This window comes from Aulonocara stuartgranti, assembly GCF_965226115.1.
Source record: "Aulonocara stuartgranti genome assembly, chromosome: 22".
In the NCBI taxonomy this organism is placed as follows: Eukaryota; Metazoa; Chordata; class Actinopteri; order Cichliformes; family Cichlidae; genus Aulonocara; species Aulonocara stuartgranti.
In genome coordinates this window covers 10467291-10539379 of record NC_138957.1, presented here as the reverse complement: position 1 = coordinate 10539379, position 72089 = coordinate 10467291, and the positions used below count along the sequence as shown (strand labels likewise).

General features: G+C 39.9%; 1 protein-coding gene across 9 annotated transcripts; it reads left to right on the top strand.

Annotated features, from left to right (window-relative positions):
* The first annotated feature begins 22537 nt into the window (after positions 1 to 22537).
* Positions 22538 to 59474, top strand: phactr4a (phosphatase and actin regulator 4a). 9 transcript variants are annotated; one of them, XM_082521368.1, is made up of 16 exons: positions 22538 to 22923; positions 28868 to 28982; positions 31726 to 31767; positions 43988 to 44158; positions 44248 to 44328; positions 44406 to 45599; positions 47219 to 47587; positions 50291 to 50422; positions 50919 to 51495; positions 52004 to 52236; positions 55151 to 55310; positions 55567 to 55622; positions 57320 to 57381; positions 57489 to 57626; positions 58115 to 58191; positions 58336 to 59474. In XM_082521368.1, the coding sequence occupies exons 3-16, from the start codon at positions 31755 to 31757 to the stop codon at positions 58349 to 58351; spliced, it is 3279 nt and encodes a 1092-aa protein (XP_082377494.1). In that variant the 5' UTR covers positions 22538 to 22923; positions 28868 to 28982; positions 31726 to 31754; the 3' UTR covers positions 58352 to 59474. The 9 variants fall into 9 exon arrangements, with proteins under 9 accessions (XP_082377494.1, XP_082377495.1, XP_082377493.1 ...); XM_082521369.1 differs by lacking the exon at positions 28868 to 28982; XM_082521367.1 differs by lacking the exons at positions 22538 to 22923; positions 28868 to 28982; positions 31726 to 31767 and adding an exon at positions 32053 to 32183.
* The last annotated feature ends 12615 nt before the right edge of the window (positions 59475 to 72089 follow it).

Genomic DNA, 72089 nt, shown 5'->3' with positions numbered 1-72089 from the left:
TGTCATGTTTGCGTAGTAAGCTAACAATTAATAAGACGATGTCAGAGGAATTGGTGCACAAATTATCATCACTCACAGATCAGTGCTGTCGCTCTCTATACACAGTTCGTGCGATTGCAAAGTGAAAGCAAAAAAACAAGTGCAAATTCAAATGCGATTTCAATATGTCACATATTGACAGTGGCTCACCGATGCCAATGACATAATTACCCAGCTACATTTCTGAAAGAATGCAAAAGCATTGACATATATTTTTCCTTCCTACGATAGGCCGACAGGCAGGGCAGAGATAGATTTTGGTAGCCCGACTGAAAAAATCGCTAGCCCCGGGACGTCGGGCTAGCGATATTGCGAGACCTGTATCTGACTGAGGAATCACTCATCTTTGGAAAAGAGAGTTTATTACAGAGAAATGGCTCTTTCCAAAATAAAAGCTATACTATCCGCTTCTTCTGGGCTATATTCTCAGCAGCATAAGGAGAATCATGTGCTAACAGCTGTCTAAATGACTCGGCTAAAGTTAGTAGCATGCTTGCTGTTTTTGTCTTTGCACTAGGATGATGTCGGCGTAAATGTGCAGTCATATTCGTTGTGTTCCCACTAGTGCTGTCAGCGTTAATCTGAAATGACGTTAATGCCACAACACGGCAAATCTCCGTTAACGAGCTACCGCCGATCGCCCCGTGCATGGGGCTGGACGGCCAACACGTTAACGAGCTAACTGCGCTAACACACTAGTTCCCACCCATGTAATTGAGCATTGCATGGCACATCCAACATACTGTTTTACTTTAGTCCATGACGCGCTTACCTTCAGAGTCATGCGTCACATGAAAACCAAAATAGTTCCAAAGGCCAGATCTGAATGAGGGTGGGGGAGGTTCAATTTGCCATGTTGCAAGGAGAGCTTAACTTCTGTCTCGCTAGCTTGCCCTGCGCTCAGTGAATCTGGGTTCGACTACTCCGCCTAGGCTGCACTGTCGAGCACAGATCCACTGAGCGCTCAACACGGACAGCATCATCAGAAGGAAAGTTGATAAAATAAATTAAAAATGTTGTATTGTTCGATACGTATGCGTACCGAACCGAAAGCACTGTATCGAACGGTTCAATATCGATACGAGTATCGTTGCACCCCTAATAGATAGATAGATAGATAGATAGATAGATAGATAGATAGATAGATAGATAGATAGATAGATTATATATAGTTGGAAGGGAGTTTCCTGCAGGGCCATGCAGAGATGTTGGAAGTGACAGGTTCTCAAAGTTAAAAAGAGGCACATAGAACCAGGCTGAAGAGCAACAACCCAGATTCATCAAGAATCTAATATCTAATAGCTCTGCACCACCCAGCCAGCAAAAACTACGCTTCCTCTTTGCGAGCTTGTTCCCGGCTCATAACCAGCTGTCAAGGGCGAGCATTGGTTAATGCTCATCATGTGACTGATGCAAGCCAGATCCTTTAATTTAGCAAAAATTTTATTGTTGAGGGACAAGGAAAGGGACAAGGGCTCAAGGCCTTTCTGCACCTGCCTGGTTCCATTGAATTGTATTATTGACCGCATATTTTGCTGTGAATGAGAATTTAGACTCATTTCCCTTCCCCAGTGTCCCAGTAAACCAATACCAAGCCAGCATGTACAGCAGCACTTCTGTCTACTGGTTCACCTGAATGGAATGCAGCCATCATTAGTGTAGTAGGTCCACCGCAGCTTTGCTATCACATCTGCCCACTATGATATCACAGAAAACTGAAGAAAATTACAAAGTAAAACCAATTTCCTTTTTGCATATGTGGTTCATGATCACAAGAAGAAGCTGTTGTGACACTTTACTACACTTTAAACAGCTGCATTTTTGTATGAGAATGTTACCCCAGGTAAAACGGTCAGTGTTTTTGATGGTACTTCTGGGAACAGTTTCATATCAATGCACTTAACCAAAAAGATAACATGACGAGAAGAGGGTATGACATAAGGTACATTCCACGAGTTTTGCTTTCACTTCACTTCATTTTTATTTTATTTTTTTTGCTTTCACTTCAAACTAGTCAGTGCAAGTCTTTTTCTAAGCTTGTTTTTAAGGATAAAATGGAAAAAAGGCAGTAAACCTGTTGTGTTGAATTGGTATTTCTACGAAACTGCAAGAGCAGATGAATGAAGGAAGGATCTGAACAGGAAATCTGTTAAATTTTTACTCATTAGGGTTGAGGGCAGTCTTTTTTTTATTTATTTATTTTTTTTTAATATTCTTTATTTCTACAATATTACCTCATAAAGATGATTACAGGCATTAATTAACACAGTTTACAAGAGAAAAACGAAACAAAACGAGAAGAAAGAAAGACAGATAGAGAGAAAGAGAAAGAAAAAAAAAGGAAAAAAAAATTATATATATATAAAATAAAAGGAGAAAGCTCTGTCGGGAGTAAACAATTAACTAAATTGGTGGTTTCAAGCTTTAAAGAGAAAATTCGGTTTATAGGTATTAACGTATTGGACCCACTTATCCCAGCACAGATGGAACCAGGCCATCCTGTCATTAACATGAGCTGTTACTTCCTCCATCCTATATATCTCTAACGTAATTTCCCACCATAATGACAAAGTCGGTATGTCTTGCGAGGACCATTTCTTTGTTATACATTTCTTACTTGCAACCAATAAAGCTCTTAACAGACATATGTCATTTTTGGACCAGTTCTGCGGTATACAGCCAAAAAAAAATTGTCTTCATATCCTGAGGGAATGTACAGTTAAAAATGCCTTGTAATATACCATGAATGTCTTTCCAGTAAGTCCGTAGCACAGGACAGTCCCACATAATATGGGTGTGATGGGCTCCTTGGTATCCACAGTTTCGCCAGCACACGGGAGGATTCCCATCATAGTGAGCCTTTTGACATGGACAGTGATAAAGAACCTTATCAGAGTTTTCCATCCGAACTCCCTCCAGCTTTTGGAGGAAGTACTCCTCCATTGCCATTCCCACATCTGAGTCCATTCTTCCCTAGAAATACACATCCCTCCCTCCTTTTCCCATAACATCTTCACATAATCAGTTGAGTGTGGAAGCTTATTCATAAAAAAATTGTACCAAAAAAAAATGAGTCTTGTGTCAACATCCCCACTGTACGCCTGTCTAAATAAAGTTACCAATTCCACGTTAGTATTTGACATCTGACCGATTGTTGTCTTTATATAGTGTCTTATTTGCAAGTATCGAAAAAAATCCTGTTTTTCTAGATTGTGTCTCTGTTTCAGCGTGTCAAAACTAATAAGGTTCCCATCCTTTATCAAACTATCATATGTAGATAACCCTTTAGCAGGCCAGCTTTTAAAACGTGAGTCCAATTTATTCGGGGCAAAGTCAGAATCATATGCATACCATTTGAATAAAGCCAAATCCTGTTCAAGTTTGAATTCTTTCACGACTTTTCTCCATATATTAAGTGTGCACGACACCCAGGGGTTATGAATCTTGTCAATATATTTTCGAATATTCGAGTCCATCAGGACAGCTTGTATTGGGGAGGAAAACATATTCTCCTCTATAGTCTTCCAGTGTGCTTGGTAGCTTGTATCACACCAATTAACCACCGTTTTCAACTGAGCAGCCCGATAATAATTTTTTAGTGATGGCAACCCCCATCCTCCCACCTTCTTATGTAATTGTAAAGTTTTAAAACAAACCCTCGGCCGCTTCCCCCCCCCCCCCCCCCCCCCATATAAACCGCGATATTATTTTATCCCATTCATTGAAACGACTTGGATCAATGGATATTGGTAGTGTTTGGAATAAATATAATATTCTTGCAAGATGTTCATTTTAATAGATTCAACTCGTGAGTGTAAAGAAAGAAAGGGGATCATGTTCCATCGCCTAATATCACCCACTATTCTCCTTTGTAGAGAACCAAAATTCTCCTCAGATAGTTTAGTTAAATCCTTGGGAATAACAACTCCTAGATATTTCAATGATTGTGCTTGCCAATTCATTGGATATTGAACAACCATGTGAGCTGGGGGGTTGTAGTTATAGCTGAGAATTTGAGTTTTAGACATATTAATTTTATATCCAGAGAGTTTCCCAAATTTTTGACACAGATTCATCAGCGAAGGCAAGGAGTTAGTGGGCTGATCTAAATAGATCAATATGTCATCCGCATAACAAGCGAGCTTGTGTTCCTGTCCTGCAATAGTGATCCCCTTAATGTCTTTATTTTGTCTAACTGATTGTGCCAAGGGTTCTAAGTACAATGCAAACAGGAGCGGGGACCAAGCACAGCCTTGTTTATTTCCTCTCTGCAGAACGAAGCTATTTGAGAGAGAACCATTAACTTTAATTCTTGCGGTGGGGTTAGTGTATAGTGCCCTCACCGTATCAACAATTCCCTTATGTAAGCCGAATTTATCCAGGACTTTATATAGAAAGTCCCAATTTACAGAATCAAAGGCTTTTTCTGCATCAATACTCATAAGCATGGCTGTACTCTTAGATGTCTGTATCTGATGTATTACATGAAGAGTTCTACGTATATTATCCTGGGTCTGTCGTCGTCTTATAAACCCCGTTTGATCATTGCTAATTAAGTCAGGTAAAAATTCTTCCATTCTCCTGGCCATTATCGAAGTAAACAATCTATAATCTATGTTAAGGACAGAAATAGGTCTATATGAGCCACACTCCATTTTGTCTTTCCCTTCTTTCGGAATAGCCGAAATAATTGCCTCCTTCCAACTCGGTGGAATTTGCGCTGTTTTTAACACACAGTTAAAAGTAGTAAGTAGTGTAGGGATCAAGTCCTGTTTGAATTCCCGATACCACTCCGCGGTGTAACCATCGGAGCCTGGTGACTTATTTGATTTCAGCCTATTGATGGCATTCATAAGTTCAGCTTCCGTCACCTCCGCTATCATCGTTTTATTTTGTTCCTCGTTAAAGCTTGGTAGGCATAAAGAGTTCAGGAAGTTGTCCATTTCCTGTTCAGCCCCCCCTGGGACTCCCGCATATAATGTTTTATAAAATGACTCAAAGGCGTTTTGTATCTTGCAAGGATGAGTCATTATATTCCCCGTCTCTGGGTGTTTGATTTTAGTTACAGTATTCTCCGCTATCTTCTTCTGAAGTTTCCATGCTAAAATTTTCATTGATTGCGATCCTCCATCATAATGTTTCTGTTTCAAATATAACAATTTTCTCTTTATCGTCTGTATACTCTGCGTATTTATTTCATTTCTAATCATTGTTAGTTTCTGCAAGGTGCCCGCTGAAGGCTTATGTTTGTGCTCACTTTCTAATTGTTTTTGAATCGCTTGTAAATCTTCCATTTTTTTCTCTCTTGCTTTTTTTTGGAAGGAGGCAAATGCTATAATCTTCCCCCTCATAACAGCTTTTAATGCGTCCCATAGTATCGGGGGTAAAACCCCCCCATTATCATTAATTTCAAGGTAATCTTTGAGCTCTGCCTTTATTACTTTCCTAAATTCTACATCTTTAAGCAGGGATGAATTCAATCTCCAAATTGAAACTTTTGGGTGTACATTCATATCAATCGTTAGGTACAGCGGTGCGTGATCACTTATATCTATCAAGCCCATCTCGCATGTTAAGATTTTATCCCTATCTCTTCCAAACATTAAAAAATAATCTATCCTCGTGTAAAGTGAGTGTGGGGCTGAAAAATGAGAGTAATCCCTCCTTGTAGGAAAGCGATTTCTCCATACATCAATTAAACCCACCTCATCGAACAGTGCTGAGATTCTTTTATATAATGTACTCGATCCCGGCTTCTTTCTTTTAGAGCTATCTAGGTCCGGTTGTAGGCGTATATTCAGATCACCGCCGCAAATTAAAGGGCCTTGAGTTTCTGTCACCATTATGTTAACAATGTACTTAAAAAAACTTAGGTCACTTCCTGGTGGGGCGTACACATTCATTAGAGTAACCTGATTACCATCAACTGTTCCCCGTACCAGTATAAATCTCCCATCCTTATCTTTAAGTTCAAATGACTTTTCAAAGTTCAGTGCCCTGGAAATCAAGATTACCACGCCCCGTCTGCGGCCTGATTCATACGCTGAGGAGAACATATTTGTAAAACCCATCCTCCTGAGTTTTTCATGTTCATTATTATTCAAGTGTGTCTCTTGTAAATATACTATCTGCGCTCGATCTTTCTTCATTTTATTCAAGATTCGACTTCGTTTAATGGGATTCGTGAGCCCATTCACATTAAAAGATATAACCTTAATTCCTCTAGTAGTCATTTATCCGAAATAAAATATCCAGACTTAATTAATTTATCAACTGGTAAACTCCCTTTAACAACCCAAATAATAAACAACCACAATCGTCCAGAATCGGACAAAGAAAAAACAAAACAAGACAAAAAAACAAAAATAATATGTGATTCCAAGGTTGGGGTCAGTCCTAACAGACCCTGGCACGTATATCCCATAGACAGGGGGAAACCTCCCCTGACTGGAGGGCAAGGGCCCCTGCTAGCTCCTTTAAGGTGCATTTCTCCACAGTCTCTCTGCAATCTTAATCATCTAATAAGGGAAAAGTATTTGTTATCTCACCCATTGCGGCCGCACAGTATATCTCCATTAGTCTCCTGTCGTAGAGGGAGAGCACCTTCTAGATAGCTGAAGCTGCTCACTATTGGGACTTTCTCTATGTCCCTCCGAGTCACACCGCTGCGACTTTCCAATCTTCGCCCACGTCAAATTTGACAGCTGTTCCGTTAAGGTCTGCTTCTGGGCAACTTTATCAATCTGAAATCCCCTTGTCCGCATGTCCGCGGTTGCTTCCTCCGCCGTCGCATAAAGCATGGTTCCCTCTTGATAGAAGACCCTTAATTTAGCAGGATAAGGAGTCTGGAACCTTATGTTCTGTTGTTTCAGAGCTCTTTTAGCTTCAGCGTAGCCTTTACGTTTTCGCAGAATAGCTGGTGCATAATCCTGATCGAAATATATTTTCTGACCGTTCAACAGAACAGTCCTCTTGGCCCACGCTTTACGCAAAACTTCTTCCTTGGTGTTGTAACGTGCAAAACAAATCAATATCGAACGTGGGGTTCCCTCTCGGTTCCTCACTGCTCCCGGGACCCGGTGTGATCTCTCAATACCAAGCTCTGTGCCCTGGGGGAGGTCGAGGCATTCCGTCAATACTTTTTCCACAAAAACTGTCATCGAAGACCCCTCCACTCCTTCAGGGACATTATACAGCCTCAGATTCTTTCGCCGGGCCCGGCTTTCCTGATCCACAATTTTGTTTTCTTGCTCGTTGATAATTTTTAACAGCTTTAGCATCACCTGTTCCGCGTTTTGGACCCGGTCTTCCAGCTTTGCAATGCGGGTTTCTGCTTCGGTTATCCTGTTATTGGCTCTGACCAAGTCGGATTTAAATTCTTGGAACTCTCTTCGAAAGTCCCGTAATTCTTCCAGTATCATGGTCAAGCCCGAGCCTTCATCCATATTGGCCCTAGTATTGACTTCATGTAGAGATGGCGATGCCGCTGCCATAGGCCCTTCGTTTACACGTTCTTCTGCTGAGCTTTTCTGTTTGTCTCTTTTCCCCATGTTCTGAACAGGAAATCTGTTAAATTTTTACTCATTAGGGTTGAGGGCAGTCTTTGAGGTTCTGAGGTCAGCGGTCTTTGGTGGCTTTCATTCCCATCATCAATAAGAACCAGTGACCCAGTTCCACTGGCAGCCATAAGTGCCCCTGCCACCATGTTTGACAAGTGGCGCTGTTCCTTATTCATGCTATTGGATAATAATCAAAATCTAACAAGGTTATTATAGTAAACTAAAACTAAACTGAATTTGAAAAAACAAAATAATTACATTAAAAACTATAGACTTAAAATAAACTAAAATTATTTTTTAACTTAGGAATTTAACTAAAATATAATACAAATATAGAGGAAATATTACTTTTGGTATTGATAAGTTTGCTGAAAATCTTGCCTGATGAGGCATTGATGAGCATGTTTATTGAGACTGGATGTCTGCAGCGCTCTGAGTCAGCTGTTTTCAAGATCCTTTTGTTGAAGGACATACTGATTTTCCAATATCATGCCTCTCAGATATGCCTTCCATTCGCAATAATAAAAGATAATAACAAAAAATATCATTTAAAAAAAGTGTTCAAAAGAAGTTTAGGAATTTAAGTATCTCGGGGTCTTGTTCAGGAGTGAAGGGAGCAGGAGATCGACAGACGGATTGCGGACGCTGTACCGGTCTGTTGTGGTGAAGAGAGAGCTGAGTGTAAAAGTGAAGCTCTCAATTTACCGGTCGATCGACGCCCCTACCCTCACCTATGGTCACGAGCTGTGGGTAGTGACCAAAAGAACGAGATTGCGAATACAAGCGGCGGAAATGGGCTTCCTCTGAAGGGTGGCTGGCCTCTCCCTTAGAGATAGGGTGAGAAGTTCGGCGATTCGGGAGGGGCTCAGAGTAGAGCTGCTGCTCCTCCACATCGAAAGGAGCCAGTTGGGTGGTTCGGGCATCTGACAAAGATGCCCCCTGGGCGCCTCCTGGGCGATGTTTTCCGGGCATGTCCCACTGGGAGGAGGCCCTGGGGCAGATCCAGGACACGCTGGAGAGATTATATCTCTCAGCTGGCCTGGGAACACCTTGGTGTTCCCCTGGATAAGCTGGAGGAGGTGGATGGAGGAGGTCTGCTTGGGCTGCTGCCCCCGCGACCTGGCCCCGGATAAACGGAAGAAAATGGATGGATGGATGTTCAAAAGACACACTGTAGAACAGAGCCAGAGATTAATAATAACTAATGATTGAATTAAATGATGAACAGAGTGGTGTTTAAACATATAGAGAGTGAAAAGAGGTGAGTGAAGAAGAAACGCCCAGTCCATCATGGGAAGCCCCAACAACCTTGGCCTATTGCAGAATAACTGGAGGGTTTAGGATCACATGATCCAGTCCTAACAATAAGTTTTACCAAAAAGGAAAGTTTTCAGTCTAATCTTAAAAGCAGAGTGTCTGTGATTTGAATCCAAAGTGGGAGCTGGTTCCACAGGAGAGGGACCTGAAAGCTGAAGGCTCTCGTGTTGTTGTTGGGCACTCAGACTCTGCCCCTGTGTTGCTGAGGCATAACCAGTCACCTGGTGGATGTTTTTAAGTTTATGCATTGTGCAAAAATGTGGAAATAAAAGAACAATAATGCTAACAATCAAATCCATAATGTATTGTATTTGTTAAGATTTTTGTCTCTTTTTGGCAAATGTTTTGTCGTTTAGGATTTAAATAGTATTTTTGGACAGAGGTGACTTTTTTGAAGACACACTGAATGTTGCATGGCGTGCATACCGCATCAATCGCAGCATCATGTATCTCATCAGTCATGTGCTTTCCTCCTCCATTTTTTCCTGCTTCTTAAGTTGTTGCTAGTCAAGTTGATCATTCATGAGTGTTTGAAATATCAGTTTTTCCTGTGGTTTGCAAGATAAATTAATATGTCAGTTTTTCAATTCATAAAGTCATTGTTACACCTTCAGATTGTTGTTAAAACCAAGCCAAACTTTGGCCAGTAACTTTTAATAAGCTAGCCTGAATCAGTACCATTGCCTCACAGCAAAATGTTCCTGGGTTTAAAACCTCATGATATTTTGTGTTTGCAGTTTGCACGTTCTTCCTGTACCTGCGTAGATTTCCGCAAGAATATGTGGTTCTCTCTTTCTCTGTGATAGCACTGTAATGGCCTGGCTGCCTGTCCAAGGCTAACCTCACATTTCACCTTATGTAAGTTAGGATAGGCTCCAGCTGCTATTCATTGTTTTGGATCAAGATTGAAGTTAAAGCAATTTGAAGGACAAATTGTGATCTTATGCCAGCAGCCACCAGAGGGCCCATCTCAGTCTGTCCCACAGCCTCACACTCTGTGTTCATCTTGAAGCTAACACTCACAGAATGGGGTCAGTTTACATGGCAATGACACCCATTTGTTCTGTTTATTCAAACTATAATAAAAACAGCTAAGCAGCTAATCTTCAAAAAATTAACAGTGTTTTCGGGAGGACTTTGATCGTAATACAGCTAAAGTCTCAGAATTTCCTCTTTCATTTTAGCAAGTTTCATTCGTTTCTCTAAATTTTTCTTCTTTTTATAGAAAGTACAATTTTTCCACGTTAATCATGTAGCCAATTTAAAAATATTTCCGGTAAAACTATTACAATAACATTGTGCTCAAAGGAATGTGAATTCCGATGGGTACATTCCATCTCAGTCCTAGACACTAGCATCAGTGAGCATACCATGAGGGAACCTGATTTAGTGTCCCACTGACAATGTTTATGCTCTTATAAACAGTAGAGACACTGGCCTGAACTTGGATCTTATCAAGCGGCACGCTCACAAATTCCATAACTTCAGACACCTTTGTTTTATTTTTTTAAACTAAATATATCTGACATTCTGCAGATGTTTGGGTAACTAATTATAGTGGCAGGAATCTCCCTTTAAAACAAACACAACTGTTACAAACACCCCTTTTTTTATCAAGTTTCCATGGTGCTTCAGCTCTGGGTGCGCTTAGGTTTATCAGCGGGGACGCCCAGAATGATGGGCTTTATTTGTGAAGACAGGAGAGGGTGGTAGTAGGAAGGGTGGATTCTGTGATGTACAACACAACAACCCTATCACAGTTTGAGGTACGATCACAACACAAAGTCGTTTTTGTGAAACAGAATCTTTGTTAAACATTTGTTTCAAGAACACAAACACTTAATTCTTGTATTTTTTGGGGAGTTGTTTCTGAATGCGGTCAACAAACAACAAGAAGTTATTGTCTTTGACTTAAAGAGACATATGTTAGCTGTGCAGGCAGCTGATAGAGATGCTAATGAAAGCGTGCTGAACAGGTAGGACCTCATACAGGACTGGAAAATGGAGACACTTTCACTGGAAAATATTAGGCACCATATTAGGGTATCCAGTTCTATTTTATACATCTATGCAAAAAAACAAACAAACCCACCAATATAAAATCCAACAATTTAATAGTCTATTAAATCTGACATGTGGAGTGGCAGCATCCATTGTCTTAAAAGCTTCAGTGTCACGGCGAGGTAATCTATTTGGTGTTGCTGAGGCAGTTGGAAAAAGGAAGTGCTGTGTGATTGAGGATGATTGCCTACTACAGAAGAGGATTTTTTTCTCAGAAAAAAAAAGACATCCTCACATATTTCTTCTTCCAGAGGCTCTAATCCTCTTCTGGAGCCTACAGCACCGACTGTTCTTAAAAACAATGAACTGTGCAGCTTCTAACAGTCATGTTTTTCTTGGACAAGTCCATCAGTGTCTGATATCTCAAGTAACACGACTGTGTATCTGTGTGATCATAAGGTTTTCCGTGTATTTCTTCTTTATATATTCTTATATAATTCAATGTTTGGATTCTTAGAATGGATGCTGTGTCTTCCTGTTGTCTGTTTGCTCCCAGTTTTGGAAAATGACGTGCAATCAAAAAGTTCTTTGTCTGTGTCTATAAAGAGCAGAAACTGCACTTCGTTTAAACTTGGCTTGCTGCTCCCAGCACTCCTGAAATACCTGGAATGCTTCCTAGAAGTTCCATTTTGTAAAGCACGTTAAGCACTTGCAGCACATAAATCACAAGACTTCAAACAAAGGATAGTTTGCTTTCTACGTGAGGGTGTTATTTTTAAGCTTTTGTTGTACTTTTGGTTTTGACACTTCATTTCTCTGACTGTTTGGTTAGGTTATTACAATGTGACTTGGGAAGGGTTAGGATAGATCATGGTTTAGGATGAAATGTGCCCTTTCAAAAGGCAAATTTCTTCCATCAAAAATATTTCACTTTCATTTTCATTTCACACATTTTGCTCACTGCCATGTGCCAGCAGCAACTGGCAGAGAACATTTGGCTCGGCTGTCATGCTTACAATCAGGAAATAGAAAGTTTTCACAGCATTCTGTGCAGTCGGGTGTAAAAATATGTACACCCTTACTGCTTCCACAAGAGGTAAGAGGCTAAGTAGCAGCAAGTTGTTGCTAATCAAACTCAGCTGATGAACTGATCATCAGCAAATGTGACAAATCTCTGTAAAACTAGAAGTTCAGGCAATTTGCTGCTATTCAAGTGTGCAAATTGTACCAGGAGTGGACATCCCAGCAAACTCACCCCAGGGTCAGATAGTTGCTAAAACGTCAACAGCCACATCTCAGACTCTATAGACCTCAGTGAGCATCTTAAATGCTAAAGTTCGAAGCCTCGTCAAAGTCCAGAGCTCATTCCAAAATGCTTTTACAGGACTTTAAGATAACTGTGCATAAACCAGAGACAACACTGTAAAGAAAAGTGAAACAAAATTCTTGCACAATGATGAAAGAGACAAAGTCATATAGAAAACAATTACTTCGTGTTATTGCCGCTAAAGGTGGTTCTAAAGGTACTGAATGCTTGTGGTGATACTGAATCCTTCACTATATCTTATACACTGTCTTTTACTACAGTGTAACTGTTTATAACAGTTGTAGCAGATTTAGCCTGGACTGGAAATCACTACAGTTGATCTTACACTACAGTTGTTTATCTTACACCTCCCATAAACCTAGACAGGGACAAGAAGAGGGAAGATAATGAGTCACTGAATACCTGGTCAGTTCTAAGAACATGCTGTCACTCCCTGATGCGAACTTCATCAAGTCTACGTTAATGTTAAGACTAGACTGAGCTACAGTAATGCCCAAGATAAATAATGTTGCGGTGGCACACTAACCCTTATGTCTAGCCATCATAAAGTGTGCCATTGCTGCGTCTTGTGTCTCTAAGTTCATGAACAGATGATGTGTCATGACCAACAACCTTTTCATTTTTGTTTTAAGCTTATCCATATAAAGGGCTTCTGTAGCTTTCTTAACCTTTTTTACAAGCTGAACTTTAGGTAAATAGACTGCTATTTATAGAGTCTGGTATTTAAAAACACTTCCAGAGCATTCAAAGTTCATTCTCTGGACTTTAGTCTGTTTGTCTATTAATACAAGACCTTTCCAATCAAAAGAAAGTCAGTTCATCTACACACCCATGGATATTGTTGGTAGGCAGCCAGCTCTGTCTCCTAAACGTTTTTGCATTACATGATTTAATCAGTTGCTAGTTACTTTTTGTCAAATCATGTCAATATAAAGTCTAATAAAATACATCTTCCGAGAGCAAAACTCACGGAAACCAGATTTAATACTTTGTTTCTATTCTCTCAAGTGATATTTTTTAACCTGATGCTAAAGTTTTAAGTGCCAGATATTATATACCTAAATAACAAATTTATCCTCACTTTTCCTAATTTCTTTCTCTTTTTTTTGGATGCACTGCTTATATTTTAATAAAACTAACACATCTTTCTCTGCTTGGGCGTATTATTTTTGCAGGGTGTAATCCTTTTGATAAAAGTGAGCCAGCCAACAAGCTGTGGCTAAAAAGTTTTTTTTATTTTTTATTTATATGGCACTTTTCACAGCCAAGAGATTCAAAGTGCTTTACGTGCAAACGTGGAATTAAATGAAACAAAAACAAACAAACAGTGGAAATAATAGACAGGAGAAAAACCGTTAAGAATCCTGTGATTTAAAGAAAATATAGAAATCAGAAGAGACCAATCAAAGAATCTAAAAGGTGCAGATCAAATCTCATGGCCTCCAAAACATGACCTGACAAAGTTAGTGATGGTCAACCTGGATCAACACACCTGAATGAAATGATGAGTTCATTACCAGGCATCTGGAGAACTTCAAGACATGTTGAGGAGGTAACTTAGCCATTTGAATCAGCTGTGTTGGATCAGGACACATCTAAAACCTGCAGGACACCGGCCCTCGAGGCCTGGAGTTTGACACCCGTGCTTTGGTGGATCAACACACTATATATCAGGGGTTTCCAACTCCAGTCCTTGAGAGCTACTGCACTGCAGCTTTTAAATGCATCCTTGTTCCGACACACCTGAATCAAATGAATGGCTTGTTACCAGGCCTTTGCCAAACTTGATGGCATGCTGAAGAGGTAATTCAATCATTTATTCAGCTGTGTTGAAATAGGGATGCATGTAAAAGCTTCAGGACAGTAGCTCTTGAGGACTGGAGTTGGACACCCCTGCTATAGATTATTGCTTTTCCACTCTTATGAGGTTTTAAATAACCACACTGTTGCTTTTTTAGTGTTTAACCATGTGGACACTAACACCAAGAGCTTATTGTAGTCTAAATTTAGAATGCAGTCAGTTGTTTTTACAGACCCCATAATGAGCTTGCAGTAACTGACAGGGAAATGGTGCTCCGTGTAATTGCAGTTCATCAAGGGCTGATGTTGTAAAGGTGCTTACTGAGGTTCATAACTGTGAGTCATGCATAATCTGTTTTTCAGCATTGGTTTGCATTGCTGGCTTATCTAATGTTTGAGTGAAACTGTGACACTGAACCGTGTAATCAGCCTCTGTGTCCACAAAGATGGCCTTATTGTTTTCCTGTGTGTTTCCTGCTGGGCTACATAAGGGAAGCGTAGGCAGGTCTATTATCATGTTTAACCTCTGCTCCCTGATACAACCCAAACAAGTTTCATTTCCCCTTTTTTCCTTCTTAGGACTATTTAAGTCCACTCTATTTAAACAAGCCAAAAAATGACCAGACAAATTTATTATTGGATATCTAATCTTTTTAAAATAGGCTTTATTTAACTTCACTTTTATCATGAACAGTGAGACATAGACATATTTTGTCTATCAAAGAGCTTCTACATTTCTACATACTTCTTCTACATACTTCTAAACCAGTCTCAGTGGAGGACAGAAGAAAAAAGGGGTTTTATCAGACATCTATAAATCTGCAGTATTCAGAAAGCTGACAGGTAGGTGAGTGAGCTTTTCCCTCTCATTTGTCAGGGGAAGTTATGGTGGGTTTGTTCAAATTTGTCACAGGAAATGAACATTTAAAAAGAAGCACAATAGCTGAAATAAAATCCTGCTGTCTAATAATAGATTCGAAGACATGGGTGTAACTAATCAAACAGTATGCATTGTGCAGGTTCTATTCACCATGTAAAACAGTCAGACTATCTAGCATATTTATAGTTCATCTTTTCAGGGTTCAAAGAAGCTGGTTTCCTCTGTTTGTTTGCTGGTTCTAAGTATAATATAAGGGAGGTCCATGCAAGATCACAACGTTGATTGGAAAATGATTCTTTCGGGACAAAATGTACACAAGAATGGATATTATGCAACATGAAAGTCGATCCACCTTGTGGAAAAACACTCCCGTGATGTGACAAATTATCACGTTAGCGCTTCAGCTGAGTGTGTGCCAATAGCTAGTGTTACAGAGCAAACTTTCTCAATTCCAGATCAAAGTGGTACACCTCTATAGCAGGTTTTGACATTGGTGGTTCTACAGTTACACTATTACTGTGGGAAAAAAATGACTGGGTTTAGGTTTTATTTATATCATTTAAATGTAAGCAGGGTATGCTGTAATGACCCAGAGGGGAGAAATCACTTGGAGTAGGGACAGTTTTCCAACAGAGCGTGCAAGTGGTGTGGTGTGTGCACAAGTTCTGGAATTACAATTATAAAACCACACAAACTGTCATAATACTGTAAAAAAAACAAAAAACCTCACCAATAACATTCCACATCTCCCACAGTGTAACAGTAGGTTCTGTTGTGCTTCGACATTTTTGTTTAGATACATTTTAACCATTTACAAACTTTTAAAGTCTGATTTTTCTTTTGCAGTTTTTAAATATTTTACGTTACATATAAATTATTACTTGATATTTTATTTAAATTTATGCTTATTTCACTGTCTTTCAGTCACTTTATTTTATATTTTATTTTATTTTATATAACATTCTAGTTATCTAAACTACTTAATAAATAGTCAAGTTTTTCTATCATAGGACTAAGTTTAAAAAAGGAAACATTTATATTACCACACACTATTCCATCTGAACAGTAACCAGGCACAACCCTGCTTAGTTTCTGACATCAGGCTATAGATATAAAACATGGATGTAAAAATGAAGCCAATGTGAAAGCACTTAAAAGCTGGCGTTATATCTGAAGGCCACCAGATGGCAATAGCTGCAGTTGCAAAAAGACCAGGCCTGGAAAAATTAAGTCTGTTTTGTAAAATCTTGGTCATTTTTGGTAATTTCACTTTCTAAATGAAGAATTTTCTGTAGTTTCAAATCACACTATTTGACAAACTGGCTGCCAATCACGTCATTTGCCAATGAGGGTGCAGTTTCACAGAAAGACCCGCCCACTCAGTCTTTTCCGTCAATAAGGAAACATTTAATTTATGAAAACTATAAGAACAAAATAAGGTTACCTGGACAAATGATAAAAAAATTTAGATCACTGGAAATGTGACTATATGACTTTCTGTGTCATCCACAAAACATTTGCACCTGCACATCATAGTGGTTGCTGCCAAACTAGAAGGAAGATGAAATTGTGGCTACACCCTTGAGTATTGTTGACACACTAGGTGTAATGTGGGTTTCACTTGTGTGGGCTAGTTGATCTGGTCTGTGGTTCTGCTTTGGTTAATGTTCACACTGACTTTTTATAGACCAATCAAGAGTTGCAACATGACTTTATACAGACCAGTGAGTAAGTAACTTGGTGCCAAAGCATAAAAAATAGGATGAAGGCCCCAGAATCTAAGCATGGTTCCTAACTGATTAGTATATATATGTCGCTTCACTGAAATCTATTGCTTCCTAAATAGCTGTCAGGGGGATTTATTAGTTTATCTATATATAGGCATTCATCTTTTATATTATTTATTTATCAGGCAAGATTGATATGCCGTGCAACCCTTAGCTGTGTAAGGTTGTGATGCACTGGCGAACTGTCCAGTGTGTGCGCATTGTCCTTTGCTGTAAGGCATCGTAACTTAGTATTAATTAATGTAACAATTCTCAAATTTGAGATAAATACATTATATCTAATTAAATCCTATTAGAAAAAGGGAAAAAGAAGACCAAGAGTACCTCAGTTGAAGGGATCAGAGTAACCAACCTCAGAATTAGTACACTGAGCTAGAGTTCATGTAGCAGATGCATTTCAGTGCGTCTGGACCAGACAGTGTCAAAAACGTAATTTTAGTCCATTACATATAATGAACGTGTCATAAATACATTTCAACACTTAAATATAATTACATGTTTTGGTTTTTCAATCATTTAGGATATATAAACTGTATGTATACGTTTGTTCATTTATTCCTGTCATAGACATACTGTCAAGCAAAGGTAATAAATGGATGGCTTTTTGAATTTTGTGATTGTGAGAATGACACCAATACAATTGAAAGGCTATGTGAGTACGGTCTAAAACAAATAATGTGCACAGATATCAGTGGTTATGTTGTATTTAGGATAAAATTAGTTGCTTTAAGTTTCACACTAAAGCACATTGCATGCTTTCAGTAAGTTGCTGTTAACAGCAAAGTCCTATGCTTCCTATTTCCCTTGAATCTTAACATCCCAGAACTTAAAAATAACAGCGTGACTATAAATACTGACAGACGTTGAGCAGTGACCCAGCAAAAACACTTTGGGATCAAAACTTAAAAGTGTGCTATAATTAAATGCAATAGGACGGTTGGGAGGGTCTGTCTGGTGCACTGAGACGAGAATGGGTCCATGCAAAGGTCACTGGAGGGCTTGCTTTTGTCTGAGTTTTCCTTCAAAACCAGCAACTCCTCACACAGCGAGCTGTTCAGCAGAGTAATAAAAAAAAGAGAAAAACAGCTTCAGACTGGGAATGTCTGCAGCTCTTATTCTCACAGCAGGCAGCAACACTGTGTGCGGTGTTTACTTCCTAACAACAGGAAAACAAAGGGCACATACATTTTATCAGATACATGAAGTGAACTGTTTCACTATCAGCTTTGGCATCATTGCCTTGTTCTTGGATTACTGTAATCATTACAAGAGAGAAAACAGTCATTTCCTCCAGAATGAGGGAAATATTTCTTTTCTGCTTGTTTAAGAAACTTTTTGTGTGTGAAGTGAAGAATATCCAACTCTGTTCTGGAATTAGATAAGTGAGTTTTTCAGTATTTTTCCTTCCTCTTTTTTGGCATTAGAAACAAATTTATATATATGTATTTTTTTAATATAAGTTAAGCAGTAATTTCATTTAAGTAACAGTGGGGGCAGACAATATTTGCCACTGGTGTGTTGTCTATAGTCAAGAGAAATACACTTTGTGTTGTGTAGTTCAGCAAATGACCAGAAGAGATCACAGTCTTCAAACTTTTCACTCCTGCACCTTCTGGCGAACATCAGCTCCTGCTCGTGTTCACACAGCAGGTCTGTGAGCAGACCTTTTTTTTTTTTTTTTTTTTAAATGGACTGTTCATTTCTTTAAAGTGATCTTTCAATTTCTCAAAATCATAAGTAACTGTTTCATTCCTATAGCGTACTTTGTTGGAAACTTAGGAATAATATTCTATGTTCAAATCATCACATTTTTTGGATAATGAGATCCACTGATACAAATTTCTTTTGGATGATGTTGTTGATTTGACCTTGTGATACAGGAATAAATAAAGGATCTCCAGAGTGACACAGCAATACTCTAACAGGAGGCATGCAGGTTGTCAAGCAGGACGAGGAAGACCTGGTGGTCACGGGAATATCAGGGGTCATCACTGAAGATCAGATTTGTTCCATGAGTCCACCACATCTGTGAAATACAGTGACATTACAAGTAGTACCATGATGAAACGCACATACGGTACTACAATATTTAATGGTTGTAGTACCAGCTGTAAAACTGGACAACTAAAAGCTATTGTTACCTTTTGTGTAGGTGATCTAAAGAATTGTCTCAGTGATTCTGTAAGTGTTCCTTAAAAATACGACTACAAAATGCAATTTTAGAACAATGAACAGGTTTTGTGTCTAGACTTTTGAAAAATGACATCCAGTTCTAAAACTAGAGTCAGAGTGGTTGTAGAAGTGTAAAAAGAGATTTAAAAGAGCTGAGAGAGTTTACTTGCCTGAGCTCTTCAGACCTGGAATCCCACAGTCATTGCCCTTGAGTGCAACTATAACCTTTAGTGATCAGATAGTCTTTGGAAACACTAACAAGGCCTTGCTGGAAAATCTGCTGTGGGGATCAGGCTCATATGGAGAAGCCTAACTGTGTAGGGCTTTAAAAACAAGCAATAAAATCTTACAATTGGTTCTAAAACTAACAGATAGCCAGTCATGAGCTAATATGACTGATGTAACTTCATCATAATGCGCATGACAGCTAAAGTCCTCATAATACAGCTGAATCTTTTACTACATGTTATGAGCCTGGCAGGAGAATATTGAATTAATTGTAGCATGCGATGACTGAAGACTGATGTCAGAGTAAAGAGAATTACAGTAGTCAAATCCACAAGAAATAAAAGCTGGAATAAGACAAGAATGAGTGGATTTTACAAATCTGTCTGAGGTGAATGACCCAATTTCAGATACCAGCGCATCAAAAGAGAGGTAGAAGTTAAAGGTTACGCCTTGCAAACCTCTTTTGAGACTTTTTTTGTAATTTGAGACCTGGACAAGAGGAAAAATCAATAGAAGAGGGTGTATCATCCCTCACTTTTAGAATCCTACAGCTTTAGAAAACTGTTGCACATCTTTTGCTAAATAAGACCAGTCCTCTATGATATGGCTTAATTTGGGTTTCTTTTTTAGAAGCTTTGGGATACCTATTTATATCAATGAATGACATCGGGAGCAAGTCAGGGTTCAGTACCTTGCCTAAAGATACGTTGGCATACAGACTGGAGCAGCCAGGGATTGAAGCGCCAGCCTTCTAATTAGTGGATGCATCGCTCTACCTCCTGAGCCCTTTGCATAACACATAACTACACATTTTATAACAAAATATATAAAAACAGTCTGCATGTGTGACTGTACGGTATGTATTTCTGTGTGAGTTCAATTACTCTCTGTGAAAAAACAGAGATAAATATCACATTTCTAACATCACTTCATGTTACCTTACATATCTCTTCATAAAGTCCTCTACAAGCTAACAACACACCTACGCACATCATCATTTACATGTTCACACTATTGCTTACCCGCACACATCACATATGGATGGACCTTAACTGACCTCCACCACTCTTACTTTACAGGTAACACTCCCTCTCTCTCTCAAACTCAGGGTCTTGGCTCACTACACACCAGGGAGGAAAATCCTGGCATCTATGCACACAGGAAACACACAGTCAGAATCAAGAGATGTCAGAGTCAGCGCAAAGCACACAGGAAAGCAAGTGCCAAGGTTTAACAGAGTAGTTTAACAACCCAGTGAAGAATGAGTCTGCTTCATGGGATAATCAAGAACAGGTAGTTGACTGTCACAGGTGTGTTTGGCCAGAGGAAGCAACCCACGATAAGTCCCATCCATGAACACAAACCCCAACAAATGGGCACAGAAAGAGAAAGAGGAGAAAGAGAAAACCAAGGGAGAGAGACAGAAAGAAAACAAACCTGGAGCAGACAGCATGGGAGCACCGTGGGACCATGACAGTCAACAAGCCAAAAAATGCTGTTTTGATAAATGAAATAAGAATATGTTGTTAAACAATCAAAAAGACTTCTTCTGATTGTGGAGTTTTTTTAATGCACTTTTTCAAATGAAATATGCATGATACTGATATGCAGATTTGGTTCCTAAAAGATCAAAGGGCAGAGTCTATTCTATTCATCATCTTACTGAATAATGTGTGTCTTATGAGAATTATAGATCAGCTGAAGGCTGATCTATAAGGGAGATTTTAGAACAACCTGATAATACTGAATAATAATAATACAGCCTAGAAGTTTTTTTTTTGTTTTTTTTTTTTTTTTACAAAAAAACATAAAAAGTAATACTAAAAAGTTAAAGATAGTTTTTTGTTGTTGTTTTTTTTTTTTAGCATTGGTGGTCATCCAGACCTTTATGTCTTTAACTTAAGTGCAACTAATTGGTGGTTGTGATCTGGCTTCATAGAAAAATAAAGCTGGGTATGATCTGCAAACGAATAAAAATATATAATATTGCCAAAGGGAAGTATGTATAATGTCAATAGAATGGGTCCCAGCACAGAACCCTGTGAAACTCCATAATTAATTTTAGTGTGTAAAGTAGACTCCCCATTTGCATGAATATATTGGTAGATAGATTAAAAGATATGATTCAAACCACTGCAGCACAGTACCTTTAATACCTGTGGTGCATTCTAACCTCTACAGTAAAAGCTGTTCAATGAAAATTTGATCTTTGCTTCATCTGTATTGTATCAAAGCAACTGGAAAAATTGCTAGTATTGAAAAATGTGCAATCTTAACTTACTGTATGTGGCACAGAAGTTAAGTGATTCACAAAGTAATCAGTAATATACATGTTGTTACAGCAAAATTATCATTAGATAGTTGTAAATGTACATTTCTTTTTTTCTTTTGTTTTCAAGGAGCCAAACTGTTTTTAAGTGGTCTTGAGCAATAGATATAAAGGCTTTCAAAAAGCCTTTCACAGATTTTCTTTGGACACTGGATGCTCTTTCACTCATAAGTTTAGTCCTTTAACTCATTTTCATTTCATTGTTGTGTCTATACATTTATGTTTGCACATGTTTCAGTAGATTGATGCACCCATTTCCCATTGTCTTGAAAGAATGCAAAGAAATGAGGTGTAGCTCAAGACTTTTGCACAGCACTGCATAACTTACCTTCCCCTTGTTGTTCTCCCAGAGACACTGCTACCACTGCTAGCTTCAGCTCTTGCTTGTAATAGGCACCCAGTGCCTGTTTGTTTTTCAGCAGTTTCAGTCAGATTAATACCAGGGGACTCGGTAAAGGAGTAGCTGGGCCATGCTGTATATCAATAATCATGACTTAACCTTCTTACATTTTTATTTAACTAAACCCACTTGCTAATCTGAGCAAACCAGCCAACTCTGGTATGTCTCTCATAAGAGTTGTGCTTTTTTGAGTATTATTATCTTCTTTAATACTTTTTGAGTGCCTCTTCACTTCTCAATCAACTCTGAGCCACGTGTGGACATTATGATTAACCTAATGTTAAAACAACATATGAAATATTCTGATATAGAAGGTAAATAAATATATAGTGGCTAGGTGTGCAAATACTTTTGATCCCAGGTATTTAAAGGGTGTCCAGAAAATATAACATATGCTTAATTTTCAGTTTCACCAATTTCAATAATTCACAGGCAAGTATTTAAGGATTTTAAAATTACGCATATTCAAGGCAGTTATATAAATAAAAACTACCGTTATTCTTGTATTGTGTTATTTATTCTTTAATTATTAGAAAACATATATATATATATATGTTTTCTTATCTATGGGGTTATTTTGTAGTGAAAGCGTTTCAGTTCCTAAACCTGAACCACACTTTTTCAACTTTCTCCACAAAACTGACCAAACCAGCCCCGAAAAATCACGTGGTTTCTGAGGTTTGCGTCTGGCTTTTTTTTCTCTCTGTGGGGGAGCGAGCACCCTTTGAAGAATTGCGCATGCGCGACAGTATTTAATCTCCCTTGCGAGTTTACGTTCAACACCTTTTGGCAGCAAAGTCTTAGCAAAGAACTTTCAAAAGTATTATTCGGCATATCTTAGCACTTGGAGTTAAATTCAGGCGATGCTTTCTTGCCGCATGTGTTTTGGAGCGAAAATTAGTTTTGGGGCTCGGGTTGGTTGCAAAGGTACTTACTGGAGCTAGTTCCGCCTTGCTCTCTCCCCTGTGATGGACAACAGCGACAAGTGTCAAAAGTAAGAAGGGTTCAATCAAACAGAACAAAAACGGAAAAATCACCAGCCTTTTGGATAAATACCACCTAGGCTGACCGAGTACGGGAAAAGGTGAGTCACCGTTGTACAACACATTGTATCGGTCTTTAGGGGCTTGAGCAACAACTGTAAGCTAATTTACATTAGCTAGCAAAGCTAATGCTACAGTAGGAGGACAGTAACCACCTGTTGCTGGCTCTTACTTAACTTTAGTTAGCAGCAGCCAGGGATTAGCTTTTGTACAGGTGCTGCTGTGATACGTTTCTGTTTCATGGGAACATACCCAACTTTTGGTTGCTCAGGGTGGAAAGAGAAAATGAAATGGAAGACAGAAAACAACGTAAAGGAATGTGTATCGAAATAGTTTCACAGGACCTTTCCCCCAATTAGCTTCTGTTATGTAGTTTCCTGTACCTGCCTGGCCTTTACTGTACACGTAACGTTGGCTAGGGCGATGCCAAATAGCTGAAAATAACCTTCTAATAGTTTCTTTCAATGCTTCTTACATGTCGTTCTCAGTGCAGACAGCAACTACTACACAATTAGCATATCCTGTGTTTTTTGTATTTTTTTTTTTTGCCTTACTTTTGAATAACTTAAAAGAGATCTTAAGAAAGAAGATCAAGCGTTCTGAGTTATTACATCGCATTATACTAATGTCGAAATGGGCCCTGTTGGTCTAGGCCATTTGATTTCCAGAGAAGTGCATTCCATTCACATATCGGTCTACATGCCTTGACAGGCACCCGGTGCCTTTAGACCTGTTTGAAAACAGTAATACGCCCTGTAGGAGCCACAGTTTGTTTTTGTGCTAGACAGGCAGCTGTGCATTGTCCTGTTGTTGGGATATGCATTCAGATGGATGTTGTGGTTTTTTGCATTTGACCAGGACCACACTCACTGAACAAGCATACGAGAAAAATTCCATAAAAGTCAGACTACCTAAAGGTATGTAACACTATGAAGTGACGTTGAGAGACTTTATAGGATAGGACTTTTTGAAGGTACATATTTTTCAAATGGTGGGAAAAGGGATAACCACCTAATTGTTTGCCATGATTGATCTTTTGGCAGATAATCAACTATCAGTTTTGTCACAGTTGAATTTGTCACTAAATTTTAAAAGTTGGCTTTATAGAACTGTAATCCCTTTTTAATTTTGCCCTCTCCCCACCTTCTTGTAATTAATGCAGAGCAAGAAAAAGCTAGAGAATATATATATGAAAATATATATAAAAAAGCTTTATATATTTTTTTCTCATGCTGTGAGAGATATTGTCGAGCCTTAAAAAATTGCGTGCAAGTGTAAAACAGGCTAGTTTTGTAAACAGTTGCACATAAGGGTTAGTGGGATATAAATAGCTCAAATGTGATTATTTTAATGTTGTGGAGCTGTGGGACTTAAATTCGAATGCATGTGGCACCATGATGAAAGTGTTTCACTGAGAGCTACGCAGTTACTCATAGCTTCATTTAGTGATCGCCAGGCCTGCACAATAAAGGCAGCACAATGGCTGATTGTGCGCCTCTCAGCTCTGCACAACCCTGACCCTTTTTCCATGAGCTGAGAGTGAGCTAATTGGGAGCTTACAGTGAACAAACACGATTGTGTGAGGGGGAAAAATAAAAAATAAAACTTTACGAACTGCCAGTGCAGTACAACCGCAGCATTTCAGCTAAAGACAGACTTTTTGAAGGAATCTCGCATTACTAAAAGTGCTAACAAAAACATGAAATGACATTTAAAAGAAATGATTCAAAAAAACATATTTCATTATGCAATGGTTTGCAAGTTTTTAACATAATCTGCCATCATTAAACATTGCTTTAGTTCCATTAAATCAGAGTCAGGTCGACATTTAACAAAGTATGTTGACAGCTTGAAGTGCTAACTTTATTTTTAAGGAAAATTCTTGGACCTGGTTTAAATTCATGAGAGTAATCACTGTGGATTGGGTGTGTGGAGCTGTGAGAGTCTCATGATGTGCATTTTATGAAAAGTGACAACCAAATTAGATAAAAGTCTAAGTGGCTCAAGGAGTAATCTTTTTTGTTGAAGAAGGATAATTGACACATTGAAAAAAGGTCATGCTCTTGCCTAAAACACATTAAAAAAAACAAAAAAACCCCAAAAAGACAAAAGTGGAAAATTTTGCTGAATTTGAGATCATTTCAGGTGTTTGGAGATTAAAAACTACAGTAAACAAGAGGACAATAATATTTTGTTACGATACATTTGATATGATATATTTCAATGGTTCCTTCAAAGTATAAACACAATCCTTCCAGAATCAAACTTTTCCACTCAGCAACCATCTTTGTGAGGCCTTCAGGTCATTGTTTTCTGCAGTTATTTTGAAGCTTGTTTCCAAAGAAATTTTCAAATGGGTCTGTCCGGCATGTCTTTGGAGGATGCTTGAAACGTCTGTTATGAAGGAGAAGTCCTTCAAAATTTATGACTAATTGGCACAAAGAAGCTCCATAAAATTACTTGTGTAGTCACATCTGATGGAAAACTGTGAAAGTTCTACAAATTTGCTCCAAAATAAATATGTTTAAAAACAAACGAACTCAGAACCCTAAAGTTACATTTTTGCTTCACATGGATTTTTTTTTTTGTATAATTACATTTTCATTGGCACCTGGCATTAGCAAAATGTCTGTGTTGCTAAATAAATGCCATGCTAATGAATTGCTACTGCAAATAAAAAGTACACTTACTTTTCTACTTAAACTTTATTATTTATAAGTAAATTATCCACTCTTAGGATCTATTAACAGAGTGTAATATTTGGGCTAAATATTGTAGATGAAGTATTTAACAATCTGCATATTTTTCTTTTCCTTAGTTGAACTGCCACTTTTTGGTAGTTGTAATGTTTCCACAGAGTAGCAGTGAAGTATGGCTTTAAAATAAACTCCTTTCAGGTTTTGTTCCACAAATGTTTCTGTTCTCAGGTAAAAATAATTGTTAGCCTTAATTAACATGTTATCATTACCTGGAGAGGCCTGAGCCATGTCGCCACGTCACAGCTCTGGTTTTGGTCACATGTTGTTTTGTTGTTTCTGCTCTCTTTACTTTATCCTCGATTAAAATGTTTCAAAAAAATTCATATCGCACTTGAGATTAGGTAGCTCTAGCATACCACTTAACACTAACTATCTTGGTAAGGGCTGTACACAGTATTATCTAAATTAACTTCACTGGTCACTGGAATATAAAAACTGCATATACAGAATCACCAGTAAAAATGTTTTTCAATGAAACCTGATTTTAAAGTCTGCTGACTTTTCCACAAAAATAGTTTCAAAACGCTTTTTTTCTCCCCCTGAAAGTCATGCGACTATAATACTTTTGTGGCATTATCCCCCAGATTTAAATACAAGATTTTTTGAATACCATGCTTCAGAAAAAATCTGCTTTTCACAGAAATGTGAGGACATAACTTTGTTCCTATTACCAGACCTGAAAATCTAGCTGCTGTTTAAGTTGTGTGATGTGGGTTTAAGTCACAGAGCTAACATGGAAGCACTAACTGAAAACCAAGGTAAATCAGAGGCTGGGCTATCACCTATTCAACCTTTGGTTGTTCTGTAAAGCAGTGACAGGATTGTGTGCGTGTGTTTGCACATGTTCACGTGGTGTCCCAAGGCCTCAGTCCACTGGCTCAGCTGTTCTGGTTTTCACACTCTTGTACATGCACATAAACTGGTGCACATTAACTCACCTCTGTGTTTGCTGTGCTGCCAGCCGGCACCAGTGCTCAGAGGATATTTGAGAGCAGAATTGGGTTGCAATGGTGCTGAATAGGGCTGAACGATTATGGAAAATAATCTAATTGCGATTTTTTTGCCCCAATATTGCGATTGCGATGCGATATGCGATTATTTTTTAAGGTCTTTGTCTTCTGTATTATTAAACAAAGACAAGCAATACATCATATAGTATGGCCAATACTATATTACATTAATTTTAAACTGTTCTTTCCTGGAAGACAGACCTCTGTTATGATGACATGAGGTGATGCATGAATTGATGACTGACATTTTTATTTAACTTCTTCAATCACAACAGTATATTTGAACATACACAATAGTTTATTTTTAGCTTACAAACATCTGAGCATAAAGTGCTGACAAGGAACCCTGGTGTAAACATTAAAATGAAAGTCAGTACAATGTGCAGATTGCAGAAATATACATAAAAAAAATCAGTGGCTTTACCACACTCAGTTTTTCGACATCTGTGAACTACTAGACAGTCATTCAATTAAAAAATAATATTAAATAAATAAAACTAATAAATAAAAAATACACACATCTTACTGATCTCTGCAGTCAGTAACATTACACATAAAGTGCAAACATAATAGCAATTGTATAAACACACACACAAACACGCCTTTAAAGTTTAAAGGCGTGAAATTGGACGGTCTAGTTCTGATTAGCGTCACCGCTGTCTCGGTGGAGTTTAATAAACTCGGCCGTCTGCTTCTTGCTATCTAAAATATAACCAGACACTGGTGTAAATTCTCGACTGTCTCATACTTCTGTTTAATAAGTTTTCTGTTTGACGTTTAGTCAGCTGTGTAAAAACCAAGGAGGAACCCACCCGGGGGATTAATAAAGTTTTATTTTATCTAATCTAATAACTTTAATCTCAGCCAAACCGATTTACTCACGAACAAACAAAACACTGAAAAAAGCCCAACAATAACATTTTTAGGTTGTCTAAGTGACTTATATATTACGTTTAACCCGAGCAGCGAAACTCCGCGGTGATCTGAAAATGATGTGCCGGGAGTTGTGCCGTTCTCGGCCGCATCAGTAACCCTCGAGCTCCCGGCTAGCTGTCGAGCTGGTGGGTAGCAGACGCCTCTGAAAACGTCGAAGCACTTTTGCAAATATGGGATATCTTGATAAACCGAGCAGATATTTGATGTTTACACAACTACTTTCTCGCCTGAAAATATGTTAAAAGTTTATTTTGTGACCCAGAAAGATTAGTATGAGTAATTTTAAAACTTAGTAGCGGCCGCCATTGCTGGAAACTGGAGTTTGGCTGGGCCGCGCTATGAATTCTGGGATATGGTAGTAATTTGGACAGCCTTCGGCACGTCGCTGTGACGTAATCGGTCTACAAATGCGGCCTCAGGAGGATGCAGCCCATGAATTTGGACATGTCCAGAGTATAATCGCAGCCTTTGCGGTTAGAAAATTGCACTTGATCATGTCGCGATATTATCGCAAATGCGATATATCATTCAGCCCTAGTGCTGAACTTGATCTAGTGAATTATTTGTGAGTGTAACTGTGTATCAGTTTCTTTCTTTACTCATCAGTTGGAAATAAGCCTTTATCTATTTATTATTGCTTATCAGGAAGAAAGTAATAAAACTATGCATCGGTATTGGGTCAGATTGAACAGATTTATTAGTAATTATAAAAATATTATCATTAGGCAAGCAGGACCTATTTTTACATGCCATTTGCACGCATTCTTACTATTAACAGTGTGCATCTATTTATATAGTGGATGTCAGTGTTTTGAGTTAGTGCACTGTTGCGGATGTTTGGCATTTTGGGGAATACCTAGGAGTTACATGTTTAAGTAAACATATGCTTAAGAGAAGTGGAATAGCTGAAGTGAAGTACAGCGCAGCTACAGCTGTTGAGCATGTAGGCCAAGACTTGTCAAACCAGTTGGACTGAACCAAAATGGTTGAGGCAGAGGGGTTGGACAGTTGCTGAACTCAAACTCAAAGTTCAAAAGCGGAGTTGGTGCTCTTGTTTCAGTGTGAGGTAATGAATGTTTTATCGTAAATGAGCAACTTGTTTTCCTTTTTTCATCAGTGGTGTTTGGGGGGGGATCTCTGCTACAGTCCAAGGAAATGGCACAAACTAAAACTGTATCTCATAAACTGCTTACTCAGCAGGTTTTCAAAGCAGCTCATCTACAAGGAAGTTCACTTTTTGTGTCTTGCCTTATGTTCCTGAATGTTTGTATACTTGACAGGATCATTTTGCTGCTGAGGTTTTCCCCATTGGAACCAGAAGTCAGAAAAGGAAAAACTTCAAGGTCGCTGTTTCTGGGGGAGCATTTTATTGATAATCAATGACCTTCAGTCAAAGTAAGTTGACTCATAATGGCATTTTAAAATACAAATCTCATACAGATAACAATTATTGGCTTATTGTGCATTTTCTTCATCATGACTGCAGCTGAATTCACATAGAACATCCTGTGCTTCATCAAAAGAAAAGTAAAGAAAAGGTCTAATTCTCGCCTACCTACACTCACTCTTTTATTTTGTAATGTACACATTGTTCAGTCACACGGGCGGGGTTATACCAGTTTGTTCGCAGGAGACTTTTGACATTCCAAAGTGCAGCATGATACTGCTGTTAGGACCCACCTCTGTTGATGTCACCATGTAGCCGCACCCACTGTTTCTGACCAACTGGCAAGCGGAGCAATGCTGTGAATAGCTCCTGTGATGCTCCCTGGGAGAGAAAACACACACTGTCAGTTTGTCAATGTCAGCTGCTTGTTTGACCTTGTCATCTGGAACTTAACTATGATCAGTCACCAATCCACCCAGCTGCTTGGTCTTAAAGCAACATGACATTAAGAACAGTGATTTGCTAGCCTGGGGACGACGATGCTGCCATTAGTCCCTTGAAAGCAGTTTAATTACTTTTTGATTTTGAATTATGATGTGTCAGCCATGTTTGAACATTAACGAGAAATGTCAAAAAAACAGAAGATATTTATATATTTTTTTTTAAGACTTAATGTTCAGTGTGAGTCTGAACAATAATCCTATAATATTTAGTCGGCTGTTTGATAGTTTGGTGTTAATGAGATTTAAGTAGAGCTTGTTCACATTTTTTGCACAGATACATTTTTGTGGTAACTCATACAGGGTTTAAATAAACCTCCGGAAGATTTTTGTGAAAATGCATATTGGCATAACATGCTTCACCCGACAGGCCAGCTTAACAAGTGAACTGTATATAGGTCTGTATATAGGCATAGTTTTCGTCAACATCCCTTTCTTTTCTGAAGAAAGCAAGACGATGACTAAATAAATTCAAGAGGAAAATGTTCTAGTGAAACAAGCTCCAATTGGATTTAAGTTGTGTAGAGAGGCGGGCCAGGTTTGGAAGTGAGCCAATCAGAATTAACCTCCTTGTGCAACAAGGTTAGGCTTGCAATTTGACGTGTCTGTGACAAAAACAGGATGGGAGGGGGGAGAAGCTCCCATGCTCTCTGTCTTCATAAGAAAACAGGAAGAGAAGAGTGGACATATGGACACATTCACATTTGATATCAAGGAAAATAAGACACTTTATAAGCCATGTGGCACAACTTTTACCGGTAAAAACACTCAACTGTGATAATGTTATGATTTTTAGCCAAATTAAAACGGGGCTCAATCTAAAAGGGTTACAATGCCTAAAATAGGACTAACACAAAATGACGTTTTAGTCAAAAGACTGCCACTAAAACAAAATCAAAATTTGCTGTCAGAACAAACACTGATACGGATTAACTACACATTTAGCTTTCGGCTACATTTAGCAAGCTATTTTTATTCTGATTTATTTTGTAGCTATTATACTTTAGAGAGCATTAAAAATATATTCAGCTTTTTAAACTTTATTTACATTTAAAATATATTTATTTTTTAGAACTTATTCAGCAAAAACGATTTTCAATTTTTTTGTAGTTTATTGCACTTTTTTGCAATTTATGTAATTACTATGCACTTAATGCAGACATACCATTAAAATTTGGGCTATAATGGTTGTATTGATGTATAGCAACTTGAAATGCTCTCAAAAATGGCTCCACAGCATGTAAAAATATAATATAAGCTCTGGCGGACTTGGTGCTATGGTAGGTCTTAAAGGGTTAAATTATACTTGAGATTATGAACTCAGTGTCTCACTCTGTCACACAGTAACAGTTTTTGCTTGGTTATCTCAAAGTGCTTATGTGAAGTAAAGAATTCCAGATAACTTCTCAGCAACGGAGAAAGAAAAGCATTTTATGTCAAAGACTATTTAGTGAGCATTTTAATTTTTTATATATGTGCCTTAGTTCCTGGGAGAGTGTGCACTCCCTTTCTCTGCAACACTACAACTGCCTGATACTCTCTTAATGGTGACTTTTTTTGTGCCTTTTAGGCTTTTAGAATTGATCTGAAGTCAGTGTTTGAGCTAATTAATGCCCTATGTTGTCTTGGCTAAAAGGAGAGCTTTTGTTTAGCTTCAGTGTTCTCCCCATTAGCTGCAGAGAACATCTAATCCAGGGGTAGGCAACTCCAGCCCTCGAGTGCCGGTGTCCTGCAGGTTTTAGATGTGTCCTTGATCACAACACAGCCGACTCAAATGGCTAAATTACCTCCTCAACATATCTTGAAGTTCTCCAGAGGCCTGGGAATTAACTAATGATTTGATTCAGGTGTGTTGACACAGGGTGATGTCTAAAACCTGCAGGACACCGGCACTTGAGGCCTGGAGTTGCCTACCCCTGATCTAATCTATACGAGCAAACATGTGGCGGTTTCACTGACTGCTCTCACCTTGGTGTTTTGGTTTTTGTTTTTTTGTTTTTTTTTGTCTGTTTGCCCACCCCCCCACTAAACAATGGTTTTATTTGTTTTGGGGATTGATATTTCAACAAATAGGATATTGTTTCATTTTAGTTTTTTTCTGAATCTCTTAAAACATTTTAAACAAGAAATAAAAGTTATAAAGTCTAACATATTTTTAATGTTTGTGAAAGAAGTAACTGGAACATCTTATAACAAATAAATCTGTTATACTTGTTTAAAATGAATATTAAATGCTTAATACTTGTTTCAGGAGCTGTTGACTGCTGAGTTTGCACAGTGATGGAAAATCATGGTAAGAAAACCAAATTTTATGTTACGATTAAATATTTTATTTGTTTGACTAGATTAATTTGTGTGGAAAAGGTTTACAACAAACACAAAGAGAAGCTTCTGTAGTTTAACAGAAATGCCATCTGATAATATGAGGATGCCCATATAGGGACTGTCCTTGTGACGCATAGCTCCATTTATCAGTACAGCTATCTGATTGGCTCATACCCAGAAGACACACCCGTAGGTGAGTCGAGCTGCTGGTTTCACTCACTGCAGTGTGGCCTTGTGTCTATTTTCACTACTGATCGTTTCACCCTGTAGACGTCTTAGTATCACCATCCCATTCATTTAGCCCTGAGGATCTTTTGTTCTAGACTGAATCGTTATTCATCTGTGAAAACATAGCTGGGATGGCTGTGCAGTCTGAATATAGTTGTGAGTAAACTTTTTTTTGTCTATCACGTTGATGGTAAACGCTGTTTACCTTCCTTCAAACAAGAATGTGTTTTCTGTACTTTCAGTATATCTTGTGTTTAAGTTTTAGAACATTTGTGGCCATATTCTAAGAATTAATCTCATATTACTTTAATTCATTGAAGTGCCACAATAGGGCAGAGCATAGCTGTATGTATGGCCCAGATAACTGGGCCATGGTGGAGAAGATTAAGGAAGCTCGATCTACTCATCCCTGCCTGGCACTGTGGCCAAGCAGTAAAAATAAACTGCACTTCCTCCTCAGGTCTGCTCTAAAAGTGATGCTATTGAGAAACTGACAGGCTCACATATTTTTATGTTTCGATCCGCAGAGCTCTTTCATCATGATGAATCATTCTACATGTTTGTGTTTTGGGGTTGTCATTGTGACAGCAGTGTGGGTTTTTCTTTTGAGTAATTGAGTTAATATTTTCACAATTTTCAAGCTGCTTGAAAACCCAAAGTGCTTGTCTCCATCTGCCACTGTGCTTCTGAAAGAGTGGGAAGTATTTAAGTACCATGATAGTACTCTACAGTAATTGCCAAAGGTGTTATCATCCTGTTTGTTTTGTTAGGATTTCAAGGATTGTTGTGCTAACTACTGTCCTTGTACCAATAAGCCCACTTGTGTTTGTGCATTCCACGCATTCCTGCGTCAGAGTTGTGTTGCTGCATTTTGACTGTAGAGGGCGCTACCGTGTGGGCCACATTTTGAAGTCAGCTTCTTTTGGAGTTTTTATGTCCTTTAAACATACGGATTGTTCTCTCGCTCCTCTTCACTTTAAATATTTCTTGAAAAACCTCAAGTTTAAGCTTGCTATATACAGTACAATGGAAGTAGCATGCTATTATTCCAGTGCTGTTTTAACTTTTCTTATCTCCCTATCCTCAATCCTTTAACATTATGTTTGGGTTTTTAAAATCATGAACATGTTGTTACAGTAGACTCCTCTGTTCTTTGAGTAGACTTCGAACGACTTCTGCCAACTAAACTGTTTCTGAGTCACAGTAGAAAAAATGAACATGCTTTTTTTGTAATGTTTATCTGTCGGCTTGAAAGAGGGAACTCTACTAACTCTCACACAATGTGTAATTCAGTCATGCTTCCCCATCTGGCACTTATGAGGACAGATGTGAGAGTAATGTCCTTAGACAGCATTTACTGGATTTTAATAAGAGGTGTAGCATATTAAGTAAGAAGCAAGTGCGAACTCTACATTGGGCTGTTTTTTTTCCCCTGTAACCAGCTTTGATTAATTTGAAACAAAAACATTTGCACTAGGGAGCTATTGGTGTGAAGCGGAGTTTCACATCATTGCTTTAACGGACAATCCACAGGGAGTTACTGGACACCTGCACTGTGCCATTTCCTCTGCTCTGCCACTGAGCTCCACCTTGGCTCAGCTCACCTTCCACTTCTCAAGTTACCTCACCCTGCAGATCCCGCCCCCTTGCCCTTAAGGCAGTAATGTTTTGTCACTCTGTAAATTGGTAGAAGTGGGTGGTCCCATTGCGTTTGAAATCCCTCTATCCTTGATGTCTGATCCGGCCAAGCTTCAGAGATCTCCTGCTTCGAACTTTGCCCTCAAAAAATCAGTTCTAAGGAATGAAAGGCACTCCAGACTGCTGGATTATCTTATTGGTGTACCTTATTTATGAAGTCAGTGCTCCAAGAAGGGAGGGACCAAAGAACTGAGTGAGTGTGTTTGTGTTTTAAAGTGAGAGAGAAGGAGGGAGGGAGGGTGTGAGAGAGAAATAACATAAGCTGAAGGGAGGGCAAAGACTGTAGAGACTGAACGACGCAAGTGAGCAGTCAAGACAGTGTTGAGTTACAGGAGCTCTGTCTGTTTGGAGGAGAGCGAGGTGGCTTTAGTCTTACTTCTGCTGCCGCTGGCCTCAGGAGAGGCAGCGCCTGGCAGCCCAGGAGGGACAGAAGCCATAGTATGGGACACAGTGCTAGCAGCGAAACTGTGGCCCAGCAACAAGCCCAACACAACACGGGTGAGTCCAAGGCCAGACGCTCAGCACTTAACAGCTGTCATGAACATACCTTTGACTAGTTTTAACTGAGGAACAAATCTGGCAGCCAGAGGATATCATGTTGGATGGAGTATACAGAAACAGGTGTCTTCAAAGCAGAGAGAAACTAAAAGGCAGCAGGCACAGACAGGTGTAGAAGTATGCATGCAGATGGAATGTGGCGATTGTGAAATGTGCAAGCCACACAAAACTCTCTCTGTCTGCACTCATCTCCGAGTGGAACCTTATCTGAAAACCGAGATTTGGGGGTACAAGGCACCAGCTGACTCCAGCTCGCTGCATGTTTTAACTCAAACGACTTGACTCCTCGAGCCTTCCTATAATTCACAAGTCTACAGGAAACCATAAGTCTCAGTGTCTTTGGTTAAGCAAACAGCAGATCAAACACTGAGAACTGTTTTTTGCTGTTAGTAGGAAAGTCTGCATCTGGACTCACACAATTCTTACTAACAATGCAGCTCATCATTTTTTTAAATTTTTTTTATTTTAAATCGAGCATCTGTATACCACTGGAGTGTTTCCTTTCTTTTGAACAATATCTCAAAGCAGTGTGTCAGTCCTGGTCTGATGTGATGTGGTATTCTGCTGGATAGTTTCCCTTTAAACATTTTGTAACACTCGTTCCTCTGCAAAACAAGTAACACGAGAACATCTTCTTTGCTACATATTTGCTCTCCATTTTTGTCTCTGGTGTGCTGTTCTGTGGAGTTGCTATTAGTGTGTCATGACTGGCATGACTCATATGGATAGCTTGACTAGAGGACTACAGGGTATTACCAGCTAGTTAGTATAGGTTTAAGGCTTTTATAACTCTTTCAGGTGACTGGGAAAAGCTTTTCTGTTCATAGCTGGTTTATTAAAGCAAATCGGTAGCTTGGACAGATTCTGACTGCTCGCTCAGGGAGCATTAGTAGCATGCCATTTTTTCCCTCTTGACTGTGGCTCTCAGAGGTCACTGCCTTTAGGTCTTTGCTCACTCAGTGAGAAGCTGCCTTGTCCAATTGGTTTGCTGTAACACAAGGTCACCATGCCATATTTCTGACCACTTCAGTGATCTCCTAGTCTACTGCCACCCTGCCCCTCCCATTGAACTCCAAGTGTCAGGAATAGCTGTGAGAGCAAGTGATGAGTGCAGAGAGCACATAGGATAGGATTCCACACATGCATCCAACAGCCTGGTCACAACATACTTATCGAAATATATCAAAAGAAACAAATGTATTCACTTATATTTTCGATAATTTCAGCTGTGGTGACTGTAATGACTGCTGTCTGACATTTTAACTTCAAATGTCTTGTTTTGTCTGACCAACAGTCTGAATTCTATTTTTTAAGAAAGTCAAAAAGAAAATAGTCTAAAAGGAAAAAGAATATCAATATTATCCAGATTATCAGCTGGATGTTCCATATTGGTCCTGTTGAATAACTTGTGCAAATAAGATAACTAGCTGATGACATCACTATGTCTTTAGCTGCTGTGTCACAAATTTAAAAAAAAAAAAATGGATAATGGACACAATGAAGAATAAATAAAACTGCACTGGTATCGGCCAAATGAAATGGTTGCTGTCTTACTATGATTTCCTTACATGCAACAAATGCAGAGCCACACGGTGTCACCGATGTGACTTAAAGAATGCTTGTTAATATTACTGTACAACTAAATCTGAGTTGGCTCTGTGACGCGAAGTGTGAGAGGAAAATGCTTCTTGAAAAGGGGACACGGTGGAATGCTTTCCTGCCTTGTGATGGACGACACAGTGTAGTGTGGGAATATGTAGCATTGAATTAATGTTGCGATTGGTGACAAATTGCATGCATAGTTGTATATATATCAATGTAGAAGTTACTCAGTATTACAATGATTAATCTAAAACTGGTAATGTCACTGATGCTGGAAATGAGCCACTTGAGTAATTGCTGTATATATGCACCATTTGCTGTCAACAAACATTGATCCATGATTTTATCTTATGTAGTCTAATCACATAATGGAGAATTAATAGGCTGCTCTGTGAATATGCAGATTTTAACTTGTATCAGAAATGTCAAACCTGTGATGGCCCTACTTTCACACTGTTGGTTGGGACTGTTATTTCACGAAATAAATGTCTATTTTGAATTTAAATTCGAATTGTGTCCCATGAATTGCCAGAAAACCTTCGCGCGTGTGCTCAGCCTGATGAGCTTTTTGATAGTCAAAAGCAGGATAGATGGGACTGAGCATGGGAAGTACTTGGAACATTGAGTTGGGTTTCGTTTTATGAGTAAAAAGAACTGTAGTAGACCAAAATATGCTCCCTCTTGACTCAAAGCCAAGAGATGAGATATGGAAAATTTACTCAGTGTGTCAAACTATTGGCTCAAATTGTAGCTGCCCATGGCACACACACCATCGTTATTCTGATGGTCAAACAAGCAGCCAAAAAGGATGGTAGGACTCTTCCGCAAAGAGTGCGCTCATGCATTCACCTAGTGAGAATGAGGCCCTCTACAAGATACAGAATGACACAATAATTACTAATGCAAATTAATTAATGCGTTATTTATAAAAGTTACACAAAATGCTCTCAAATAATGTGTTAATTTTTTCTTCTAAAATATCACTGTGGCAGAGTACACACAATTTTTCCTTTAGAGTGGAGTCATTGACTTTGTAAATGGTAAATGTCAGTGTTATGATAACATAATATATTCTATGTGAATATACAGCATACGAAGTTTTAGCATTGAAGTGCAATTTGATTTGCATGGAAAAATAACCTGAGCTTTTATTGGGAACTATGAGAGTTTCAGGATGACAGACACGGTGCATCCCCATGTTGTTGTGGTTACTCATTGTTACACATACCACAGTCATGCATATATGCCACAGTCTCTGAGGAGAGTGAGACACTGTTGTCTAAGCCTGACATTACTCTAAGCAGTATGCATGATTTCATGTCTACAATGTTATTTTTCACTGTGGTCATCAGAATAACTTTGTTTTAAGTAATGATTTTTATTTACATTTTTTTTCTGGTCTACATGGGAAAATTATGTGGTAAATATGTGAATCTGTGGCTCAGTGCATCAGAGATGAACATTTTAAAAGCAGCGGCAGATTCAAATTTGCCAACCTGATGGGGTCATTAAGATGTGATGGGGCTTGATTATTCAAGGCCTTGTTTGTGAGGAGAAGGATTTTAAATTTAAATCTGGATTTAACAGGTAGCCAATGAAAAGAAGCCAATATAAGAAAAATGTGCTCTCTCTTTCTAGTCCTGGTCAGTACTGTTGCTTCAGATTCTCAAATCAAATCAAATCACTTTTATTGTCACATCACATGTGCAGTAGGGCTGCCACAAACGATTATTTTGATAGTCGACTAGTCACCGATTATTTTTGCGATTAGTCGACTAATCAGATCATGCATCCATTGGACGTAAAACGTACAGCTTATTGCACCAGCAGCATCTGCTCTTATATAACTATCATTAGCTTACAGCTTTAAGTGTTTACGGTATGTGCTAACTAAAAATAAAGACAAGATGATAGTTTATTAAATTTTAATGAAATTTGCAGATTCTTTCGGTGAAGTTTAATAAACTCCTTGCTATCTAAAATATAACGGGACACCGGAGTATATTCTCGAGCGTCTCACACTTCTGATAACCAGTTGTTTATTCAGCTGTGTAAAAACTATAACTTTAATCTCAGCCAAACCGATTTACTCAGGAACAAATAAAATATTAAAAAAGCCAAACAATAACATTTTTAAGTTATCTAAGTGACTTATATATATTTAACCTGAGTAGCGACAGACGGCAGTGGGTTTGAAAACGATTTGGGTGAGCCTTGCCCCGGCTAACTATCGAGCTAGTGGGTAACAGACGTCTCCGAAAACGTCGGAGCGCTTTTGAAAATATGTGGTGTCTTGATAAACTGAGCAGATATTTGAGGTTTACACAGCTACATTCTCGCATGAAAATATGTTAAACGTTTATTTTGTGACCCAGAAAGAATAATAAGAGTAATATTAAAACTAACTAGCTGCCGCCATTGTTGGAAACTGAGCTGGGCTGCGCTATGAATTCTGGGACACAGCTTCTTCTTCTTCTTCGGGGTTAATGGCAGCTGGCATCCTTGTACATGCAGTGCTGCCATCTTCTGTGTCAGGCCGTTATTACACTCTTAAATCCTACTGCTTACCGGTATTCCTGCGTCTTTTGTGATCTTACAAAGCTTCAAACGACGCGTCGACTATTAAATCAGTCGTCGACGATTTTGATAGTCGACGTAATCGTGACTAGTCGACTAATCGTGGCAGCCCTAATGTGCAGGTACATTGGTACAGCACATGTGAGTGAAATTCTTGTGTGCGAGCTTCACAAGCAACAGAGTTGTGCAAAATACAATAATGTAAACAAGCAAAATACAAGAATGGCTACATCTGAAACTAATAAATATATGTACAATATATAATAGTATATGCATTTCTGGATGTGTATACTAAATATTTTTCTACGTGTGTGTGTGTGTGTGTGTGTGTGTGTGTGTGTACACATATTTTACAATTTAAATAGAGTAAACAATAAATAAAATGTATAAAATAAAATATACAGAGTTGAGACATGTGCAAAACAGTGGCATTACTGTACAGTATGGAGTGCATAATGTTAAAGTTCCAGTAGTGAAGCTGAGGTGTCTATGACGTGTTCAGCAGTCTGATGGCCTGATGGAAAAAGCTGTCTCTCAGTCTGCTGGTACGGGACCGGATGCTGCAGAACCTCCTTCCTGATGGAAGTAGTCTGAACAGTTTATGGCTGGGGTGACTGGAGTCCTTGATTATCCTCCCCGCTTTCCTCAGGCACCGCTTCCTGTAGATGTCTTGGAGGGAGGGAAGCTCACCTCCAATTATCCGTTCAGAGCACCGCACTACTCGCTGGAGAGCTTTGCAGTTGTAGGCGGTGCTGTTGCCATACCAGGTGGTGATGCATCCAGTGAGGATGCTCTCAATGGCACAGTGATAGAAGGTCCTGAGGATGCGGGGGCTCATGCCGAATCTTTTCAGTCTCCTGAGAAAGAAGAGGCGCTGCTGCGCCTTCTTCACTGTTTTGTTTGTGTGTACTGACCACGTAAGATCCTCAGCCAGGTGTACACCAAGGAACCGGAAGCTGCTCACTCTCTCCACAGCAGCGCCGTTGATGGTGATGGGGGTGTGTACTTCTCTGCACCTCCGGAAGTCCACTATCAACTCCTTTGTCTTTGCGACGTTGAGGGTGAGATGGTTGTCTTGACACCAGTGGGTCAGGGCGCTGACCTCCTCCCTGTAAGCTGTCTCATCACTGTTGGTGATAAGACCCACCACTGTAGTGTCGGGTTTTGGATTGACTGAAGGTTTTTTAGGACATTCTGATAATAATAATAAAAAAAAAAAATTACCGTAGTCCAGCCTAGAAGTAATAAACTAGTTTTTTAGCATCACTCTGAGATGGGATGTTTTTGTAATTTTAGAGATATTGTGCAAATGGAAGAAAGCAGTCATACATAGTTCTGTAATATGTGCATTGAAGGACATATCATGGTCAAGAATGACTCGGTTTTATCAGAATTTAGAAGCGGTCTCTGCTGCAACTTCTCTGCCTGTTCTGGTCTCCTCTGTGCCTTTCTCTTTTTTTTTTTTTTTTCTTTTGTGAAAAGGCTTTAGCTGAACTGATAACTAAGGGTGTTATAGGCTGGCCTCCCTACTTCCCATTATGAATCCTATTGATCATATTTGGGGCAGTGTTGCATTTTAACCCTTTAAGACCTACCATAGAACCAAGTCCGCCAGAGCTTATATTATATTTTTACATGCTGTGGAGCCATTTTTGGGAGCATTTCAAGTTGCTATACATCAATACAACCATTATAGCCCAAACTTTAATAATATGTCTGCATTAGGTGCATAGTAATTACATAAATTGCAAAAAAGTGCAATAAACTACAAAAAAATTGAAAATTGAAAACGAAAATAAATATTATAGTGCAAATTTGCAAAATAACAGCATATGCATCAAAATAAACTATTTCCAGCAGTGCAATATGAGTCCTAAGCATCCCAGAAACGACACAGAAAGTCATAAACTCAAACATAACTTTTTAAAACACAAGTATAGGCTCATAAGGCCCCGATCGTAAAAAAACTACATTTCCGCAAAATGACGTCACTTCCGGTTTCGGGCAGGTCATGCGGTCATGTGATAGTTCGCGCTGATGGACGTAGGAAGTGTTACAAACAGCTGATCGGATCGGCGAAGCGTGTTTCTGGAATATCATGTTTTTGTTGCTGCAAGTGATTTTTATGCAGTTTTTGCAAAGCTATATGTGGAAGGAAACTGTGACCTAGGACAAGCTGATGGCATAAGATGTAAGTACAACTCCTCCGGTTTCATATGCAAAAAAAATTATTGCGCTAGCTTACGTGGTTGCAGAGCTACCGGGATTTAAAAATAGTTACGCAAAATGGAGCGTGCCCGCTCCGATCGGCTGTAAAGGGTTAATGCCCCTTAGCATAATTAGTCACTAGGTCAACCTGCTTTGCAACAAAGCTGGTGGAATCCCAGATATTTTTCATTGAATGCTGTTTGTCAATCCCCCATCAATCAACACAGGCAGTTGGGTTGGAGCTGCCGGAGAGTGTGTCTCCTGTGAGATTGTTGGGTGGTCAGAGATGGGAGAGTTTCAGATGTGACTTGGCCTTTGATCAACAGTGACACACTGATGCCTGAACACGCCTGCCCTTAATAAACAATTCTTTCATGAGATCATTCAAAAAACATCCGGGCTTGAGCCATGGATGACCCCCCCCGAGGATTTCAGAGACAAATGGTGGGGGGTTGGTCATTAAATGCCATTTTGAAATATTCTGTCAGTTAACAGTTTGATGGATGACCCTGCTGCAAATATTTCATCAGGTCGTTATAAATTAAATGCATACAGATCTGTGTCAGAGGCAGCCCTGTTAGTGTGGCTGTGGTGGATCAGTATTTTTTGATAGCTTGTGGTTAACACCAACACTAGGGCTGGGCCATATCATACTGTTCACGGTAATACCGGTATAACGTTGGGCAACAATAAGACAATGAAATATCGCAATAGAATATGGGTAAAACGCGCCTTTGTTTTCATATGCACATGGTGGAAAAAGCATGGCGGCGACGGAGAATGAGAAGGGCGAAAGCGGATCGTTGAATGAAACGGATGAACCAGAATTTGTTTGTAAAAATGCTGCAACTTCAGTGGTGTGGAACTGGTTTAGCTTTCGTCCGTCAGATACACACCAAAGCACTATTTTTGGTAGAGCATGCTTAAAATCAATCCTTTGATTTTTCTGAAAATCGTCAGCACCCCTTATAATCCCGTGTGCCTTATGTATGAATTCTGGTTGTGTTTACTGACCTCAAAACGATTTTATGTCGTACACGGCGCTCGAAAATCTGTCAAATGTTTTAGTACGACTTTGCTAAGCTACGAACCCGCACCGCTTGATGGATTGTCGGAGCATTACAGCTATCGTAGGCAGGCGCCTCGCAGAGTGATACGTACTGTGCTTCAACATAATATTACCGTATTGTGTGTGTATAACCTCTTTAAGTTTCGTGGACATTATACATGGTCATGCTGAGGATATGTCGGCCAATTTCCACTGGAAATGCCTTTTGGTTAAACTGTCAGCAAGGAATTTGCATTTTCACTGTTAAATTTTTATATAACTTTAATGCACATAAAAAAAAAAAAAAAAAAAAAAAACCCCAAAAAAACCAGCTGCTTGTTTAAGTGAAAATACATTTATTTATTTTTTTTCTTTAGCACTAATAAAGTTGTGGAGTTGTAAAGTATTTTGTCTAGTGTCAATTATATCGTCAGTTATATTGTTTTTGCAATTTTTCAAATGTATATCGTGATAAATATTTTTGGTCATATCGGCCTGCTCTAACCAATACAACACTTTCCAGATCTGCCAGTTTTATAGACACAAATAGACTGTTAATAACAAGAAGCATCAATGTGTTCCCAAACCATTTAAAATTTTTCATTGGTCTTATGACAGAGCAGTTTTTTCCACATTGCCTCGGTCCATTTTAAATGAGTTTCGGCCTCAAGAATACTTTGGCGATTCTGGATCATATGGCTTCTTCTTTCCATGACAGTGCTTCAAATTGTGGATGGCATGGCAAACTGTGGTTAGACAGAGTGATTTCCTGAGCTGTTGCAGTGATTATCATCACAGAATCATTTCTGTTATTAACGCTGTGGGCCTTCGTGCCCAAAGATCATGGACATTCAATACTGATTTTTCTGCATTATCCCTCCAGGATTTTATCCAGATTTTCAGACTTTTTGTCTTCTATTCCCCTCGGGGGTGGAGCACAATGTTCTGAGGACTCTGACCAATGGCCACATTTATCTAAACCCTGTGCCACACCGGTCACAGCTCAGTTTCTCACTGTGAGGCATATTGAGATAAGAAAATTATAAGAATTTTGAATTGGTGACTAATGACTAGTTTGCCGATCTGTTAGTTTGACCTTTGCCCGGTCTGGCTGAGTGTGAAATGTAACCGAAATGCTGTGTATAGCATTTTTAAGAAATTCTCTCTGGACCTGTTCCTGAAGGAACTTGTTGGGTATGTCATTGACTGCCAAAATATAAAATGAACTCATTTATAGTAGAGAGGGATGCATAAAATGTGTAGTCTAACCGCTACAGCTAAATAAGCACATTTTAATATTCCTTTCAGGGACATTAAACGTTGAAATGCCACAGGACTTCCTGTCACTGTCTGCCATGCTCCAGTGCAGTATTGTGTAACAGTTATAACTGCTGCCGACTCACCACCTAAGAATTATAATGGTAGATTCACACCCACTTATGGCTTTCTCGGGATTTTCAAAACACCTCCTCTGGAATGCTCCTGTTCTAGAATGGGGGTGGCTGTAGCTCAGGTGGTAGAGCGGTCACCTACTCACAGGAAGGTTGGTGGTTTGATTCCAGGCTCCTCCAGTCTACATGCCAAATATCCTTGGGCAAAATACTAACCCCATGTTGCCCTCCAATGCATTCATTGGAGTGAGAATGCGAGTGAATGCTAGATAGAAGCACTAAAAACCTTAGATCAAGTGCTTGTGTGAATGGTTATGATTGGGTGAATGCGCAAGTTGTATAAAGCGCTTTGAGTGCTCAGTGAGAGTAGAAAAGCGCTATTTTAGAATCAGTCCATTTACCAATTCTAACTCAGATATGTACTTTCCCCCTTAAAGCCAAGAATATTTCAGGTTTTCAGTTTGATAGTGGTGGTGTGACAAATGGAGGAGAATACCACATGGTCTTGAATCCCCACTGTCACCTTAGTGGCAACCCCCACACACACACACACACACACACACACACACACACACACACACACACACACACACACACACACATATTAATTCACACCACCCTGTAAATAGTAGTAGGAGGTGGAGGAGTGGAATTTGGACTGGACTTGTTTAGAGGTTAGTGTTTTCATTATGGCGGTTAATAAGGCAGCTCTGCCTTACATTTGAAATCTAACTGCACTGGTGCAGCCTGTAAAGGCTGTTTAGTTTTTACATTAGACGGTTGTATGTTCTCAAAATAAGGGATAAGTGTGACACTGGATTAATGTGTGAGGGTGTTGTCATGAGTTGAAATTGTTTTTCTGTGTCCTGTTCATGCAGATGATGAGGTTGACCTACAACAGAGCACAAAAGGAGGTGAGGAAGGCAGCTCTGGTGGAGGAACGCCTCCAGCTAAACGTAAAGGCAAGTTTTCCAAAATGGGAAATATCTTCAAGCCCTGGAAATGGAGGAAGAAGAAGCCAAGTGACAAGTTCACAGAAACATCCATAGGTATGGTTACTACAGGATTTTGTCGCGTTTGCATGTTGTGTAAATCATTACATCGTGCTTAATGTATGTGTTTTTACTTTTTGTTTTAGTTTTGGAGAGGAAGATTTCAGTTAGGAAAAGCCGCCAAGAGTTAATAGCAAAAGGCGTTCTAAAGGACGACCCAGAGAACGGTAGGCAGACCTGTAATACGCATTCTGTGGCTGAACTGGATCCAACTTTAATGACACTCGTTTCACTGTTTTGACAGAGAGTAATGAAGTGAACCACTCCAAAGCTCCACCAGTTAAAAATGGTCACCCTGTGCCAATGGATGTGGACAGATTCTCAGAAGCGGGGGTGCGAGTGTCTCGAGGGGAGTCGGACATTAAGGTGAATTCCAGGCTACCCCAACTAGATGAACGTCGTAACCGAGTGCCGTCTGACGCTTCTCGAAGTAACCGGGCACCGCTGGATGTGGACACTCATGCACGGCTCGCTGTTGATGTAGACAAACGAAGCCGTCTGCCATCAGATATTGATAAGAAAGGAGGAACTCTACCTCGAGGGTCTCAACAAGATGATAGATACCGTAGAGATGAGAGAAGAGATGGCAGAGATGAAAAGAAGGACAGGGAAGAAAGGGATAGGCGAGAGGAAAGAGAAAGGGATGGTGGAGTTGACCGGAGAGAAGATAGAGACTACAGAGAAAGGCGAGAATGGAGGGATGAAAGGACAGATAGAGACAGAGAACGGCGGGACCGGGACGAGCGTGAGAGGCGGGACCGCGACGAGGACAAGAGGCGGGACCGCGACGAGGACAAGAGGCGGGACCGCGACGAGGACAAGAGGCGGGACCGCGACGAGGACAAGAGGCGGGACCGCGACGAGGACAAGAGGCGGGACCGGGAGGACCTTGAAAGGAGGGATCGGGATGAGAGGGAGCGTCGAGTCCGCGAAGAGAAGGACAGGAAAGACAGAGATGAAAGAGAACGACGAGAGCGGGATGAGAGGGACAAGAGGGATAGGGACGACAGGGAAAGGAGAGACAGGGATGAAAGAGAACGCCGCGAGCGGGAGGACAGAGAAAATAGGAAGCGTGATGAAAGAGAAAAAAGGGATGACAGAGACAGGAGAGAAGAGAGGGATCGGCGTCCCGAGAGAGACTGGCGAGAGAACAAAGATGACAGGGACAGAGAAAACCACGAGAGGAAAGATGCTCGAGTAGAGAGGGAGGACAAACGGGATAACTGGGCCAAAAGAAATGAGAGAGAGAGGCCAGGACCCCAGCGGTCTGTGGACAACTTTCAGCCTATCATCAGGCCTGCCTCTGAGATTGACTTGAGGCCTCCTCTCCAGAAGAGCTCCTCAGAGGAAAGCAAGAAAGTTCGCCCTGCGTCAGAGTCTGACCGAAGGAGCACCCTGCCCAGATACGTAGCCCCTGCAGAGTTCAGAGAACGATCAGGTGAGGTCTCTCTCTCAGAAGCCTTTAGTGATACCCAAGTTGTTTGATCTGCTTTTTGATAACTCACTGAAGGAAACTTGAAAAAGTGCATTTTGGACAAACTGAAAGTTCGTCTATATCACCGTTTGGTTTAGGTGGCTGGCCAGAACATCTTACAGTAAACGGATGGTTTCCTTTTAACTTACTTTTTGATACCAGTCTCATCTTTCAGCTTCCTTTTGTGTCAAAATATATTTCTTACATACTCACCAAATGTTAATTTGACCTTCTACTTGCTCAAGGAATGAAAACCACAATTCAACACAAAATATACTAAGGTGTGGTTTGCAGGTTTAATTTCAACCTTTTGTCATGTTATGAGCAACATGGCCATCTTTGATAATTGCGATTTCATGAAAATGTGACTGCACTGATGTGCTTGAGCTTTCTGTGTCAAGTAAAGAGCAGTCACTCTGGACATGAACCAGCACACAGTGATCTGATCATGAAAGGTTTACCCACAATGCACCTTTTGAAGTTGTCTGCAGTGAATTATCAAAAATACATCCTGAAATTGTGCAGTTTTGCAGTACAGGTGCTCAGCTTTCTGATGAAGTCTTGCCTGCCTTTTTTTTTTGTTATTGTTATTGTACAAAAGACAGCTGATTCACGTTGTAGGAACTGATTTTTTTAAATTAATTTTTTTAAATTGAATAACTCCTGTAGGCCTGTGAGTGAGTAGTTGTTAGGAGCCAGTAGTGTGTGTGTAGCACATGTCTGGATTTCACAAGCTGCAAGTTTCCCATATTGTGTAAGAACAATGATTTTGCCTTATTTCATCTTAAACAACTTTTGCTTCTGCATCAGTGTAGTGGCACTTCCAGAGCCACTGTATCTGCATTTCATGTAGGGAAAAGGAGTTACTTACTAAGCTTGTAGTGACTTAAATGTTTCAAGTGGACTACTACCAAGGCAGTTTATTATAATCTAAGCATTTTTGTCTGCAAGTTAAATTATCTGTTGGTTGATATTTTGTTATCGACCAACAGATACGATGGCAATTCAAATTTGCTGTCGTATCTGTTGTTTACCTGTTTAGTTGATGAAACCAATTTGAATCTGCGATGTAATTTCTTGTGTCTGTGCCTGTTTTCTTAATCAGTGGATGCTTAGCTATGATGAAACCACTGCTAATCAGTGTCCTGATGGTGTTGCAAAGGCATTTTTAGTAAATGACTAAACCCTTATTTTGATGGGCTAATGAAGATGAACCGGTAAATGCTGAGCTTAGATACATGAATCTAGGTGAACACGAAAAGCGGGAAAACAAATCATTAAGACCCCTCCGTGCATCTTTGATCCTCCTCCTTGTCTGCTGTGTGTGATTTTTACATCATGTGATTCACGTTGCCTCTCATCCTCTAATAATTGCAGAACCTTGATCCGAGTTGCCCTCCCTCTGGTTAAGCTCTATTATTTTATAAGCCTGACTCGGGCATCAGCTTCTCCTTCAGCGTTCCCTTTCATGTTTCCTGTTTATGCAGCAGCATTTTGTGTTTATGCAGCACCTTATTGTGACCTTGTCTTTAATGTGTGTGTGCGCGTGTGTGTTTGTGTGTGTGTGTCTACCCCCTCTGTAGAGTCTGCTGGTGTCCGCTTCACCCCTGACACTCCTCCAACACAGGACTCACAGCAATTGCCTCTCCCACCCAAACAAGCTTTGCTCCCCCCCAAGTTCCTCGCTAGTCCTATCTATGAGTCCACCAGGAGTCCGACCCCCTCCTCGTCTTCATCCTCTTCGTCTTCGTCTTCCTCCTCCTCTGCTGCTGTATCTATAGCCAAACCCCCAAGGACGGTGTCCCTAATTATAGATGACGCTTCCCGACCTTCCCTCATTGCTGCTTCCTCAACTGACTCTGACACACCGCCCCCCGTTCCTCCCCATGCCAAACAACCTCCTGTCCCCCCACCAAAACCCACCAACCGCAACAGCAACCCTGCACTGCTTGGTGAGTTTGTTGCCTGCTTCTGCTGTTTTACATTGTTTGTTTTTACAGGATTCATCAAACAAAATCCCAAAATGGCCTTTTTAGGAGCAAGTACAAAGACGACAGAGGGAAGATGTTTTGGTTTTTAGAAAAAGAGGCTATTAAATGACATTTCAATGCTGGGTTTAAAGTGTCGCTGACTGTAGTAGTGGTACTTCTGGTGGAAAAATAGAATAATGGAAAAATTTTCTAATAGAAAAGCAGGTGCATGGTGGACATTGTTCCTTAGGTCACAGGTCAAACTCTGGAGATCAGTGAGTGTTTCAGAGTTTTTCCCCCGTTGTTTATGGGAAAGGTATGTTATACATGACCAGATAAGTCTTTCTACAGACTTCAGCAAATACATGGTGCTGGACACTTTTAGCTACTTGGAATAGACAGGGCCCAAGTCTGGGGTTTTTTTTGCTGTTAGAAAGGATATGTTTGCAAAGTCTTTGTTTAATTCATCATATTTACATGGAACATTAGGTAAATACTATTTACCATAGTAAAGGCTCTGCCTTCATAGAACCGATCTGTCATTAAAGTCATTATTACAACTGTAGTTCACGTTAAAATAGATGCTGTGAAAAAGGCCTTGTTCAGTGACTTGTATATGAATAACAGCGTGATTATGACTTCGTTTCATATTTAGATCTTGCAGGTTTGACTATTAGCGAATTCAAAGACATTGTGATTCTATCTGAAAGAATTGAATAGAATAATCCTTTAATTGTCCCACAAGGAGAAATTTGGTTGTAACAGCAGCAGAATAAAAGCACATATATAAACAGAACAGAAACATACACAACGTTTACAGGAGAAAATATTTACATCATGGAAAATAGTTACAATAACAGAGTACTGTACAGTTATTAAGATTAAAGTATAGGTGTTTTTTTAATATATGTATAAACTGAGAAAAGTAATGTGCAAGTAAAAATAGTCCATATAAGTAGATAGAAGTGCTTTTTTCCCCCTTGTCCTTCTTTCTTTCTGTTTTGGTCCTTACAGAAAAGGTTAGCTAAGCACTTAGCCAGGCCAGCCTAGAACCAAACATCTTGCTGCAACAGAGAGCTACAAATAAGGAAAACTGTCTCATAGTAATCACATGCTCATCCAAACACTGACTGTTGTTTGTCAAGGTCATTCTTGTTACCAGCTTGACTTTAACATTCAGGATCACACAAACACAAAACAATGCCTGATCAGTGATCTGCATACAGTCATGAACAGACATGTTAGTTAACTTCCTTTACATCTTTAGTTGTTGTTCTGAGCTGCTTGTCTGAGGTCACAGATCAGCTTTGTGCTTCATCCCACTTATAAGAGAATGACCACAGAACTAAGTTGTCTCCATTTATAGACATTTTCAATGGACTGAATGTAGACTGATGACTTCAACCTTTTCCAGCTAATTTCTCTCTTTGGTGAGGCATGCTCTAACCCAAACCTCCATGTTTGCTAAACCCTTACTACAGTCAGCTTTTGTTATTGGCCAAAGGGCTCACATAGTTCAGAATCAGAAAGACTTCATTTGTCCCCAAGGGGCAATTAAGATAGTTCATGTAGTGATATATGCAATTAAAAATAAATTGTGACTTAGATACAGGTGTTTCAGACCTCATTAAAAGTATTAAAAGCTCACAGTAGTAGAATTGCTCTTTAGTGGATTTGAAGTTGTAAATGTGCTGCTTTTACTTCACCATTTGAACATGATGTAATCCTGATATACAGAATATCCGTACTTGTTCACGGATGTCACTGATGTGTGTGCTTTCCAGTATGTCACCAGTTGTGAAGTTTCGGTGTTTCCGCCACTCTCAGTCGAGGAGACACGCACGAGCTTGCTCCTCTTATGCAGCATTAGTAGTATTGCACCGCAAGGCAGATTTATGGAAAAAAAAAAAAAAGGATTGGCTTTTAGTATTTATGTCTTTGTCCCAGCATGCCACAGCTGCTCCTGTTTACAGCACTGTATCTGAAACCTGCTGATTCTCTGTGGCAGTGACACATTCCACTGCCTTTTGTCAAGCGTTGCACGTTACTGCAGTATATGATTGTGATAAAGAAAAGGTCTCATCTTCTGTTTTCAGTTTTCATTTCTGTTCCCTCTGTGATGCTTTGTTCCTACTTTTTAAGGCTGTGTTATATTAAAAACTATGCTGTGTGATGTGTAAATCATTTAATGACCAGTATTGTGCATTTGAGACTGATATTTACATTTAGGGTTTTAATTTAGACCTGCAATAAAAAGGCTGATGATGATGATGATGATGATGATAATAATAATAATAATAATAATAATAATATTAATAATATTGAGTCCAGCTGATATGTATATGTGATTGTAGCTGCTGCTGATGGGCCAGCCAAAATGAGAAGAAACATAATTTCCCTGTGATTTAATTCCCTGAACTGTCAAGAATGTTTACCACACCACACTTTAGTGGGGTTTTTTTTTTTTTTTTTTTTTTTTTTAGATGCAATGAGGAAAGTGCTTATCTTTTGCTCTGAGATATTTTTCCACAGAAGTTGTTTACTGTGTAATGATGGATGTACACTCTGCTTCTGGCAAAGTAAAGCCAAGAAACCATTATCTGAACCCCCTCCCTCTCATATTCATCTCCCAACTTGGAATGTAAACCCAGCCCTATCCCTGACATCTCCACTCATTTTTGCCAGCTTCCACGTTGAACAGGGGCTCTAAGGTCAGACAGCCTTGTTACTGGACCAGCTGGAGACGCCAGAGTGAGCTCGGCCTCTACTTTTCTCTACCCTTGTACCTGCATCACAGGGCTGGCCAGTGCTGCTCAGGTACCCAGAGGGGCGCCACAATCCCGGTCTGTTGTAGTAAAGCCTGGAGAGGTGGAATAGAGCCACAAACTTCATACAACAGGGAATACCTCACCTTCATTTAACCCCAGACCTCCATCGCATGTGTTTTGTGGTTGTAGCTGTTTTTTAGCTCAGCTAATGTATGGCAAAAAAGCTCTGCATGGAAATGTGGTGGGCATTTAATTCTCAAAATGCTCCAAGCGTGCTCATCACACTGGAATGTTCATTAAAAGCCTGCTGATACAGCTAATACCTGTGTTACCCTCCACTGACTCAGCAGCCAGCTCTGAATTAACAGGAACATCTCTCCCTCACTAAAAATGACAGATTTGCTTTTTGTTCATTTTTGTTAATAAAACTAACCATACTCATTTACAGATTGAATGTGCGTCTAAACCTGCTCATGATAGGTTGTATATGTTGTCATCATGCTTTATAACAGGTACTGACTTGTTGTTGATTCTCTTTTTAACAGCAGAGCTTTCACAGGCTGGCTCTGGTGTAGGTGTTGTCCCGGTACCAACCAAACGCTCTCCGCCAACCCCACCAAAGAGGACAACCCCTGTCATCAAGCACCTTTCTGTGGATCCTTCTCCTCCCAGTCAGACCCCAGAGTCTGCCACCCGTGAGCCCTCCCCTGCCCCTGTTCTGGTGCCCCCTGCTGTCCTGAAAGGAAATACCACAGAGGAGAAGACAAATGGAGCAGTTCCTGAGACCTCCACTGAGCCTCTGCTTTTACCGCCCACCCACATACCTCCATCTCCCCCCAGGGTTCAGTCGCTCCAGCCACCCAGCATCCCCTCCACAGGTCCCATCCCCACGACGCAAATTAACCCGCCGAGCCCAACCACCGAGCCACCCAGCCAGCCTCCACTCCTCCCTCTACATGTTCGCATCTCTAGGGCTCTGGCCAGTCCCGGTGCACCTCAGCCAAACCCAGACGGTTCCCATAGAGCCCACTCACTGCTGTTTGAGGTACCACCAGCGATCCCCACAGAAGTGGGGCTTAACTCACGGCACTCTCTCCCCATCACCATCGAACCACTTAGGCTGTAAGTGCTCCATATGCTTCACATTATGCACTCATTATATAGTGACCAACACTGGGTAGGCACAGGTTTTATTTTTATTTATGTTTGGAATATGCAGATGCATAACAAATCAAGAGGCACATTTGGCTTTATTTTGGAAACGTAGCTTCATGACAGAATAGTTTGATGTGGGTTAATGTGCTTAAACCACATCATAATAATAAAACTGTTCAAAGTTTGAATGAGCTGCTGCAAACATAGTGTGTGGCTAAACTGTTATATCAAAATTAAACGCCTTTGAGTCTTCTATACAAATCGGTACAAACAGATGTTGTTTGATGGAGGCAAACGACCTCTGTTTTATTGCCTCAGCTGCGCACCAGGGATGGGCATTTCAAGCAGAAGTAGTTTTCAAATTCACAGCAAATATTTTATAATAGCACCCCACCCAATTGCTCCCAAATGCAATGTGCGGGTTTGTGACAGGGTGGGCTTATTGCTCTTTAACAGCTGCTGTGTTCCTTCACAGGCCAGAAGACGATGACTTTGACATTGAAGAGGAGATGCGCAAACTTACCCCTAAGCCGTCCAACCAGCCGGAGCTGGAGCCCCGCAGCAGGAGAGGTTTGATTGGAGACCCCAGAGTGTCCGTCATCCCTGAGGGTGGAGGCCCTGGAGACAGCGAGGAGGAGTCGGACTCAGATGGCCCCATCCTGTACAGAGAAGACGAAGAAAGTGATGAAGACGAGGAAGGCCCTCCAAGTAAGTTCCACTTGTAAAGTGACATTTAAAAATCCCACTTATCTTTAAGTACATTAAGATGAATAGAAAATAGTTTTCACCTCAGCTCACAGCCAAATTAGTGTCTCTCATTTCAGGAAATTGTTTTCAATAAAAGTAAAGGATGTGATATGTAATACTTAAAATATCAGTGTAATGGGAAATACTTCCTAAAGCACTGACATCTTAAAGCTGTCAGGTTTATGGTTTCAATGTTCCTCAAGCATAATAACTGAAAACATTCAAAGTAGAGCTGGGCGATATGAGATTTTTTCATATCACGATATGTTTTTTTCATTTCAGGCGATAACGATATCTATCACGATATAAGCCAAATAACTATATTTGTAAGATTTAAATGTGCCGTTGCTCACAAGTAAAATGTGAAATAATCAGCAGCTTGTTTTTATTTAAATATTTATTTCCCATAATAAGTTCAACAGGGTAGATGTACTTAAGGAACATGAGACTTTTTCAGATAAATAAAGACAAATATTGCAAACTACACAAAAGGCAGCCGCTAAAGCGTTTAAGTTTCAAAATAGAACAAACGAAACAGACTAAATTGTCAATTCCACTTAGAAACAAAATATTAATTCTAAAAATAAATCTTAGTTTGTTTTACAGAAGAACAGACAAAACTGACTAACTTTTGTCAATATCAAATAAACTGAGAACTAAAAGGAAATTCTCAATCTCTCCTTGTTGTATAGCTTAGCTTTTCAAACAGTTTTAACAGTTACTTTAGTCTGACAAAAGCCGAATGACGAATTAGCGCTTCCAGTCAGAGACTGAGGCTACGTCCACACGTACACGGGTATTTTTGAAAACTGAGATTTTCCGTTTCCGTTTTAAAAAATAATCCCGTCCACACATAAAGGCAGAAATGAAGGAAAACGCTGCTATGAACATGCCAAAGCAGCAGGTGGCGCTAGATTCCTAACCGTGCAGAAATGTTGGCCAATCAGAAGTCTAGAAGCCTCGGTGGGAAAAAGTAAACAAAGCTGGGGCATAGAAGCAGAACAGAGTCGTATGTGTGGAGGGACAGTAACTGTGTGTGTATGTAAGCATTTAAACACTGCAGAGAGTAGAATTAACAGTAACAGTATTGTAGAAATTCATTTCACCGAAACAATAACGTGGCGCACAGTGTGACGCATGCACCAGTTTATTGTATTTCCAGACTTGCTTTCGGCACAATTTACAGTGCACGCTACTCTGTTTTTTGTCAGATTTGAAATAGCCGAAATACCTTCACACTACGGAACTTCTATGGCTCTTCCGTTCGACAATCTCTCCGGCATTGGAACCATCATCTGTTTTCTCTTCGGTCACGCTCGGTTGATTTTTCTAGTCGGCACACTCATTTCCTCCATTACCCGCTGGCTGCTTCCCAAACAAACACACGTGCGGCTTGGCACTTGTGCTGTACGTAACAAGTCACGCGACGTGACGCTGCGGCTGTGATTGGTTCGGCTCTGCGCTACTTAATTTGGATTGGCTGACCTTTTTTTTTTTTTTTTTTTTTTAAGAGGACAAGAGCGGCGAGGTCTATCGCGATAGCTTAATTTCTCTATCGAGTAAAAGTTATATCGCGATACATATCATTATCGTTCTATCGCCCAGCTCTAATTCAAAGTGATGGAAGACTGTGGGTCTCCTAATTTACATAAGACTGTCAATAACCGATCTGCCAGTTTCTTTCCTCGTGATGCTCTGTTCTTTGGGAAAAAATTGTCTCACTTTGTAGATTTTTCTGGACACCAACTGCCAGAGGCCTAAAGGGCAGTTCATTATTTTTACTTTCTACGGGCAACAACAATTCTAAAGACATCAAGACTTTGAAAAATCATAAGAAGAAAGTGTACATGAAGCAAAGTCTCTGTCTTTTTTTCCTTTAATATTCTCTTCTGAATGCTTTGCTTTGCACACAGTTTATTCTAGTGGTCTTCAAGGACTTTTTACATACACGGAGCTGTGATTGGCTGCTTTGCTTTCACTCTAACTCACCACACCAGCACAGTTTCCTGCTTTAAAAATAATGATGATCTCATTAAGGTCAAACCAGCTATTAAATGTGGTTAGATGTTTCCTTGAATTCTGAATAAATTTTCCACGGCTTCTCCATCTATCCACTGTGTTAACCACACACGGTTACCATCCAGTTATTTTTTTTTTTCCTCTTAAAAAAAAAAAAAGCTACAACTATAACCAGAATTCCCGCATTCTTACTCATTAGTCCATATTTCTAGTTGTCAGATGTCCTGAGGTGTCTCTGCTGCTTTTGCTTTTCCTCTAAAGACAGCTTCAACCTTGACTGTATTTGAGGAAACATGAAGAAGTTACTGGATTTTTCTTCATGTCTTACCAATAACAGATGGACCAATAACAGTTTTCTTCACTGATTCAGATTCCTCAGATTTCTTTTCTTTCTTTTTTTGGGGGAAAATCATAGTTTTGTCGATTCAGATTTTCTCTCTAAGAACTTTGACTGACAGAATGTTAAAAAAAAAAAATATATATATATATATATATATATATATATATATATATATATATATATATATATAGACAATAAAAAATATGATTAATTGTAAAAACTGAAAAAAATCATCTGTTGCTTGCAGAGATTTCCAGCATGTTCATAAATTCACCAGGTAATTGGAAATGAATCCTTTTATCTTTTTGGGGAAACTGGTCTCCATAATTTTCCTTGAAACTGCTTTGATCCTTTTGCTTCTCACACCGAGGATACTGGCTCTGAGCTCTTACTAACTATAGCTTTAAGCACTTGGTCTTTATTAGCTTCTTTGAAATGTCCATGTTCAGCTGTGTAAAGATGATGCAGGTGTAGGCATGTTGTTGGATGTATAAACATGCCTCTTGTGTGTAACAGGTGGGCTGGCGAGTCGAGTGAAGAGGAAGGACACGCTGGCGCTGAAACTGGAGCGACAAGAGCGAGAGAAGGAGACTCAGGATAACAATGATGGCATGAGCTGGAACAATAAGGAGCAGTGGGAGGAACTGAGGAACAAGATCGGGACCACACTGACACGGTAAAGTTTTTTTTTAGGCACCGAGAGTAAAGTTAAGACAGTTTTGGGGAAAAAATGGGGCCTGAATAGTTTTATTTTTTAGTTGGCTTCACATTAACATGCAGCAAACTCAAAAAAGTAGAGTGAGATCGATATCTGCAGCACTTCACTTTCTTCTTCAAAACACACCCTCTCTCACTTTCCTGTCTACTCTTCACTATTTATCTAATGAAGCCAAAGAAAAATATGCTCCGTCTGAAATATTGTCTTCCCTCAGGCGGCTGAGTCAGAGACCCACAGCAAAAGAGCTGGAGCAGAGGAACATCCTTCCAGGTGAGCCTCTTCCTCCATTTCTTGCTCTCTCCATCCTTCACGTCTCCATTCAGCTGTGTGTTTACTCGCATCTCATTCGTCTGCGCTGTAATGTTAAGAAGCCCACTTTCTATTTTCTCATCTTTGAAATCAATAGAGAGCATTAGTCATTCACTCATCTGTAAAATGTTTTTCCTTTTTGCCTCAGGCAACCACGGGTGTCACTAAACACACAGCAGTCTGGACATTATTGGGTCTGAGAGCACTTCATTACAAGTTTGTGTGTGACTTGAATAAATACACCAGTGCACGTTAGAGAGCCTGAATCAGTTATTTATCCAATGTTCCTTTAGGCTCTTCAACTCGGCACGTCTGCTTGTTGTCCATATTGATGTTGAGTCTAAATTACTCATTGCCTTCCAGACATGGCAGCAAACACGTGCGATTAATGAGTCACAGCCACTACATTTACTATATCAAGTCCATCTGTCTCGTGGTCAGTCACCAGGCAGCTCTGTCAGTGCTGCTGCTCTGCTTTAGTTAAGAGACTGTCGGAGGTATTCAAATTCAGGCCTCACAGCAGACACTGAACTTATTAAGGACCTCTGGTTGCTGCCGCTGAAACGTGTGCAGTATAGCTGCACAGCACAATTCCAGAAGCTGTACACAGTGTGTTATTCCTTTTAACCATTAACCTGAAATCAAAGTGATGGACTTTCAACTGCTGGTGCTGGAAAACCAATGTTCTGTAACCAGCATACATACTGGTATTTGTTGATTTAAAAAAAAAAAAAAAAAATTTCAGACAAACGAAACAAACTGAGATATTTATGAGTCCTTAACTACGATAAGATGATACTGCAGTTTAAAATAATCTGCTCTTATTGTCACAAGTTTACAAGTAAATACTTGTTTCCACTCTGCTCGGATCAGAGGCCTGTACTGTGAAGCAACGTCAGTATTCCTAGGGTATCTTTTTGTTATCTAGATTCACTCTTATGTTGGCGAGCTGCAGCACTCACAGGAGTCCTGTCCTGTGGAAGACGAGCTATAGGATCCGTGAAAGATTGGTCAGATGCTACCATCACCACGGCTTCATGCGAACGTGTAGGGGAAACCCTGGGTTAACCTCTGTGTGACTGCTTGTCCTGATCGCCACTGTTAGCTTAAATGAACCCAGAGAGTGGAACGATGCCCGGAGCCTAGTGAACTCAGTACAGGCCCAAACCTGTGGTGGTTGTTCCCAACAGGGATGTTGTAGAGTGAGTGCCCTCCGATGGACAAACTGCCTCAAGTATTTCAACACTTCTATATTTTTTGCCTGAATTAACAAATATATAACCCAGGTTTCTGAAATAAGAAACCATTGCTTACATGTTAAAACACAAGAACGGAAAGTTCAAAACTATGAGGAGCAGATTATCTGTGGTAGATCACTGATGCAGCATCACTGTGATGCTGAGTGCGATTCCAGGTTTAATACTTCTCAGAATCTGTCAGCAAGTTTGCAAGGATTCATTCTGCCCCGCTGCAGCTCACTTGTCCTCAGATGACTCTACAGAACTGATGCTCCTCAGCGTGCTAAAAACAATGCAGTGCCTTGTGCAGAGCCAGGCAGTGATTAAAGATTCCAGTGAGGGCAGCGTGCTGACAGCAGCTCAGGTGAAATCTATCTGTAGTGTTTCCCTATCTCATGGAATGTGCTCTCCTCCCCACAGCCAAGAACGAAGTGGACCGACGGCTGGAGAGAAGCGAGATCAAGCGGAGGCTCACCAGAAAGGTTAGGATACAATAAAGTGACTTTATCTTTAATGTGAGAGCTTGTTTCTGTTGCTGCTGTTGTTGTGAACAAGAAACTGACAGCAGCCTTGTCCATTCTACCATCAGCTGTCTCAGAGACCCACAGTGGCCGAGCTTCAAGCCAGGAAGATCCTGCGTTTCCATGAGTACGTCGAAAGCACCCACGCTGAGGACTACGATCGCAGAGCAGACAAGCCGTGGACGAAGCTAACACCTGCTGATAAGGTGAGAGACTTCACCTTCTAACGCATCTCTTTATCGTGACAGGCCTCCTGTGGTTTGGAGCTTCTCAGCAGTGGGTAGCTTAAACATTGCAAGTATTTTACCACTCTGAGGATTTGCATTCCAAGCAGATTTGGTAACAAAGAAGGATCCCTGGAATGCAGCACAGGTACTGCATAATGGCTGGGTTTAGACTTACCAGGTGAATTACCGAGCCAAGTGAAGAGTGTTAGGGAGAGAGGGGAAACTGGAATATGGCATGATATCAAATACAGATTGAGTTTGTTCGAAAAGTGTGTGTGTGTGTGTGTGTGTGTGTGTGTGTGTGTGTGTGTGTGTGTGTTGTTTGTGGAGCATTAAGAGTTGAGGAATCATCAAAATACATGAAGCTTTGATCCGTTGCTGCCTTTCTTCTCCTGTGCTCTACTGTAAACGGATAAAAGCCGTTCCCACTGAAGCGCTCTCTCTTTCATGTCTCCTCCTCTTCTCAGGCTGCTATCCGCAAGGAGCTCAACGAATTCAAGAGTTCAGAGATGGAGGTCCACGAAGAGAGCAGGATCTATACCCGGTCAGGCTCACATATAGCTCTCATTAAACATTCATCCCAGCTGTTTTTCAGCTTTATTCAGCACATCAATTCTTTCTGTACTATTTGCTATTTTTGAGTGTAGCGTCTAGACTGATCTCTTGACTTTTCCTCTCTTTCCTCCAGGTTTCATCGGCCTTAGTTCTCCGTGCCGACCAGTATAGCACTTAAACTGGGGGGAACGAGGCGGTACAAACTGAATATGTGGTCCCCTTTGGTCCATTTTATGTATATATATATATATATATATCTTTTTTTAAAATCCATGCCTGCTAACCTGCTGAAGACGGCGTCACTAAATGGAACAAGGACTTAAGGAGCCACACATCTGTTCACCCACAGTGAGGTCTAAGGCAGATCTGACACTGTGGAATTCAGGAAAGGAGGAGTTTGTCGGTGCATCCATGTTGGAGGCGCACGGTGCCAACACTAAAAAGGGCGAGCGCCACGTGCGAACATCCCCGTTGTATTGGGGACTCAGACACTGACCTTGAAGGGGGTAAATCTCTTCCCGATGCCTTCATGAATATATTCTCCCTTTCTTCCAGAACAGAAAGACTGTGCACACAAAGCGGTTCATATTAGCACTGTTGATGGTACCACTAAACTGACTAGTTTAAAAACTGTTTATTTGAGTGTACCCAAAGGTGCCACACAGCACCTGCCTTACTACTGAAATCATCGAAGACCTAAAATAATGAAAGGCTCAGACAAAATGTGAAAGACTTATTTACAACTGAGTCGTCACTTTGTTTGAATCAACAACATATTGATACTTACTGACAGTGACACATAATATCCTAATGTGTGCATTTTACTGTACTTTGCTGATCATGTAGTTGATTCTCATGGGACATATCCCTAGATCATTTTTTAATAAGGCACCTTATGTTCCTTAATCAGGTATATCGAAAACTATAAAGTTTTTGAACCTCTAATTAAACTATGTCTATAACTGAATTATTCACAGCATGAAAATGTACATATTTTTATTTTCCTGGCTGTTTTATGGTACTTTGTATATGCCATAGGTGGCTGCTATTGTATAGATCAATCGTGTAGATTTGATTTACTTTGTATTGTAAACTACTGACATGCAACACTGACATGTTTTAATTCTAAAGTATTTCTCAGATATTATCTCCTAGTAGTAATGGTACTTTTTTTTTTTTTTTTTTTTTGATACAGAGACCATTAAACTGTTTTCCAACAACACTGAATAACTGTACAATCCGCTCAGAAAATAAAATGTGATTTGTCATGCAGTCCAGTGAGATTATTAAGTCTCTTCATGCCTCTGTCTGCTGATGACATGGATGCAAATAAAGCAGAAATGTGTGAATGGGAGGGATATAGCCTTTTAAAATGACCAGATGAGGGCAGTGTTATAAAGATGTGCTATATAAATAAGTCACCACCATCTGAGCCTAAAGACAACAGACAGTTAAGCCATGATTAGAATATTTTCTTCCCTCCATGTAGTGGATCTGTCTTTAGAAAAGTGCAGCTGATGTCTCTTTGACAAAACACAATTATTTGTCTCTCTAACCCGTGATAACACCTGTGATAGCAGTTTGTAGTAAATGGACAGTCACAGTAGCGGCTCTATTCTACAGTAGAAATACTGAGTGATTGTCAGAGTGAACTGACAGTAAAAATCTCGTTTCCAACAAAAACAGCAGTATATCCTACTTAACAGTAAAATGTTTTCATGTACACAGGATACACTGATCAGACATAACATTATGGCAGGTGAAGTGAATTACACTGATTTTCTCTTCATCATGGCACCCGTTAGTGGGTGGGATATATTAGGGAGGAAGTGACGTGCAGGAAACATGAGCGGGCGTAAGGATTTTGGCGAGTTTGACATGGGCCAAGTTGTGTGACATCACAGTTTATTGTGTATGGAGCTGCAGACCTTTCAACACCGAAAGCACCGACATTGGGCATGTTTACATCAGAACTGGACCATGGAGCAATGGAAGAAGGTGCCCTGGTCTGATTAATCATGTTTTCTTGTAAGTGGATGGCCAGGTCCATGTGTATCCCTTATCAATGGAAAACCTGGCACCAGGATACACTATGGGAAGAAGGCAAGCCAACAGTGGCAGTGTGATGCTTTCAGCAATGTTCTGCTGGGATCCTGCCATCCATGTTGATGTTGCTTTGATATAGGTGATACAGTATTATGAGGTCTTTAAGGTAAGATGAGGGCTGATTATTCAAGACTTTGTCTGTGAGGAGAATGATTTTAATTTAACAGGGAGCAAATGAAGAGAAGCCAATATGGGAGGAACATGCCCTCTATTTTCAGTCCCTTTCAAAAAGAGAAACATACTTATTCCATATTGAGTTATCTTCTCAGCAGAAGATGATGTTACTGTTGTTATAAGTTAAAAGAAAAAAAATCTTTCTTCCAGAAAACCACATTATTGTCACACATTCTTTGATCATGACTGCACAGAATTGGGATTGAAAGTGCAAAGTCATTTAATGTATACAATATTCAGTATGCCTGAATAGTTAAAGTTGCAGTTAACTGAGTTCTTGATTTGCTGAACTGTCTCTGACAGAAGACTCAGGCCAGACATAACCAATCATTTCAATATATCTTTCACATACGGCCCTATGAAACCATAGCTATCCCCCCCTGGTGGCCATAGTAAACTATACTGTCTACAGTGTTGATGTTGCTTTGATATGTACCACCTACTTGGGTATTGTTGCAGACCATGTACACCCTCATGGAAACGGTATTCCCTTCAGCAGGATAATGCACCCTGCCACAGAGCAAGAATGATTCAGGAATGGTTTGAGGAACACAACAGTGAGTCTGAGGTGCTGACTTAGACCCCAAAAGCTCAACCCAGTAAAGCCCTGAGGATGAACTGGACAAACAAGGCTGATCCATGGAGGTCCCACACTTCAAATTACTGGGCTTTAAGGATCTGTTGCTAGATATCACAGCACCCATTCAGCACTCCTTCATGGGTCTAGTGGAGTCCATGCCTTGACAGGTCAGGGGTGTTTAAACAGCAAAAGGGGCAGCGACACAATATTGGACAGGTGATTCTTTCTATGGATCTTCTAACCTTGTCAAAAAGTACAGAAATTTGAATGCTTGTAATACAACATTTTGCTAAACATTGAACACATCAGTACCAAATAACTCGACACAATATGAGCAATATTATCATATTTGGACCACAGATCATATAAAACAAGGAACGCAGCCACCCATTGGTTGGTGAAATGTTAATCTGACGGCTCAAGCTCAGCATTTTCTCTGTCCCCATCTTGGTGTTTCGAAACCGGGTGTAACATTGAAGCATCTTATTGCAGGCTCCCTGGCAAATGATTAATCGAATCACAAGTCATTTGTCAACAAACACCCTGGATAATCCACCTTTCTGACACTTACAATAACAAAATTTATAAAATGGATGATGTTTTATTCGATCTGACCTGAAATGACTGAACCCATCAGGACTGAGGTCAAAGTCGAGGGCTGTTCTCACACTTCCATAAGACTGAAAGTCTTATTACTCTGGAATAAAATAAAGATAGCAACCTACTTGTAACTAAGAGAAATTGGTGATTGCACTGAATTTTTCTGTTACTGCTTTTGGTGACCACATTGCAACCCTTGGGCTATCGCTTTCAGCTTGTGAGGTAATTGCACTGTTCACCTGGTGGGAAGCAATCTGTCTTTAGACAATCACAGACCAACTTGGACTGTCTGCAGTTAATCACAGACAGACTGGCAAAAGTTTGCAAATAATTGCTTTCTACTTTACTGCAGAAAAACTGCCACATGAGTTAATCACTCTATCATCACAAACACATTGCATTAACTGCCATCTTGACCCTATTCAGCTGCAAATTCATAGCAGAATGATTCAAACTTAAAGTCATTTTCACACCTTCTTGACACACCAAAGTTGCTTTGATGACAGGAACTGACTGTGAGCAGTTACCAACCTGGTTGCCTTTTTCAATGCAACCTTTTCAAAGGCAGGGAAACTGCAGATTCATTGCAGACAGATGTGATAATTTTGGTTATGCTGCGGTTGTGGAGGTAAGCACAGACGACATGGAGCTCTTAGTTCTCACTTCAGCTTTATTTCTTTTTTCACATCAACTGAACACTTCGTGCCACAAAACTCAGCAACACACTTCCTCAACACTGGGTGTGAGTGGAGCCCTCTAGTGCTCCACCACACAGTCACATTATTTTGCCTAGTGTGACTATAGTGCACAAATGTCCATGCTCTGACTTGGGAGGTATAAACACAATAATCAAGCAGACCCAAAGGACCTCTGCATCACTGGCCATGCGCTCAGCACACGCTGTTGGTATTCCTAACAAAGTGATTGCAGAGCGTCTCAGATGTAATGCAGTTTCTTGTGACTGAGTTATCCCATAATCAGTCTGTAGGTGTTATTTCCTTTGCAAGTTTAATTAGCATGATCATGGTCACAAGTAGCTTCAAATGTTGAGAATATATCTCTCATTAAGAAAGAATATTTACTGTAACCCTGATATTATATTAGTAAGATCATGTTTAAGTATTAGTTTAATTGCAGCACACATACTGTTCTGCAATAATTCTACCCAGATGTATTAAAAATGAGTCAAAGCACTAATCTTTGACTTCTTTTTGCTCTGTAACTGTTGCTAGTTTTGCAATCTTTATGCCATACTATTAGCAACCCTGTAAGCTGTGAGGTGTGGATGCCAATTCAAGGTCTACAGAGACCTCTTGTGAACATTCAGTTCAGTTCAGTTCTTTATTTATTTATAACGTGCGAAATCACAGCAACAATCACATCAAGGTACATTATACTATAAAATAAACCCCAATGATCAGACAGTCCGCAATGAGAAAGCACATGGCGACAGTGGGAAAGAAAAACTCTCTTTTAACAGGAAGAAACCTCCAGCAGAACCTGGCTCAGGGAGGGGCGGCCATATGCTATGACTGGTTGGAGGTAATTCGAGGAAGACGGGACAAAGATGCTGTGGAAAAGATTAATAATAACTAATGACTAAATGCAGAGAAGTTTATAAGCACATGGAGTAAAAAGGGTGAGTGAAGAAGAAAAACTCAACATGCTGCATCATGGGCAGCCTAGGCCTTTTTGCAAAATAACTAAGGGATGATTCAGGGTCACCTGATCGAGCCCAAACTATATGCTTAGACATCGTAAAAGTAGAGAGTGTGTCTGTCTCCCATATTGGGGTGATACAGTACTATGGGGTCTTTAAGGTAAGATGAGGGCTGATTATTCAAGACTTTGTCTGTGAGGAGAATGATTTTAATTTAACAGGGAGCAAATGAAGAGAAGCCAATATGGGAGGAACATGCCCTCTATTTTCAGTCCCTTTCAAAAAGAGAAACATACTTATTCCATATTGAGTTATCTTCTCAGCAGAAGATGATGTTACTGTTGTTATAAGTTAAAAGAAAAAAAATCTTTCTTCCAGAAAACCACATTATTGTCACACATTCTTTGATCATGACTGCACAGAATTGGGATTGAAAGTGCAAAGTCATTTAATGTATACAATATTCAGTATGCCTGAATTTTTAAAGTTGCAGTTAACTGAGTTCTTGATTTGCTGACAGAAGACTCAGGCCAGACATAACCAATCATTTCAATATATCTTTCACATACGGCCCTATGAAACCATAGCTATCGCCCCCTGGTGGCCGTAGTAAACTGTGTCGTGTTGGTGTTAAGGCATTCAACTTGTATTAGCTGTTGGATACCAGTGCTGCTGCGCTATGATTTGATCACTCAGCACAAAAATGTAATTGTCATTTGCTGATTTGGTATTACGTTGAGTTTGTATTTGCTGTCACTGCCACAGAGAGTGATGCTGCCACTGAGTCTCACACCCTGGCTAGTAGCAATGTCTTGCTTTTGTGAGGGAAGGCTAACCTTTAATCAGCAGTAGCTAAAAATCTTCAGGTTCAGTTTACTGTTCCACTCTCAACACTGCCACAGCATTTATTTATTTTTATTCCCAGAGCAACAATTTACAGACAAAAAAGTTCCAGAATGTCATTCTACACCGAGCCGGCAAACAGCACACTGAAAGAGTTAAAGACTAGCTGTTGAGAACATTGTGGAGCACTTATAGGTAAAATTTCTGTGCACATAAGAATTTGATAAAACAAACAGTTTGATCACCTGCTAACTCAAAGCATTCTTTTTCATTTTAGAGGCAGCTGGTTCGATGAACACCGCACAAGATAGAGCTGAAAGTTCTTTATCAGTTAGTAAGTGCCTCTGTGTGCTTTGACACAGATCAGAATATGTCATAGCACGGGGACAACGAGTCACCCTGTGGGTTTGATAAGGAGTCTGCAGTCCTTTGCAGGAGGACTTCAATAAATCCTCTAAAGACATTAGCCTTGAGCGTGTGGGTCCTTATCAATACGCTGTCATCAGTAAATTGCTTAGCTAGTTACCACAACGTCAACCTTTGTGCACACTTTGACGCCATGGCAAATAGAGTGTGCATGCATAGGACTAATTAATTTGCTGACATCTTGGCCAGAGGTCAGAGAAGAACCACAGCAGTATACTGTTGTTGTTTTTTTTTTTATACAGCCATTATCTGTTTTCTAGCTTCATGGGATGGCAATGACTCGTCTATGAAGCACTGATGTTCCCCAAAGCACAGCCAATCTCAAATCTTCACTGTACTCAAAATGAAGGAAAAAGTTATGTCTTTGCTTGAAAATTTTATTCAAAAAACATAAACAACACAGGCTGTTGGTTATAAACAACTAATGCTACCCAGTCATAATGCCAATGCTGTGGTTGGCTTTGACATGTCATTATCATAATTCAAGCCAATCTTGTCCAGTTGTATGTGGCACTAATATTAATAATAAAGTAATAATAATAGTACAGTCCAATGACACACTATTGGCTGACACAGCATTTTGGAAACCCAGAGCTACAGAAAAGTTATATTTACCATTTAGTAAGTATGAATATTTAATGACATCTATTTTGCTTATCACAGTCTATTATAACTGACTCCACTTTCCCTATAGAAAATAATAAAGTGAGAAAATGGGTTTTATTTATATATTATTTCTTTATTTACATATTTATTTATAAATATACATAATCACTGTAAATGGAGAAAACTGTAGGAAGCAAAAATAATGTATCTTGCAGCTGCTGTATTTCTGAATAAATAACATTACATTTTAAATGAGAAGGTTTGTTTTCAATCTTTATATTATGATGATTATGACAATTCTACCTGAAACTGGTGTAAAGCATTTTCCATATATTAGACTGGATAGCCTTTATTGTCTACCTATCTATGAAGGGAGACAAACTCTGCTTTGTTTTTCAGAGAACAGTGAATACATAATTAGCTGGAGTGCTGGCAACTGTTTATTGCTGAGTTGTGATGCGTTCATCTAGACTTGGAGGGAGAATGAGCTGAACCTGTCCTCCTCCTGGATGATGCTAAACATGGCTGCTGCAGGGACTATGAAAATTAGATGTCCAGTTTGTCTTCCTGGGGACCAGTCGAGGCACTGACTTATTTTGGCAAGCAGCAACATTTAGACGAAGGGACAAGTCATAATCTAACCACAGTCCTAGTGCATCAATGTCATCTGGTTGGAATTAGTTTTCAGTACAGGATTTGGGATCTTAAAGATGAAAGAGATTATTTTTCTTTTATGCCCCAGATGGAGGCTTCTAGCTACCAAATCCCAGGTTCTGTCAGCAAAGGGCTCCATCCTGATCACCTTGTGTTGCTGCAGCTGACAAATCATAAAATGAGGACATTGCTCAAATGACAGTAAGGCTGCTGAGAAGCTGATGGGAGGTAATAATTACATTTTATGAAAATTAACAAAGCCTCGTGCCACTCTCAGTCACCTCAGCAGAGCTCACAGTGCTCATGGACATGGATCATTGGGAAAATGTGTTCTGTGGTATCATGAGGTGGAACATTGAGGCTGAACAGCAACACATTTCTGTAAAACATGCTCTTGGTGTCTCGCAGGTAGACTATGCAGTTCTGACCAGGATGCACTTTTACAACCTCCAAGGTTGTCTGACCACACTGTTTTCTGATGATGTTCTCAAGTCCAGTGCTGATCTGTGCAAAGTGGGAGCAAGAAACTCAACAGATGATTGTTACCACCTTAAACCACCTTAAAAACAACGCAAAGGGGCAAGAGTTGATCAAACCCCTTTCTTGTTTCAAACCCTTGCGTGCCAATGCTGGTGTTATCTGTTTTTTCAAAGGTCAAATTTGTACCTTAGCCAGAAATCTGGACACATGATACCACTGAAGTGCAAACTCACCCATCTGTTGTTAGGAGCAGTGAATGGGGTGGGTTGTAGATAAAAGCAACGCGCTTACAACCTCTACATTTTTGATTTGTGTTTCTTGACTCACACCTTCCCATTATTTTTGTATCCATAAACTTGATATTTCACCTCTTACATGCTTATAGACAATAAATATTTCCTTCTGTTAAAAGGTGAAAGATTTGGAGGTTGACAGGGGATTTATGGTGGAGGGTATAATTTCCCAACTCTCACCAGAGACCCAAGTTTACAGATACACATACATCAATAATGTATGTTTTTAAATTTATTATCAATTCAGAATGTTTTACCTGGTCAGGTTTAGGCACTCAGGATTTGCCTTTAAGTGGCTGCTACTTCAGTGGCACGTCCCCACTGTGGAAAACATGTGTGCTGCAGACATGAAATAAACTTCCTAATGACATATATGAGTTCCAGTTTGTGCAGACTCATTTTCGCACACATCCTCATACACCTCCCACTCACTCTATAAACAAAGTTGACCTTGAAGACCATGCTGGATATAAAGCAAAATTTAATTGATTGTTAACACGACCCCACTCTACACCCTACAAAGTTATATCTCGTTGTATTATCAGATGTCAATCCATTCTGTCTGATAATATTTAGAAAGTACATGGTGAATACAAAAGTACAAAAGGGTATTAGGGCCACACTAAAGAAAAAAATGCATTGCACTTAAAAACAAACAAACAAACAAAAAAAACCATTGTGACAATAAAGCACCAGTTCACAACAAAAGTTACCTTGAGAGGCTTTGTATTATAAAATAAAGAACCTCCAATCATAGAGAGAAAAGCCCAAAAGTCCGATGGTTCCTTGTGAGTGAGAAATTTGCAACGGCAGAAAAGAAGAACTCCCGATCAACAGGAAGACCTTTGTCAGGAAGAGGCTCAGGGAAAGACGGCAGCAGTTGCATTGTTATTCATCAACTCATGTAATTGACTCTTGTTCATTCACGCCACATTGCACGGCGGGAATTAGGCCGATCCTTAGAAATATCCTTTTCATAAAAGAGAGGCACATAATCAAATCTGACAGTGCTGAAAGCTTTTTCTTATCTATCCAGCCAGACTGAAACCAAAGTGTATATCACACAAGGTGTTCCAGATCTCTATTGTGAGCCTTCCATTTGCCTGAGCTTTCATCTGGCTGCTGGAAACTTCAGCACATAAGACTGAATGGGAGCCTTTTGGACTGAGAGCCCTTGTGGGAAAAAAAAGAAAAAATGAGTGTAACAGAAATAATGGGAACTGCTCAGAAAGACAGCGAGAGCATAGCACTGGAGTCAGAAAGAGTGAAAATAGTATGAGAAAGTAAGGAAGTAGAAAAATATGGGTTCAAGCTTGTGTGTTTATATAGACCCTTTCCCCATAAGGCCTGACTACTTCTAAGCAAAATGGATTTCCAATGGCAATGTATTAGATATTGCATTAAGCAGGGAACACTCTGTTACCCTGCTGCAAAAATTGAATATATTTTGCAAAATGCAGGAAGCCTCCTTCATTCCAGCCATGCTTTTCACAAAGCAGCCGGCTATTTTGTGAGAAGTTCTTCATGGCTTTTTTTTCTTGTGTGTTTAACTGCTTACATTTTAGCGTCCTCCTGTCCTTTTTAAAATTCCTGGGGAGCTTCAGGGAGGAAGTGCTCAAACAGGCGTGACAGTAACTGTGGTGTAATTAGAGGACTGCTGGTCCATGCTGAGCAATCTAGACAAATTAGCAAAGCTTTGTTGAATTCTCTGTCCTCAGGGTCCCCACAGGAAGTAAACACATAATATGCTGAACTCACTTATTGCTGAATCACAGACTATCTTGTGACTGACACGTGGGGTTTCCTTTGCTCGCTGAAATACGACAGCTTTGTGATAAAAAGAAATAGAGCTTTGGCTTGAAGTGAAAACACAAATATTCAAGGTAGCAGTGATGTAGGTGTTTGCGTATTTGTTCCAGACTGCTGGAATTCTCCTGGTTTGCTCTGTGAGTCAAACAATTCCTGCTGGAATCTTTGTCAACATACTTAATGTCCTAAAATCGAGGGTCTTGAGCTTGAGTGCCATCTAAATTCTTTTAACAGACCACCGTATAACACGATAGCAGAGTTAGCCTGCTATCTTGCTAGCCTGGTTTACGCAGATTCAGACTCCCTGAGGGTGGCATGAGGTTCTGATGTCCTTCAGTGGGACCTGTCCTCACAGACCAGTGCCATGCAGCTCAATTTGTAAGAGAGCACTAGAAGTGGCAGAGCAGCCACTTATGCCCATTCTCTTCATAAATGAGAGCAGGTTCACACTGAGCACATCTGACAGATGTGAACCACTCCAGAGATGATGAGGTTATGCTGTCTGCAACATTATCTGTGAAGGGAATGGGGCACCCTGTTGCAGACCTGCCAGTCTGATGGCTTCCCTGTCTCTAGTGTGTGTTTATTTTAAGTACAGGATAAATCAAGCACCATGAAAAATAATGATAGCCACGACACTCACGAAGTCTGGCTCTGACAGCCTGGTCATATACATGCACATGAGCAGCCTGTGTGAAGTCCTTTTGTGGGGTTCTGGTAGTGCTACTCCTGATCAGCTTTGCACAAAGAAGCAGATACTGCTGCTGGTTAGTTGCCTTTCTATGGCCCCGTCCAGCTACTAATAACCATTCTCAGTGCTGGCGGTCTGTAATCTTTAAATTTTATTGTTATGACACTACAATATCTTAATGGGCTGGGACTTAATAATTCAAGGAAAACCTTTTACTCAGAGTATAGCATCAAGTCAATATCTGGAATATTCATCTAGTCAGTTAAGTAGCAGAGGGGGTTCCTAATCTGTATCAGCTTATTCAAAGTAACACAATGTAATTGTTGTTTCATTAGGGTCAGTGTCACTGCTGATAGCATGAGGCGATACCTGGACCCTATGAGAGGGATGGAACATCAATACGTGCTATTGTCAGAAGGTTTACGGTCTGCTGTGTGTTCCAGCATCGTCTCAGGAGCATGGAGGAGTTCGCTTGGTACCATACAACATCTGTGATTGTGCACTTTATTCATCTTCATTATTAGTATTTCAGGGAAAATGTTTGTATTCTTAGTCTGTGCTACTGTAATTGTCTAGCTTTACAGAGAGCAATTTCTCCCTGGACACAGGTGGGTAACATGCTTAACAAATATGAATATTTCACTGATTTCACAACACGAGTTTGGTTTAGACATTTAAAGTTGCCAGGTGATGTAACCCACTTATTGTCATTATTTCTGTCTCTGTTCTGTAAATTGCAGCTAAAAACATATATCTTCTTCATCTACATCTATTTGCCCTTTATATCACTCACATCTTAAAAGCAACAAAGCAAATTACCCATGAAGTAATCTTGAATTCACCTGCCAGCTCTCAGCATCCTCACGTAATTTACCTGCAATGACCAGACGCTAAAAGGATTTGGTAATACTAGGAGATGGCTAGGCTTTCAGTTAGTAAGAACACTATTTATGTGAATGCTTGTTAGTAATACAACATTTTCTTTAGTCAGAGGGAATAAAGCCATCACCTTACACACTGCACTGACATGTGATATTTCTGGCAACTAATCCAAAATATCAGCATTCCAAAACTAGACATTTTCTATGGACTGGATAGTTCATTGTACCAATGTTTCTGATAATCAAACGGATTTAAATATTACACTAGGATAATGTCACGCTACTGGGACTGTAGTTTGTTATAATTTTTTAAACCTTTTAGAAACATGTTGACATTCTCTCAGTTGTAGTTATGTGGGTTTTGTTCACAGTGTATTCTATTCTGCTCTGGGTCTCTGACCCAGTGTTTTGAGTTTGTTTTGGACTCATGATTCTTTCTAATGCATTAAATAGATGTTTAAGTGCTAGCTCTGTATAGTTTAGCTTTCTCTCATGCAATTGAGTATATTTCTAGTTTCTGGCTTTTATTAGTCCTAGTGTTTTGTTATTTGGTCTGTCATGTACCGCTCTGACTGTTTTATCCCTTCAGGTCAACATGTCTGTTTATCCCCAGTCCCAGCCCTGTGAATGTGTAGAATCTTTCCAGCCAATTGCTTCAAAAGGAAGATCACACGAAGCCCTGTTCGACAGTATTTGAAAGTACTGACACCTGCTGGACAATGTACAGCATGTCCTGCTGTGATAATACAGGTGGGCTACATAACAGTCGATATATAAACATATAAACATAATGATGTATCATTTGCAGAATACCCATATGAGGTCCGGTACAGTGGAACCCCGACTTACGAAATTAATTCATTCCCGAGGGTCTTTCGTAAGTCGAAGCACCCATCGCGCCTTTTGAGTGAACGATAGGCTGTAGGCTAATTGCTAACGGCAACAACAATACGTCGTTCAAGCGGAACAGCGAAGCACAAGTACGAAAGCCAAGGGGGTTGCCACATGATTCGGAAGGCATTGTGGGCATTGTAGGCATTCTGGGCTCAGCCAATCAGAGTCAGGGGATTTCGTTACCCGGGCATTTTGCCGTAACACCGGCAGAAATATTGCCGTTAAGTGAGTTCGTAACTTGAATTTTTCATTAAATGGGGTATTCGTAAGTCGGGGTACCACTGTATAATATAAATGTATGCACACACACACACACACACACACACACACACACACACACACACCCCCCTAACTAACAATCCTCTCTGTGATTGATTTAGGACTTATGTTTTTATTGGGCGATAGGGAGCATTTTAACATACTACTTTTTTGCCTTTTTGGTGGCTCTATAATGTGCTTACAATCTCCTTGCAAGCTGGTGATAAACCTTAGAATCACCTGACATCCAGTTCACTCAAAAAACGAATTCCTGCATCTTTTCAACAGCTCAAATACAAAAAACGAGGCAGTCAAATCATTTCAGAGAAAAGTCACATGATACTCTGAAGAACTCTGAAGCCGTGACACGAGCTTTGTTCGGAGACGGACCCTTTACTTGACACGGGCCTCTGGTCTTCAGTGTCAGTTATCACTACTTGCCTGCCGCACAGCAAACTATGACACTTTTCCTTGTTTCAGTTATGACGCATCCCCTGTGTTCTGTTCTGTTTTCTCCTTGTCTCATTAATTAGATTCTGTTCACCTGTGTCTTGTTTTTCCATAGTTGCGTCGTCTCGGCCTAATTGCTCCTTGTGTGTATTTAAGCCAGGGGCGGAGCGTGGGGGTGGCTTACTGGACTTAAGCCCCGGTTGTTTTGTCAGAAGCCCAGGGTCTTTTGGAGTGTAATTTTTTCATAGTTAGATGCCTGGCTGACAACTGTATAAAACAAAAAGTACACACAATATTCGAAGCACATAGTGCACACTGTGGGAATTTACGACTGTGCGTGAATCCCCCCTGATATTGGTATGATCCGAGCTCAGGCACTAAGCAACTGAGCGAGGGGGCGGGGCAGCTGCTACCTGTGATTGCGCTGTTGGAGAAACGGAGCCAGCCATACTAAGGAGAGCTTAAGTTTGACCAGGTACCAA

Coding starts and splice junctions, on each gene's coding strand:
- phactr4a (XM_082521365.1), top strand. CDS start 34,166: ATGGGACACAGTGCTAGCAGCGAAACTGTGGCCCAGCAACAAGCCCAA. Junction 34,224..43,987: donor ACAAGCCCAACACAACACGG/GTGAGTCCAAGG, acceptor CTGTTCATGCAG/ATGATGAGGTTGACCTACAA. Junction 55,623..57,319: donor GCAGAGGAACATCCTTCCAG/GTGAGCCTCTTC, acceptor TCCTCCCCACAG/CCAAGAACGAAGTGGACCGA.